Source organism: Lytechinus pictus, chromosome 17 (assembly GCF_037042905.1).
Source record: "Lytechinus pictus isolate F3 Inbred chromosome 17, Lp3.0, whole genome shotgun sequence".
NCBI lineage: Eukaryota > Metazoa > Echinodermata > Echinoidea > Temnopleuroida > Toxopneustidae > Lytechinus > Lytechinus pictus.
In genome coordinates, this window is record NC_087261.1 from 21646801 (window position 1) to 21718889 (window position 72089).

At 36.4% G+C, this 72089-nt stretch overlaps 2 protein-coding genes and 1 long non-coding RNA gene across 3 annotated transcripts; all 3 read right to left on the reverse strand.

The window, feature by feature from the left end:
- Positions 1–18562: 18562 nt before the first annotated feature.
- LOC129280105 (uncharacterized) lies at positions 18563–22195 on the reverse strand. The gene is made up of 2 exons (XM_054916159.2): positions 20025–22195; positions 18563–19448 (listed from the first exon to the last, which is right to left on the reverse strand). The coding sequence occupies exons 1-2, from the start codon at positions 22193–22195 to the stop codon at positions 18563–18565; spliced, it is 3057 nt and encodes a 1018-aa protein (XP_054772134.2).
- Positions 22196–29291: 7096 nt separating this feature from the next.
- On the reverse strand, positions 29292–48788 carry LOC129279781 (solute carrier family 66 member 3-like). Its single transcript, XM_064112597.1, has 8 exons — positions 48592–48788; positions 41773–41855; positions 40000–40067; positions 39575–39603; positions 38900–38966; positions 35306–35426; positions 33577–33618; positions 29292–32543 (listed from the first exon to the last, which is right to left on the reverse strand). The coding sequence occupies exons 1-8, from the start codon at positions 48786–48788 to the stop codon at positions 32452–32454; spliced, it is 699 nt and encodes a 232-aa protein (XP_063968667.1). The 3' UTR covers positions 29292–32451.
- A 6771-nt stretch (positions 48789–55559) lies between these two features.
- On the reverse strand, positions 55560–59125 carry LOC129279166 (uncharacterized). Its single transcript, XR_008586310.2, has 3 exons — positions 58209–59125; positions 56702–56818; positions 55560–55983 (listed from the first exon to the last, which is right to left on the reverse strand). It is a non-coding gene; the product is annotated as an uncharacterized LOC129279166 (long non-coding RNA).
- Between the last annotated feature and the right edge of the window lie 12964 nt (positions 59126–72089).

Consider the following 72089-nt stretch of genomic DNA (forward strand, 5'->3'; position numbering starts at 1 on the left):
TTTGACCGATCAGGCCACTGACTGTCCTTGTAACTTGCCCTAATGTATTAATTGATCCTTGAAACTAGTGGTTTAGACACCAAAATCACATTTCCAGGCCGATATGAAAGGAGCTTTGTCCGCTTTAAGTATCAGCAGCATATTTTTAAAACCAATTTTTGGACGCCATCTTCGATTTTTGGACATACCAGACCATTGACTGTCCTTGTTACTTATCCTAATATATTATTTGACCCTTGAAACCAGTGGTTTAGACATCAAAATCACATATCCCAGGCCAAAATGAAATGAGCTTTGTCCGCTTTAAGTATTAGCAGCCATTTCAGAATCAATTTTTTTCAATCCATCGAGGATTTTTGCACATACCAGACCACTGACTTTCCTTGTAACTTGTCCCAATGTATCATTTGACCCATTTAACCATGGTATAGACTCAAAAATCATATTTCTGGACATTGAGCAAACTATGTCGGTTTTTTTTAAGTAGCAACAGCAATTTTCGACTCCATTTTTGGAAGCCATCTTGGACTTTTGAACATACTGAACCACTGACTGTCCTTGTAACTTATCCCAATGTCTTATTTGACCATTGAAATCATGGTCTAGACACCAAAATCATTATGTCCCAGGCGGATATGAAATGAACTATGTCCATTTTAATTATCAACAGCCATTTTAAACTCAATTTTTGGAAGCCATCTTGGATTTTTGGACACACCAGACCAGTGGCTATCCTTGTAACTTGTTTCAATGTATTATTTCACCCTTAAAACCATTGAATAAAAATCAAATTTAGATGAATTGTGGATTTTCAGCCTACGGCAGCCATTTCGGGCGCCATCTTGGATTTGCTTGGTACACTGGAAGGCTTATAAGGCATTCTAACCTAAATCAATTTGTGTACCCCCAGACCATGGAATATGAACCGAAATATTATTCTAGGGTTGATAATGTGTCAGTTGTATCCATTTTCAGTGAGTGGTGGCCATCTTGGACGCCATTTTGAAAATAACCACTTTCCCTGATGCGGATTTTGGTAGATTTTTAGTATGTTATTCCTAAGGTCAAATAGTACAAAATACCGTTGAAAAATCATTTGTTGCAATTTGTTCCGGGTAAGGCTATTTTTGGTCGTATATTGACCCGTCTATATATACACCAACAGAAAACGGTGCCTTGACGCAAGTGCCTCTATAAATTACATCGGAAATAACAAGTAAAAGCTTCTGTAGCAGGGATTAGATGAGAAACAACGAGAAACAGACAGACATACAGAGACTAACAGGCAGACTGACTGAGACAGAGAAAGAGAAAGGGGGGGGGGTCGGGGGAGAAAAGGGGAGGGGAATACGCGCGTAATTTGCTGGGGGTTGGTGATTTGGTTTCATTTTTTTTTTCAGTTTTACCATATTGTTCCGAAATACGTTGCCTGCCAGCCGATGTTACCTATGGAGCGAAAGTTTAAATCTACGTGTCCCAGGAAAGGCCAGGATAGTATTAATGACTACACCCCCCCCCCCCCTCCGCGCTTCTGGTTATGTGGTGCACCCTTACATAACACTGTAATCTATGAAAGAAAATCGGCTGGCTAATTTTCTGTCACGATTCTTTTGACATCGTTTTTTTTTCTTCAGATCTTCATCTTCTGTGCACAATATTATGTTTGCAGTAGTATGCACGGGTATACAGTTCATAGTTCTAATCTCGTTCAGACGCTAGTTTCTAGCCTAGTTGGAGCAAAATTTTATTATGCTTAAATTAAAATTCCCGAGATATGATGATCTTATTACGACTCAGACGTGAAGGCTGTTTTGGTCAGAGGAAGGGTCAGAGGGTCGACCTTTTCTCCGACCTTACTCCGACTGGACGTCCTGTGAACCTTCTTCCGACCTCACTCCGCCCAAAACAGCCTCCGTGTGAACGAGGCTAATATGTGACCAAATCGCTTTACAAGAGAAATGTGACAAGACTACGTGTGTTTTCAATCCATGGTCCAGGTCAATACAAGGTCAACTGTTACAACCGTTAAGTTACACCGGCGAAACCGAATCCAGACCGAATAAATCTATAGACATGCATACCATGGGTCCTTTTTGGAGTCGGCAGTGGCGGATCCAGGGGGGGGGGGGGCACATCCGGCCTGTGCCCCTTTCCCCTTTTGAGAGCCATAACCATAATTAATATTGTAATTATGCGTTTTAAACCAAATTTCGCCCCCCCCCCCTCCCCCCACCTTTGAAAGTGAGGATTTTGCTTGTCATATTGTCCGCGAACAAAATGACCTTCAATTTTAGTTGAAAGCCTTGTTTTTTGTGCTTGTCAATTTTGTATCTGAAAAATGTGCCCCCCCCCTGGAAAATCCTGGATCTGTTCCTGGGAGTCGGTGTGACTGTACCCTAAGTGTGATTATGCTACTACACATGTAATCCCATTAATATGTACGTTGATGAGTTTATCCCTATAACAGCGGAATGAAACACTTTAACACAATTACCATTTTATTGATAACCTTCAACTGCGGAATAAATAGCCGTCATTACAAGGTTACGAATCCGAATGACATTGCATTCATTCTATCATAATTTTGCGCAGTCATGCATTTTTAAGTTTGTTTTTCTATGATTATTAAATTGTGCTTTTTTGTCACTGTAGATATTCATCCCATTACGAAATCCGTCTTTGGTAATGCAAAATAATAAACATTAGGTTTCAATTTCAAACTCAAATTGATTCTATTTCCAACAGAACAAAAATAATACAAATTCATTTCATATTTTTCCTAAGCAATAATAAATAAATTATCATAACAAAGATAAAACAGATACAGGACGGGACACAAGAAGATTGCATAAATGAAATTCTAAGACGAAAAGGGTGAAATAGACACAAAAAATGATGTAAAATGGTACGATTTATGGCAGGAAAAAAATATGTACATAATGAGAACGAAAACATTAATCTGTGATCTAAGTGCTGCAGTCACATTTCTCCGTTGGCGGCCGTGCGACGAATCGAAAACATGTTAAAACTGCTGTTTTCGACTCGCCGTTCGGTGACTGCGCCATAAGACCGAGATTGAAAATAAAGTGGGTAGAATTAGATATGAATACATTCGTAGAAAGTACATAAAAGGGTTTTCAGTTTTCTTTATAAATAATTTAATGTCAGTACCATTAGACTAATTTCGTTATCGGTTTTTTGTACATACGCTAATCATGGAAATGGGTATTTATGATAAAGGATGCATTTGTATTATTCATATTCATTAGTTTGCGAGCTGTTTTCCCCAAAATACAATTTTACGAGTGAATATTTTCATGAATTTATGAATCTGTTCTTTTAATGGATTATCCTGCCTCATCTACTGCCATCATCTCTTAATAATAATAATAATAATAAGCATTTATATAGCGCCATCTATCTCGAAATATTCAATCCGAGGCGCGTTGTTATTATTATTACCCCGGCTTTAGCTCGAGCTGCCTTTCAGCGCTCATGCATTCAAGGAATTAATCCTGCCGGGTACCCATTCACCTCACCTGGGTTGAGTGCAGCACAATGTGGATCAATTTCTTGTTGAAGGAAATTACGCCATGGCTGGGATTCGAACCCACGACCCTCTGTTTCAAAGTCAGAAGACTATATAATCCACTGGGCCACAAAGCTCCAATTCTTCAATCTCTTCATACACACACTATCTTCGAAAGGTATAGGATAAACAGTATACTGTCCATTCATTATATATGTTTTCTACTTTATCAAATATCTTGAGTGAATAATGCCAAATCCACTTAATTAGAATGTATTTGAAATAGGAAACAAATAGAGATAACTGCTAAAGTTGTTTGTATTTCTCTAGTATACATCTAATTATGATTTTGCAGTAGAAATATGGGGAAAATGTGACCATTGCAAAATTCATCATCGAAATTGCATGATGAATTTTTCATACATTCATGTACTTCTCCATTTTCAGCTAAATCTATTAGTGAATGGGGGGTGCATGGCCGACATGATTGTGGCTCGTTAATCATTTTCGCCCCACAACTTGATGGCGTTCCGCCCCGACATTTAACCTTCTTTCCTTGTCCACATTCTTCTCCTCTTCCATCTATTCCTCTTTACTAACTCTTTATCTCATATGCATTCTCCTTTTTCTTCCAGTCAAGCCCCCCCCCCCTTCCTTCCTCTTGTTTTCTCTTTCTCTCTCGCGCTTTTTCTCTGCTTGTGTAATAAACCCGCATTAATACTTTTTTTTTCTCTCTCTCTCGGTCTGTCTCTCAGTCTTTCTCTTTCTCACACACACTTGATTGACGCATCCCCACACATCCTCATACACCCGCACAATTTTTCCCCCAAATATTTATTTATTAAGGATTTCACGCAAATTAATGCATAAACTCAATCTAATTGCAGTATTTACAAATATCTATTTTGTGTTAACAACCGTCTACTAAGGATATTTACAATACACCATCCAAATATTAATAGAATGAAATGCCTAAAAAAATATATTAGGAAAACTAAACTAAGCTAAAAAAAAATAAAAATTAATAAATAATAAAAAAACAAACACACCCACAAGAAAATTAAACACACCACACACAATTACCCCCATACCCTCACACACATCCCACACCTAATTATTATTATTTTTTTTTTCTTCTTATTTGGACAAGATTCTATTTATTTCTAGTGTTTCCTGACTAATAAATTATTTTGACATACAAGCGTAGTATAAATTGAGAATCACCATGATAAAAGTTAACTCCTTTTGTATTATAACGTTAAAATGAAACTGGTGATGTTCAAGGACGAGCATCACGGAGCGCTATTACGGATTTATTCTAAAAGCAATGTCCTTTGAGAATAATAGACGTGTTAATCAAAGCTTTCATACATCATAGACAAGTGAAAAATAATATTTAGGGGATGATTCCATGGTCATAGTGCGTAACTGTCCCTTTAGAAGGATAGCCAGTAATGGACAAAAACATAATGTGCATCAAAGAATTCAAAAAAAATATCTAACAAAACTGAAATTTTGAATAAAAAAATTTTGGGAAAGATGTTGACATTTCATCGTTGGAGGGTATAAATCAGTGATTTTAAAGGGATATTTGATGATAAATAAACACATTGATGCGTATCAAAGAAATAAAGATTATTTTATAAAAGTAAGATTAAAAAAATGGAGATGATGAAAAGTCCATGGTCGTTGTGTAAGTTTTAAAGGGTTAATCAATCCACAATGAAAAAAGTACAACGCGCATCAAAATGATATAGGACGATCCAATAAACCAATAGACGTGTAATGTTATGAGGACGATGCTAAATTTACATGGTTATTGTGCAAAACTTTAATTTCAATTAGATAGTCTTTACTGATCAAAACATAAATGCGCATGAAAGAATTCAAAACGATCCAACAAATATAAAGTCAAGGAAAACATAATATGTAGATGAAGTCGAAATTTCAATTGATCATTTTAAAGGGATTGTCAATAATTTTATTAAAGCATCATGCGCATCCAATAATTAAAGACTATCTAATATATTAATGTTGAATTTCACGTGGTCTTAATACAAATGTTTTTGTCTTTTGAGGTATTCTCCTTTGTCTGAATAGCATATGGACCACTAAGGAGAATAAAAGAATTTCAAAAATCTACTATAAGTGTTATTTATGGCGATGATAAATACAATATGAAATAAGGATGACTATAGCCATTTCATGGTCGTCTTGCAAAACTGTCATTTCGTGACATAGTCATTAAGTGACAGAGAGCGTTTGTGTACATCATGACATCGACTTAGATTGACTTAACTTAATTGCAAATATGATACATACGTAGAATAATTCGAATAAAATACTCAATTATATACATTTTATGTAAAATAAATATGATAGTGATTCTATCGCAGCATTTAAGATTATGGGAATTTGTGGGTATAAACTGAAGAGAGAGGGACTTAACAGATGTGAGAAGGGGGAGAGAAAGGGAAAGTAGAAGAGGGGGCTGAGATAAGACAACCCTCCCCCATAATGATTATAATAATAATAATTATTATTATTATTATAATGATAATAATAATAATAATAGTAAAGATAATATTGAAAATAAAAGTAATAACAATAATAATGATAATAATAATGAATAAATAAGTAGATACAAGATTAATAATAATAATAACACTAAAGATAATAATTACAAAATGACAAGAAAGTCCTACTTACCTTTTAATTAAAACAAATATAAGAAAAAATATCTACATAACGTATCCCTAAAATGAAATATTTTCTTTTTACAGCAAACTGATAAAAATATATAATTTTATATTTATTTTATTTTATTTTATTAAAACATCTTTCAACAGGATAAAACATTAATCAGCTCGCGGGCTGTTTCACATAATGGTCCTGCATAAAGAAAATATACACATATTAAAAGGAAAGATTACAAATAATTAGGAATACATGTAATTAAAAACAGCAACGATTAAAATACAAATAATGCTAAAAAATGAAACATCAGAAAAAAAAAACAATTAGCAAGATTTATCTCGTAGTAAGATAAAGAAGTGAAGAAAAAGGAAAGAGGTACATTTTATATATCGATAGTGACAGGAATGGGTCTCAATTTAAAGAATCGTAACAATATTAATACTCATAGGAAATCATAATAATCGATAATAAGTAGATGTGTATTATTTGGCAATCATGCTAATAGTATCAGTACTACAGATATATATGGACCAATGTAGAACAGTTGAATAATTGTTATAGATTTGAGCGAAGTTTCTTGTAATGATGTTTGAAACTTTCAACAGAAATGGCATTCTGGATGTCTTCCGGGAGTTTGTTCCAAGTTACTGCTCCGGCGTATTTGAAGGATTGTTTAAATAAGGATATGTTATTGGGTAATACTACATTTAGTGAATTTGCATTCCTAGTGTTCATGCCATGGAATCGAAGTACATTTCAATTTCATTTGATAAGCGGGGAGGGTCAACGCCCCTTATACACTTGTACATGAGAATTGCCAGAAAATAATCTCGACGTTGGTCAATAGTTTGCCAGGAGAGTTGATTTATCAATGCATTCCCGCTCGCAATTTGATAGTCAGAAATTCCAGATACATATCTGGCAGCTCTTTTTTGCAATCTGTTTAGGGGCAGTTTGTAGGCTGCTGGACAGTTGCCCCAAACAGAGATTGCATAGTCTATACAGGGCTGAATTATGCATTTATACAGGATATTTAGTACACGTGAACTCAGGAATTTACTCAACTTGCCTAAAGAGTAGATCTTATAGGCAATCGATTTACATAATTCTCTTAAATATACATTCCATTTCAGGTTTTCATCTATCACAATGCCTAAATATCTTATAGACTTTACCTGTTCAATCAGATCATTATTAATGAATATATTCAATGTATCAGATGATCTTAATTTAATTAGTATTGTTTTGGTTTTGCTTGTATTAATGTGTAATCGGTTTCGGTTATACCAGTCATTTAAGGCGTCTACATTTTTCTGTAATTTCTTTGACACATCTTCCAACTTACTGTCAGAGGCAAATACTACTACATCATCAGCAAATATGCTGCAAGTACCTTCAGTAATACATTCAGATATATCATTAATACAAATTAAGAACAGGATGGGGGCCAGAACACTGCCCTGCGGTACTCCAATTGAAAGCTTTTTAATATTAGATACTTTACCTTTGGAAAATACAGCTTGATTTCTATCATTTAATTAGTTTTTGAACAAAGTGAGCATATTATTGATAATTCCATATTTTTCGAGTTTGAATAGAAGAAGTCCATGATCTACACAATCAAAACATTTTGAGATGTCTAGAAAGCATGCAGCAACCATTTCTTTCATATTTAATGCATCATAGAAATCATCTAAGACACGATGTAGGCACGTTATTGTTGAATGGTTCGGAAGAAATGCGTATTGATCAACATTATATGATATGGTTGTGATGAGAAAAAAATAAGGAATACATTTTTAAAAATCTCATTTCGTTATCAATAGGGCCAATCAGCCATCACAGAATGGGAGCAAGTTTGTATTATCAAATTTTTTCGAAGGTTGAGAATAATCATTAATTTTCCGAACGTGAGGTATCGTCACTTTCGCAGCATATCATCAAAATGGGATTTATATTTCAAGAGCTTGGGCCATCTGTTGACCTTAATTCCTGGTGCTTTAATTGCCTGGGCTTTTCATGCCGTCCTAGATAAAAACAAAAACGCTCGTGGCTCATTATATTCTCTTTGTATTATGAAGAATTAGACATTTCTTGTTCCTGCGGAATATCAATATTGTGTGGTCTCTTATCGACGGTGTGTTATAAAGTTAATGACTAGACTTGAATTATACAGATAAAGACGAACAGCCTATAGATGTATATCGGATGAAAGGGTCTTTTTTACCTACTTGGCAAAATGATCACTGTGGTATGAAATTATTAAGTATAGTAAGCAAGTATGTAATTTATGCAAAGCCCCGTCTTAATACAGGGCGGATAGAAAAAAAAAGGGTGGAATTATAAATTATTATAGAATGGAGAGAGAGAGAGGCGGTGGAAAAGAAGGAAAGAGAGAGAAGAAGATAAGGGAGAATTTACACAATTTTCACAATTTTCACACATTTCCAGGAAAAGATTTATAACTGATTGATATTTCAAGTTTACTAGATGAATCATAATATTCATGGATTAGTATTAATTATGACAACCGTGAAATGAATAATCAGGAATGAATGAATAAATATATACAAATTGGGATGTCCTTGATCATGTTGATTTGATATAATAAACAGTGTTTTGTGAAGCAAAGTTACTTGTAAAGTAACTTCCACACTTTTCTGCTTTTATGTCCCGAGAATTTCTATTTCAAGGAAAAAGCTTTACGACTCTTTCTCATCGTCATATCAATCAACATTTTAGGATTCTGATCTCGTGATATAACTAAAGCAGATTTTTGGTGAAGACTTGTGGATAACTATACGGTAGATACAAGATTTTCCATGCGATCATTGTATTGTTTTCGCTATGTATTTGAAATGCCGAGTTGATGATAATGATATTTCATTTCATTTCACTTTTCACTTATTTCCACTCCAGTGGATAACCGTATATATACAAGATTTCCATGCGATCACTGTAACATTGTTTTATCTATGTATATATTTTAAATGCTGAATTGATAATAATGACATTCAATTTCATTTTCATTTCATTTTTTGTTAATTACATTTCAAGCTAAAACATATCATACATACATAATATCTCGGGGGAAGGCACGTGAAAAGCACATGATATTTTTGCCGATCGGAAGAAGACATCCTTTATTCATATTGAGTAATACGTCTGAAAGGGTAAACAATGAACAATATGACAAATTTTGTACAAAAGTATTATTGAGATAATACTTCAACATAACGTCTTCTGAATAATCGATTCTCGTTGACGCTTTACCAAGACACGGCTGTTATCGGGGCTTAATTTTACTATCAATTTTTATCACGCATATTTTATTCATCTATCTATATTCCTTTCCAATTTGCGCCATTTAATTTCATATTCTTTCTTCCTCCCTTGCACGTTTTTCTGTGTGCGTAAGACGTGGGTGTTGGCTATCGTCTTTGCTTATAATACTCTATTCTGTTTTCATATTCTGCAGTATTCTTATGTTACACGATGAATTGTATAGTGGCATAAAACGATGAGCAATAACGTTGATGATAATGATAAATTAGAAAGCAACTGATGATGACGATGATGATAATGCATGACGATGTTGCTGCTGCTGCTGATGATAAAGATGATGTGGAAGAGGGGAGGATGATTTTGATTTGATTGGATTTGAATAATTGTTTTCTTTTCCATTCATACCATTCGTATAATACGTTTTAATTACATAAAAAACATAATGTATTGGCTAATGTTTTTAAGGCATGAATCATAGAGAAGCGAATAAAGTAAAAATAAGATAAAGCGAAAAAAACCATCCATTTCATTATCAATAGTTATAGGCTTATTGTGTTTTTTTAGTTTTAACCTTTTCAATCTAACTTATGTAGTACGTGTTTCTTTTTTTTTTATAAAAAACTTCGCATCGTGTTCTGACGAGTATTGGTGCAACAATTTCTCGCAAGCTTGAGCTCACTTGCAAAAGGGGTTAGGTCCATTTTTCATCATATTTGATTTTTATGTCTTAATGTATAGATTTTTAGTAGCTCTATAAGATGATACCAAAAAAAAGTTGAAATTCCTATTGAAAAGTGAACTAAAATGGCAAAGAAAAATAATAAAAAAAATTCAAAAGGGATTAGGTCCATTTCAGTTTAGTTGCAAAAGGGGTTAGGTCCACACAGAATTTTTTTGGAAAAAGAATATCTTAAAAAATATGAAGACAGGTAGATTTCTCTTACACCCAATTTTATGTTCTCATGGTAGGGTATCATGAAAATTCAGTTTCGCATATGTATATTGCAATATGGGATAAAAAAACGATTTTCTTGGAGTGGACCTAACCCCTTTTGCAACTAAACTCTTCTGAAGAACTCATTTGTCAAAGGGGGTTAGGTCCATTTTTCATAAATTTTATTGTTTTCTGTCTCTAAACCTTTAAATTTTTAGTCACTCTGATGATACCAAAGTCAATTTGAAATTCAAATGAAAACGTGAATGAAAGTGGCAAAAAAAAAATCACTTTTTTAATCAAAAGAGATTGGATTCATTTCAGTTTAGTTGCAAAAGGGGTTAGGTCCACAATGATAACTTTTTTTAAAATATATAGAAAAAAATTGAAGACAGGTGGATTTGTTTTATACCCAATTTTATGTTCACATGATAGGGTAGTACTTCATGACAATTTAGTTTCTCATAACAATATTACAATAAGTGAGAATAAAAACATTTTTTTTTCTCGGAGTGGTCCAACGTGGACCTAACCCCTTTTGCAACTAAACTCTATTATCTCTTGGTAAAGTTAATGAATTGTACTTTTTGCCCACGTATTACAATTACAAATTCTCTTCTTTTTTTACCCGTTTTTATTATTTCTATCCTCGTATTGAAATCTTTTTATTTATATTTCTAATCTTGATTTCTTTAGTATTTAATGGCTGAATCAACAATATGATAATAACATGAACAATAATAATAATGATGATTGTGATGATGATAGTAATGATAATAATAATAATAATAATGCTGATAATAATAATAATGACAGTAATAATAATAATCAGTACTGATAATGATAGTGATAACAACAATAATAATGATAGTAATAACAACAACAATGATGGTGCTGATGATAATGATGATGACGATGATGATGATAGCTAATCATTGATTTATCACCACTATTTTGGGGGTGAATTAGGTTTGTTTTAGATACAAATAAACGATTTTGGAATAAAAATATGTAGAATCAAATAAATTAAAGTGGAGCAAACCATAGACATATAAAAAAGATATTGCAAGTAACCCACGAGGGGCTCGGCAACATTAAACATAAAATAACAAAGATAAGGTGTATTTATAACAATTTTTTTTGTCAGTCGGAACATTTTTAAAATGAAATAAGATACAGAAATGATGATAAAGAGAGAAAGTAAGGGACAGTGAGAGATAAAGATCTAGGAAGCTTTTTAAAAAGTGGGAGAGAGTACGACAGAGAAAGAGAGAGAAGGAAAAGAAGAGATGAGAATGCAGGGCCATGGGAACGTTTTTTTTAATTATGGGTTGTTGATGTAAATTTGAAAAGCAAGCAAAAAAGGGTTTTACTACAAAATTGAGGTCATTTTGGTCCAGAGATATTTCAAAAGCAATATATATATATATCTGCGTCATCTTTTGAGTTGGCCTCATCACAATATGTTTCATACTCACTACTCAAGAGCGTTTGGTACAAGTAAAATTTTCATCACATTATATATGTATATATATATATATTTCAATTCAATTCTATATTCCATTTCCATTAAAAAAATAATACAAAGTAATATAAAGTAATACAAATCAATTACAATTTTACAGACGAGCATTCTTACTTCGTAAAACAAAAAAACAGTATAATATTGAGCATAAATGGAAATGAGGGGGTCCACTAAAGAGCAAAGCTTGTAAAGTGTGGATCACCCTTGGAAATGACGAAAATATAATCGACTTATTCATATATGCGTATATATACAGGAAAGAAAAAAAGGAACAAAAAGGTCGAAACCATAGTGATGTAAACATAATTACAGAACAAATGCAAAGCTATTCACACAAAGAGGTCTTCGCTGTGAAGGATATGTTGCGCAATAGACAGAAGAAAAAGCAGAAAGAGAGAGGGAATGACAAGACATAGAAGACAAGACAAAACAAGAGACAGGACAGTACAAGACAAGATAACATAATAAGTAAAACAAAATAGGAGGAAAAGTCAGAATGGAGAAGGGATGACCACATACCAGCTTGATCTGGTGAAGTAACAAAAGATGGTATAACTGGACAATATAAGTTGAAAAAAGATAAAACAATAAAAATGAAAAATGTATATATATATTAATTGAATTGGGGTGCTGATGTAAATTTGTAAAGCCAAAAGAAAGGGGGGTTCACTACGAAATGAATGTCATTTGGCTAAAGTTTTACACACCTTTCAGAATACCTTGGGGTGCTGACTATGGGGAATACTACAAGCAGCACCCCGAGGTAAATCTTGGGGGTGCCGAAGCACCCCCCCCCCCCCCCCCCGCTTACCATGGCCATGATAGACCGTCAGAGAAAGATAAAGAGCGTCAAAAGGGGGAGATAGAAGTAGGAAAGGGGGAGAGAAAGACGGAGAGAGGCGACTTTGTACTACTTACCACTTTAAAGATAAATTTTGCTATCATGGTGAATATTCTAAAGCTGCAATCGGAGAAAATCCAACAATCCAATTTGTTCTGGTTTTACAGCGTTCAAATCAAATAAAAGTCGTCCGTTTAAAAGCAACCCCTTGCTATTCACATCCTTACGTTGTTCAGTTTCAAATTTATCTGGAAACAGAACATGATAGCCTACGATTGTGCTTCAAAGGTAATCACAGATTTTGTAATTGACATGAAAATGTAATTAGACCCCAAAAAATTGCTATTAATTATAGAAGACTTCAGTCTCAAGGATACTTCACGAAAACATATTGCACATGATATAAAAATCAGAGCATTGTTTCCCCGTCATGGCCTAAAATTAATATGATGTCGCGACCGCTGGAGAGAAATTATCGCGAGTCCTTCGTCGCTTAAAAGTAATGCTTTTCCTACCTCCTAAGTCATCCGGTAGCTGCTCCGTGAGTTCCATGCGGAAAAGTGAGCGTCCCTCGTTTCCATAGAAACTGAAGAATGCTTGATAGAATGATTGACGGCCTAAACGATATTTGTCTTTTCGATCGATATCGAGTTTAATTGATCGAACACGGGAAGTCTTTGCAAACAGAGAGCTATAAAACATCACTCGTGTAACATTCATGTGAGTGATGGGTGAAAATTAATAGATGAGTGCAGAGAGAGAGGGGGGGGGGCTTGTCAATTTTTTAATCAGGAAAAAAGGTAGAATGTTTAAGGCAATAGCGTAAGTGAGGGATGCAATGGGCACACGTGCATCCCCAACCCCTCCGCAAAGCCATAGGAGTTCAACATTTACCAAACAATCAAACTCCAAATTAACGGTTCAGGAATAGGTTCAGGACTGTGATACCTGTTCCTATATAGATCCCCTGCTACAGGGGAAGGAAGGGGCTGACCACCCCTCCCCTCTTCTCAGAAAACGTCACCTTTAGATTGTCTTGCCCTCCTATTCAAATACCCGCAGCACCCCCCCCCCCCCCCCGAGATAGTTATTCCTTAATATCACCATTTGTTGCATTCTTATTTCCTTATACTCACAATAATAATAATACGAAAAGCTTGTATAGCGCTTACATAAAACTGGGAGGTACAAATTTAGCAAGCAATTCAGAATAAGATTGAATCGTTTTAAACATTTAAAAAATGTAGACAAAATAATATTTACGTGATTAGATTTTACAGGGCTTAATGTGATTTCACGCACCCCCTTCTAATCAACGAGATGCACAATCGGCTTAACAGCTCAATGATTGGTGCAAATGCATGCATGTATTATAGGGCGCTGCCAGGATATTTCTTTAGGGCCCCCCCTAAAGAAATATCCTGGCAGCGCTCCATAATACGTAAATTTTACATATTTTTTCAATTCAATTATCGGGGTATTATAGAGCTACACTGTTCAGCTTCTCGTTTCATGTAATTTATTTATTTTTCTGCCTATTCCTCTTGATTTGTACTTTTTTTTTAACTCTTTGAATTGTCATGAGGCTTTTGCACCCTGCTCCCCACCCCCCCCCCCCGTGGTGTAGCCCAGCATACATTCATGTCTGAACTATTTAGTCCTATTATCAACACACTCTTAAGCAAATTAATCAAAGTGCAATTGTAATACAATTTAATGGGGGTTGTCACGGTGTCTATTAGGATTCAAATATATATATTATTCTATTTTTCATAAAAACCATAGATGTTTTGTTCATAAACCGACAAAATAAAGGCAAATTATAAAAATGCTTTGTCTTTTTTTTTTGTTTATCTTGATACACATTATATACAGCGCCAATAGAATGTAGATGGAGGGTGGGGTGAGAGCTTGATGCACTCGAATCTCCAAAGTCGAGAAAGGGAAGAAAAAGAAGGCGAAAGGAAAGAAAAGCAACAAAAAAAGAAAGGAATATGACATAAATTTCTGGATATATTGTAGAAAAATAATACAAAAAGAAGATTTTACCATAAAAAAGGTCAATACTTTTGCTTTAAGCAGATAAGGAAATTGTATTATATGTCATACTGCGCCCTCGCATTACGACACTTAACAGTATATTACCAAGATTACGCTCTAAATTGCAGGGACATAAATTAAATCCATGTAGGGACCAATCAAATTCTTCATGAAGTTTGAATCTTAAAAATGCTGTTTTAGATTTGAATTTGAATCCTTTGAGATTTGAAGGTGATTGTTAAGAATTCAAACTAAATAAATACATTGGTCCCTAACTACAGTCAACATGGATTTATTTCAAATTCTTGCAAAATCTACAAAACGAAACGTAAAATGCATCGTCAAATGAGTTCATATCTACTTCAGATAAAAATAATGCTTATTTATGGCGTTGAAAGAGATTTACGTTCAAGCGCCTTTCACAACATGCAAACTGGTATAGGCCTATTATTTGAGGGTTTTAGAAGGGAATAGAGCCCCTTTCAATATTTACAAAAATGTGTTTATATGAACTCATTGTATATTTTTTGGAGAATTTTATTCTTCTTTTTTTCAAAATAAGGCCTCATATAGCTTTTTTTACATGTACATGTCAAATTCGGCGAAAAACCAACTGCTAAACAAAGATAAAGATATTTGGCTTACTGGATTTACTTTCCCGCGAATGTTTGTAAAAATGCACTATAAAACCCCGGAGTCCACCCCTACCTTTATACATCAGTATAATCATGACGACGGTAATATGGTTTCACTTACTACATTCAGTGACAGATTATTAAAATGGGAAAATTTGAAGAAGAAAAAAATTGATTATGAAATTAGAAGCCTATTTGCTACACGGTAAAACTTACAGTTCATGATGTTAAATCTGAATGGAATGCAGTTTACTCATGACAAAGAAAGATTAAAGGGAGCGTAAAGTAGTAAATCGCGGTACTATGGAGCTTGGCCCGGCTCGGTATAACTTTCGGGAATTTCCGTACATGATAGTTTGCGATAGGCGCACGACGCATGATTTGCGTGTAGCTTGCACTCAACCGAACCTAACGAGCCATCTGAGAAACTATCACACCCTCAGAGGCAATTTTGTTCCCAGCTCCAAGATCGTCGTGATGTACGGGATTGCCGTAGGGATCTTTAAGCGAATGGAATTGATCGTACATGGGTTTCGAGCGGGCGTTCCCTTTAATAAAATGTATTCTATTCAACTATAATAAAATAATGAAAAATCTCCCTTGTGTCAGTGAATGCGCTTATTCATGTAGGATTTTTCATGGCCACCCACCCGCCCCACTTTGCCGACTGTGAGTGCGATTAATAATTCCAACAAAACAAATGACATTACCTTGGAAACGGTGAGCAATATAAACATGTGAATTGCCTTCCTTTCTATATATTTGTTTTGAAATAACTAGCTAATCAATACCAAAGAGGTAGTTGAGTAGACCTAGTTGTGTTCGTAAACCAAGTGTAAGGGTAACTTGGAGGCTTCGGGCAGCTAAACATTTCTGTCGCAATATAGCCGGATAGAGGACCTGGTTAAGATCTGAAAAATATATATATTCCATTTTCCGGATACATTATATAATAATTCGAAAGTGAGACCATAGAAGTAGGGGTGAACTACATACCGGCAAACATTGCCTCTTTATGAATATTGTTACATTTCTAATTTTATCATTTTCATAATTTTTGTTATGAAATTTATTTCAATCCTTCCTCTTAATTCTTTCTCTTGTCTTTGAATGCTTCTTTCCTTTTTTTTTTATACCATTGCTTTTTCTTTTCCTTCTTATTCTTCCCTCTTGTACTTCCTCCTCTTCATGCTTCTTCTTCTTCTCAATCCATTTTTATTCCTGCTTCCCCTCCTCTTTCAGCTCATCATTCCCAACAAGGAAACGTGTGTAACTACTGTGTCAACGCAATCATCACAGTGGCAGCGATGATACCCTATTTTGTTAAAAAGATCTTGTGACCTGGAAAGTATTAAACAAAAATTGACAAATCAAAGCAACGAATATTATACCCAGCAAAGAGAGTCGTTAGATTCTGAAATAAAAGCCAGATATTCACAGCAGAAGCCCCACGATCTACTGGGTCAAGGTCATGGGTTTGTAAAAAAAAGCCAGACAATTGCAAGCTATTGCAAAAGGGAAAAAAGCTCTCTAGGGACACCTTAGCTATTATTTGTGCACGCACTGTGAATTGTTTGTTATTCATGTACACGGCCAATTTATAGTTTTTAAAATCCTTTGCGCGCACCATCCTATCACAAATTTTGATCCTCTATGGCTCAAATATTCAAAAATAAATCAGACAATGTCGAAATCCTTTATCGTTCAGTAGTATCGCACCACAAAGGTATTCGGAATAGATGAATAATTGATGAATCAATAAATTACGGCCGAACAATTGTGACTTCTTTTGCACAAGGACGGTTTGGATTTTAGGTCAGGGTTACGGATATTGCTTTCGACAATATCAAGCAGACGATTTATCATAACGTTAATTCACACAGCAAGTAGTAGTAAAAGTAGAAGTGAAAATAGTAGTAGTAGTATTAATGGTAGTAGTAGTAGGAGTAGTAGTATAGTAGGAATAGGAGTAGTAGTAGTAGTGGTTGTAGTATAGTAGTAGTAGTAGTAGTAGTAGTAGTAGTAGTAGTAGTAGTAGTAGTAATAGTAGTAGTAGTAGTAGTAGTAGTATAGTACGAGTAGTAATAATAGTAGCGGTGGTGTTGGATGTGGTAGAAGTAGTAAATTAGTAGTAGTAGTAGTAGTAGTAGTAGTAGCAGTCGTAGTAGTACTATTACTAGTACTAGTAGAAGTAGCAAAAGCCAAAAAAGTAGAGGTATCATTAGCAGAAGTAGTAATTGTAGGAGGAGTATTTTTTTGCAGTTCCTTTAAAGTTGTTATCATAATCACCTGCTTCTTTTGACCAATGTTTTACTTAAAAAAATATTATTTCATGTTGATAATTATCAAAAGCTTCATTTCGGCTTTGTGATTTTTTTATACTATATTCATTTTACCCCCACCCCCATAGGCAGAATCTTTTTGAGAGGTATAGAACAAGAACAACAAATGTTTATATCTACAATGAAATTAGATTGGGTGAGTACTAATGGGTTAATGTAATGAGAAGAAATTTTTTCTGCTTCCCATCTATCCACCCCACTCCCCTCTCTCTCTCTTTCTCTCTCTCTCTTTGAAACACACATTCACACCAACATAATTATTGTATCACATGTCCCTTTTCTGTCATTAATTTTCAGGCACTGACCACTTCATGTTTACATTTTGGAGGTAGGCGTAGGCCTATAATACTTATCCTACTTTTAGACATTCAGACGTCAGTCATTATTGTATGTTTCAACAGGTATTTGAAGTTTAATGCTTTATCATTATGCAAGAGGTATATCATGTCAATCATTTCAAAGATTTCATTATTTTCTTTTGAATAACAACTTCAATACAATTTCCCCTGCACATTAATGACATAAACGTTATAGTGATTTATGAATCAATGAATTCAATCTTATCTTTGCTTGGAACAAGTTTATCATCGTATTCGAGTGAACAATATTCCACTTGAGTCAATATCCCCCCTGTCAAAGTATAAATTATCGTCTGAACAAGTAGCTGCTCCGTGTCTATTCATGTATCGAAAGGGGGTGTGAATTTCCACAAATTGATTAACTTTTGATATTAATTAAATTTCATGAACCGAATAGAATCTCTCTCGGGGCTCCGTTTCGAGAGAGAGTTTGAAATTTTCCTCGTCAGAGTGATGAAATGGCTTCAGCAAGAGTTCCCTGACGCCATGGCTCTTCTCACATGGCTGATACTGAACTGCAGAAAGCTGAAACTGCAGTAGTGCTTCGTGGAGATGGAACTCAGACGTCCACTTGCGTTTCCAAGGCATATCATCATGCTCGTGCGCCAAATGGTTTAACTCTGAATAATGCTTGGATCGGGAGTGATCATGGACATCACCATGGAGGGTGCCACTTCGACCTTCGAAGTCCCTGAGGAGTTTCTCACGGAGTGAACTGTCGATCCTTAATGGAGCACTGACCCTGACCCTTTCTTCTGCGACAAGCTTGGCATATTCTAGGATGAGCATTCTGATGTGTTCTTTACGGTACCTGCTCATTCGTTTCTTTCCATCAGGGCCAATACTCGGAGAAGACTTTGTACCAACATGGCCAAGTGAATCAACTTTGTGGGCGATTTTTTTAAACAGTGAGAAAAGTTTTGGTTCGCTCTTGGGACTGCCAAAGGGTTTTTTGTTTCCCTTCTTTGGAGCCATGTTGTCACTTTCTTTGTTATCCTCCAGGGTATGCCCTTCGATAATGTCGATTGCCGATCCGAAGTCACTGCTATTTGTGCTTTCAATTTCTCCGTGGTCGTCGTAGATTTTGTGGGCTTGTCTCGTTCCGTTGATATCGGTAGTCGAGTAGTAATCGATGATGCGCATAAGCACAGAACCCAAGAATGGAAGACAAGGTGGCGCCCTCATCGCTTGATCAAGGCTAGGGTCGTTGTCCAAGGTGAGGCTTTCGCCGTCGGTGTAGTCGAGGAGATCTTGCCACAAGCTTTAAGAAAGATAAAAATACATAATCATGAAACTATTAAATTGCGATGGTATATTGATGTAGGCCAAGGTTTAAAGATTATACTATGGAAACAAGATTTTGTTTGTTTTTATTACTGCGTTCAAAATAATACAATATAAAGTGTGTTTACAAATGCATTATACAAAATAATCCATAATATAAACAATTCAATCATAATACAAAATGAATAAAAAATAAGGATGTGGGCATAAACTTCACTTTTTAATGATAGTAATAAACAAATACTTGAACGCAGGAGACAGCCGACGTGAGCGCTTAAGCTTGAAATTGATAGCGGCTTCATAAATATATATTATATATCTATACTTAACACATCATTTAGATTACAAATCAGATAAAAGCAAAATGAATGTTGATAAGTAGAACAAAGATGTGTATTATTATTATCATCATCATCATCATCATCATTATCATTATTGTTGTTGTTGTTAGTATTATTATTATGTAAATATTTTATCAGTAAACAAAATGTGTACTGCATAATGCGGTTACTGATAAAACTATGTATTTTTTTTTTATTATTATTAAACTTACTTGTAGTCTTCTGGATCTTGTTCTTCAATCAGCAACCATGTATCCCGCAACCGGTAGACAGCTGGAGATTGCAAACCAGTCAAGACAGCACGCAAAGAATGGTAGTTCTTCATCTCCCTAAGGACATCAGCAACCTTCAGAAAGTATTTGATAGATGAAGCCCGCTCAATTGACCTTGCAGGAGTCAAAATCTCTTTCGTCACCATCCCAGCGATCTTTTTGAAAAATCCAATTGCCACTACAACGTTCGGTGCCCGGTAGTTCCGATCTTCTTTGAGCCACATGCAGCCGACCATCTCTGCTTCATGGATTCGCAGGAATAGTTCTGCGTCAAGTGCTGTCAGCTCGTTAGCAAGGTCATCTGGTTCGACGTCTCTCAAGGAACTCGGACTCTCACGTGGAGACTCTTTTAAGATGTGAAGTTTGCGGTTAGCTCCAGTGAAGAAGATGCTCATTCTCTTTCCGGTTGCCTTTGGCATGCGACGTTTCATTTTGTCATGCCCATCTTCGTCGTTGCCATCATCATGTTCATAATAGTGATGGGAAATGGACCATCTTTTCTTTTTCTTATGAGCAGGATGTTCGATGTGTGTATCGTCTATCTTTGGATGGGACTTCTCTTTCTTGGTAAGTCGTTTAAGTCGTGGGTCGGGATTCTTTTTCCTTAAGTTATCGACCAGCTTATGAAGTTCCATCTCTTCCTTCGTAAGAAGCATGACGTGGCCGTTAATGACATGAGCAGTCCGGGTGTCGTCATCGTTTTCCAAGTCGAGATAAACAAGCGATGTGTGGTGTGTAACCTGGTCAGCATTCGGTATGTCCTCAATAAAGCTTGCTTCTCCCTCAAGGACATCCGGCAGTGATGCAGTATGGTGGATCTCACCCTTGTTGATGCCAAACCCCCTTGTTCGGTCTAGGTTGTCAAACACACCATTTTCAAGGAGCATGTCCAATCTTGTCATCGATGCCATTGGGCGAGCCCGTCCTGCGTGACCATGTGCATGCGCCTCAACGTTGGTTCTTTCGAAAAGGTCATCGATGGAAAGAATGAGCCCCTTTCTTGTGTCCTTGGCATGCCTGTTCGTCCAGCTCTCAGCATTGCTTGAAACCAGACTCCCGACACTCTGTATGTCCTCCAGGCTTGATAAAGAGTCTACTGCACCACATTGTAGAAGGGCGGAATGCATGGGATTTTTCAGGGTACCTTTGGACTTACTGTGACGGCTGTTAAAAGATGAACGGGCAACGCTGATATGCGATTCACTCCACATCTTGGACGCCTTATGGTCGAGCTTACCGTGAGAAAGTGGGTCGTTAAACAGGAGCGGGTTGCTTGAAAGTGTTCCGGAAGATGTGCCATGCTTTGTAATATCTCCGCTGTTTTGGTGAAATGACCCGTGGTGCTCGTCATTGTTGTCGGCAAGGGTTTCATCGTGATGGTCAATGATGTGCTCCGCGAAATGATGGACCCACCGATGGGCTGTTGATTGTCTGCGGTCTCCTGCCCGGGGAGTGGGTCCAGAGGGTTTCATATTGATATTTCTATATTGTGTGTTTAATTCTCTTCCATCTTTCTTTCCAGCATCGCCACCAATAGCAACTTGCTCTCGTGATGCAACAGTTTGACTGTCTGGTGATCCAAGATTGCTTATTTTCGAGTTACGACCTTTAAGAGTGCCCATTCTGTGCTTCCTTCTCTTTTGTTTATTCTCAAGTTTCCTGCGCTTTTCCAACTCGTGGATCCACCAAACCCATTCATGCCATTTATCTTCTCGATGAGTCTCGTCCGAGAGTTCAAGATACCATACGAGACCATTGCACAGCCGAACCCTAATCACGTGTTCACCGATCTCTTCCGAATGTGTCCGAATGGATAGCCGAACATTCACGAGAGGGAAGAGGTATATCAACTCGAAGAGTTCTAGATCAGTATCGAAACTTTTCGTACGGCGCTGAGGAGTTTTATTGGAAGGTTGTGGGGACGGCTTTTCTTCGGCAATCAGCAAGGCAGATGACGTGAGACCTACTTGGACCGCTCGTAACTGAAGGTTATTTCGCCGACTGAGGACAAAAGAACTTTCAAGAAGGATAACTTCTTCTGCCAGTGAGATGTAGTCCTGTGTCCATAGCAGCCGCTGTATTCTCGAGTTGCAGGCTAGTCCTGAATCCATATTTGCTTTGATTTCACATTAATAAAGGACTTCAGTAAAAAAGCCCCGAGTCGGGGGCACGGTCTTGGAATTCACATTTCTTGTATACTTCACTTTTGTTTCATAGATTCGTGATGTGAGTAATCTTCAGTAGGCATGATAACGGCGCATGCGCGTGAATGATATCACAATGGATGCGTGATACTTACGGCGCGCGTTTCATAATGACGTCACAAAAGCTGAAATGCATATATCTGCGCGCGCGGTAACAAGAAAAAAAAATCGAAAATGGGAAAGAAGCAGGAGAAAGAGTAGGCTCAATTAAGTTACCTATATTATTTGAGGATTCCTTATTTCAAATAGCTTTTTCTTTTTTTTTTTACACATTAACATGGTCTGCCTCCAGACTATTTTCTACTGCGAATTGCATTATCGGCCCCTCTATGATTTATGTTCCTCTTCCCAGTATTACAAGATATTTCATTCACGCAGGGCATATTCTAATTATCATATAATTATGCATGTAGTCCCATTTTTTATTGCGCATTTATTATTTTAATAGTTTTTATTACAGGATCATAACACGTACAGGGTATTGAGTTTGCACGGGGAATTCCACAAGTCAAGAGTATATATGGCTGCAAATTATGATGTTTCGATGTAGCCACAGAAAAGAAACCAAGTCCATTTCGAACGGCGGAAGTATGTCACTTTGTAATAAGGTTAAAAAATACAACAATTTATCGCAAGAGGACATTTTGTGAAACATTAATTAAACGCCTCGATACATGAACGTCGGGATGAGGGCATATTGAAACATGGAATTGACATTGGGGCAAATATTTGCCACTTGTTCTGTGTCAATCGACTCAACGAATGCTTAAATATGTCATCAGTAAAGCCTGGCTCACAATATGCGATTCGTTGCGATCCCATTTCTAAAGAAATCATAACATTTGACATGAACATTCCAACCAATAAAATCTTAGCGATCCGAGGTCAGAATAGTTTGTAGGACTACTGAAGTCAAAATTCGGTGTAGTTCGAGCCTCAATGTAGGAATAATTAAAGCAAATTCAATTCCAAAGCGTGATGACGTCATCATCGGCTCCGACTTGAAGCCGATTTTGACTTCACTCCGACAACAGGGCTTGTCATAAAGCAAAATAATGATTTTATTATTCCTCACGTCTATGCCGAACTTTAAATATAGTAATTGTTCATTTTGGAACTTTCATATTTAATGCAAAATGTGATTTACCCTTTGCGCGCTGATGTTGCAATTTTGCACATTAATCGTACAATTAAATTCGACAATCGTAATAATTAGTTTTCTCCCCTACTTTCAAATTAGATACGAATAAATTGCAATAGTTCTTGGATAACATCTATATGATAATAATAAGTATCAATGGTGCAATATAAAAGTCTTGACTTGAAGAAGATAGTATGAAAACAATTATCATTATTATCCCCCAAAATTAATTCAGCGTGCAAAGAGTAAAAAAATAATGTCGTACCAGATCGCACAGCGTGAGACGGGCTTAACTCGCATTCTTCACCTTCCCCATCTCTCTCTCTCTCTATACACCCCCCTCTTCTCTCTCCACCCCAACCACTCCCCCCTTACAGTTCCCTGCCCTAGAATACCAATGCCGTATTTTGTCTCACCCCCTCTTTCTCTTTCTCATCCCACCCTTGCCGCCCCCTCCCTCACTATTTCACTCGCCCTCCCCAATCTGCTTTACTCATTAGTTATACCCATCAATCACCCTCAAAATATTCTTTCTATCACCCATTTTATTTTATTTTGTTAGGTTTCCCTTTAATGCCCATTAATCTATATTTCCCATCTCTGTATTCCTGGCTCTCTGCTCCTTGTGCATCCCTCATCTGACGATCTCCCTCTTTATCCAGGGCATGTGCTCGGGGGGGGGGGGGGGGGCAAGGGATAGCTACCCCGCCCCTATAAATTTTCAAGTAGTCAAAACAAAAAGAGGATAAAGGAAAGATTGAAAAAGAGGAAGATCGGGGAAGAAATGAGATAGGAGACACCAAACCATGAATGCTCCTTACATGCTTGAGCGTCCTATCATGATAACCGTGCACTGCTTTAAAAAAAGCCGGGGTAATAGTATGCAAAGCTTAGAAACATTTGTATCAAGCGCTATATAAATGTTGCATATTATTATTATTATTATTATATTGTTATCATTAAACTATCAAAAGTTAATGGCCGAGTCGTGTACTCTTTATTAAAAAAAACCCATTCGGGTTACACTGCAACAAACTGGGGTCTAAATTTAACACCAGTCCGGAATCTATATATGACCACACCTGAGAAGTGTTAAAACACCGGTTTGAAATCAAATCAATGCTGTTTAACACTAATTGGTGTTGCATAAAGGCATATCTGGAATTACTCCACAACCAAACCGGTGTTTTTTTTAACACTTCTCTGGTGTGGTCATATGTAGATTCTGGACTGGTATTAAATCAACACTGCAGTTTTTTCAGTGTATCTTACCCCCCCCCCCCCAACTGCTCCTCCCCAATATCATAATAACATGGCGCACCTGGCCCATCTCAACCATCACTATTCTTTCAGACTCGGGTAGGAGAGAGGACAGGAAGGGGTCTTCTCAACAAGAACACACCATCCTCACTATCAATCAAATTTCATGCACCTCCTGAATGCAAGAAAATATCAAACAAGCATTTCAGAAAGATATTAATGTGTAAAAGTCATTCAAAATACTTGATTTATTCACATAATTATTTTTTATAAATATATACATCTTTAAAACAAAATTCGCATTTGTTTTACCAATATTACATATTGATAAAATGCCTATATAAAAGTAATGAAAAAATATCTGATTAGGCTTAATATCTACAATGTAAAAATGTTAACATTCTGATTTCATTCAATGAATAGGTGGGGTCGAACAAATAATAATATGTTGAATCGATTTCTAGAAAACTAGACATGAGGTACAGACATTATACCACTCTGTCATTGAACACTCAACACTGAGTGATTGCAATCCCAACACCAAACTCACTCTAAGTTGGGTGTTGGTGTTTAAAAGCGAAAACCAAGCAGCTGAAGGAAACTCTAATACATACTTTGGGTGATACCAACTGCATCATCATCACCCAACACCAGTGTTTCTAATCCCAACACCTTCCTCACTCCAAGTTGGGTGTTTGTGTAAAAGCAAAATCCAAGCTGCCGAAGGAAATTCTAATACACTCGTTGGGTAAAACAAACTTGATAATTAACACCAATCACCAAGTTTTTCTAATTCAAACACTTTTCTCACTACAAGTGTTGGGTGCTGTGTCTGGTGTTTGCTTTTGTGCTGAGACACCAACACCAGTATCCATAACTGAACATTAACACCCAATTACATGTACGTCTCACATCTACTGACTACATGTATGTTCTCACCCTTCAGTTCCACAAAATCTATTACACCACAGCACAATAGAAAATAATGCATTGCCGTTAAAGGACAAGTCCACCCCAACAAAAGGTTGATTTGAAAATAAGGAGAAAAATCCAACAGCAAAACACTGAAAATTTCATCAAAATTGGATGCAAAATAAGAAAGTTATGACATTTTAAAGTTTCGCTTAATTTCACAAAACAGTTATATACACATTTTCTCCTCCTTGTCAAGTGAAACAAAGTTTTATTTCTCCCTGAACATGTGGAATTGTCATTATTTTAACAGTTTATGGTTAAGTTAAGTTGGTCCTTTTTGTCAAATTTGTAAAAATTGAAATATCGTATTATTCAAAGAATAAAAAACAAAAGAAATAGTGAGTGATGGACATCATCGACTCTCTCATTTGCATATCGCTGAGTTGTGCGTTTAGGTGTTTTGTGAAAAATAAGCGAAACTTTAAAATGTCATAACTTTCTTATTGAACATCCAATTTTGATGAAATTTGCAGCGTTATGTTTGTTTGATTTTTCTCTATCGATTCAAATCAACAATTTTCTGGGGTGGACTTGACCTTTAAGCATGACTATTGAAGAAATCTCTAAAAGTAAAAATCACACTATGTAAAATTTTACTAATTGCATCAAATGAAGATTTTTAGGGCCCCCATGACTGCTATGAAAAAAAAAAGATAAGACAATTTCTCAAGTCTCTACAGCTGTTTCTATCAGACACATGTAATACATATAAATAAATCACAATACTAGTAATACATTTCATTTATAAAGCATCTTTTCCTATTAGATACAGAGCACATAATTAAAAAGACATAGAGGCCTTAAAAACCCCTTCTCCTTGGCCTCTTAAAGGAAACCAAAACCCAAGAAGAGAAGCAATCTTATTGGAAAGAGTAAATTGAGAGGAACAATTAAAAAAAAAAAGTTTCATCAAAATCGGTTATAAAATAAGCAAGTTATGGACGTTCAAAAAGTCTTGTTGTACTTTCTATGGGGATCTTCCAATTGGCAAACATGCTTCAAAATGGATGATTTTGTGGACAACTCTCCATTTGTTTTGTACACTAATTATCAGATTTTCCCCTTTATTTTACATGTAATTCACATTATCTCCTCCTGAGCTTGACATACTGTATGTGATGTGAATTGTATTTTCCCATGACATATGTTGTGCTCAGAAGGAGGCAAGATGCAGTTTGAAAGGTAATGAGGAAAATCAGAAAATTTGTGTACAAAAAAAATGGAGAGTTGTCCACAAAATCAGCCATTTTAAAGGACGTTTGCCAATTTGAGGATCCCCATAGAAAGTACAACAAGACTTTTTAAACGTCTATAACTTGATTATTTCATAACCGATTTTGATGAAACTTTTTTTAAAATGTTCCTCTCATTTTACTCTTTCCAATAAAATTGCTTCTCTTCTTGGGTTTTGGTTTCCTTTAAGAACAAGCAGTTTGTATGGCAGTTTGATGATACATATCTACATGTAAGCACTCTACAATAATGTAGCATAAGTATTGAAGCCTACGCAGAGCAGATAATATGGGGATCATGGGTATTTCTTTTCCCTTTTTTTTTTGGGGGGGGGGCTGGCCCCTTCTTAATGATGAAATATTCAAAGCTAATAAACATTGCAGAAGTATGGCCAATTGGGCTATCATTGTCACCACTATTGCTACATAATCAACAATTTAAATCACTCAATCAACCATAAAAATCATATCAATTATTATTTCAGATACATAATTCATCAATATGAATTTTAAAAGCAACAATGATTCTAGCACACATTGGCAGTCACATAATAATTTTTCTTCGTAGATGTAGTCTAGGCCGGCCTTGGTCATGGTCCGTGTCATGTGTACAAAGTCTACAGGTGAAGGTTTTCTACAGCGGCCTCATGACTTGAAAGTACCACCTAGACTACATCCCTGGTTAACACCATTCTAAAAGCATTGTAAAATGGTTATTAAAATTTAAAAAACATTGTAAAATTTAACTAATCTTTGTTACAAAAAAAAATTATGTAACACACAATCATTTGTTTTGGAAATAGATTTACACTAATAATTTGTACTGATATTGCATGGATAAAACATATAAAAAAGTACTTTTAATTAATAAACTTTGGGTCTTAACACATTATAGGCCATCCCTCATTATGTGTATTTAACAAATACATACTTCTAATTGCCGTCAACGGTGGACATTAAAATCAAAGTATTATAATTCCAAAACTGGCTACATTTCACTCCCTAAACTGCGACCACCTCTGCTGGTACGTGAAAGGTCACCTGCTTAACCATGCTCTTCCCCATGCAACTTTACCGTTGCTGTTGACTCAAGTTTCACATTGTATTTGCATGAATTCATTAGCACTCATCAACTAATGAGGATAGTCCACAGTTGGAAAGGGTGTTCTTGATTTCAATATGTGTTGGATTAATTAATGTCTTAAACTTTGTCAATAATGTGAATTTTAATCAATAATCTAATCGGCATACTAATAATGATAATAATATGCAAATTTATATCGCGCTTAATACAATTTTTTTAAGCGCTGCATACTATTACCCCGGCTTTAGCACGGCTATCCTGATCGGACGCTCGAGCATTCAAGGAATTCCTTCCTACCGGGTACCCATTTACTACACCTGGGTCAAGAGAGGCAAATGCAGATAAAAGCCTTGCCAAAAGACGCTAGTGCTGCGATGGGATTTGAACCCCGGACCTTATGGTTCAAAGTTCGAAGACTTATCCACAACACCTCTACATACTACATACTAATCTCTAATACAGAAGTGTGGAGGCCGTTAGATTTTCTCCAAATTGCCCCTCCTGTGTGAAAATTTCAAATATTCCTTTCTTAGATATTTAGCGCCCCCTCTCAGGAGATATTTTTTTTCTTTAAAAAATTGGTCTTTGAGCACTCATCTCAGAAATTTAGGGATTAGATATCCAAAAGCTACAGACAAAGAATATATCCTACAAGTTTTAGCCCATGTATATGTTTTTTAATAGGCTTTACATGAAAAGAAGATATTTTATTTGATCAGGTACCCGATCAAATGACATTTTCAAGTAAAATTGCAAAATTTATCCTGATAAATACATTTTTATTTCACATCATAATTGTTTTAGGGCATAGTGATTCATACTAGCTACATGTAGTAATGAATTGGAAAAGTGGTAGATGCATTTTGGGTGATTTACCAAAACTAAAGTTAGATGGGCTTTAACTGCAGGTGAAAATATGCACACACACACACACCAACGCACACTTCCAAGTTAAGGCAATAGACAAGTGTAAAATCTAACAAGGCTATTACAAGTAATAAACCACATACAAAGTAAGTGAGGGGTGGACAAAATAATGACAGCCCCAAACTTTAAAAACATGTTTCATACATTTATATGGAAAACATTAAGAAGATTTATTTACAAATATTAAAAAGATTTCAAGTGTCATCGATTGATTGGCTGCAGACGATTTTATGAATAAAAAAATCACTTTTTACATAACCCATGCCGTAAACACATCACTTATCAATTGCATTCATTGTGAAAATGCATGATTGTTGAAAATAACATGTACCTGAGTAGATGATGGAATGTTTATATTTTTCCAATGAGGAATATTTTCAAAAATATTGATGATGATGATGATGAAGATCTGATGATTGATGATGATGACGATGATGTGATGATGATGGTGATGATGATAATGATGATCATGATGATCATGATCATGACGATGATGATGAGGAGGAGGCTGATGATGATCATGACAATGATGATGATGATGTATGATGATCATGACGATGATGATGATGATGATGATGAAGATAGAGGTGATGATGATGATGATAATGATGATGGAGATGATGATGGATGATGTTGATGATAATGATGATTGATAATGACAATGCTGCTGCTGATGATAATGATGGTGGTGGTGATGTTGATGATCATGAACATCTTATAATTTTGGTCCTATATACAGATAAAATTAAAATCAAGGTAAGAACTGCTATTTACTAATAACTGGCTATGACTACATGTATGATGATGATTTTGATGATGAAATATGGTTCCATTTATAATAGCTAATGTTATGAAAATAATAATTTTTCACTACGAATTGTCTAATTAACAAAATTAGGGAGTTATTTCTTGTACAGAATAATAATTTTTCACTACGAATTGTCTAATTAATAAAAATAGGGATTTATTTCTTGTACAAAATTTATGCCTGAAATCCTTTCCATAATTATGGATCCTTGCTACATATAATATGCTAGACTGCTCTAAAGAACAATATGTATTTGGTCAACTATTCACTTTTCTATTATTGCCATTTGTGAGGATTGTCATATTTAATAGGAGAGGATCACTATTCATAATATAGAAAAAGTGCAAGAAAAATTACTGTTCATAAAATAGGAGGGTTGCTATTTATAATACAGAAAGAGGGTGCCTATTAACAATATAGGACAGTAATTAATGAGATAAAAATGATAAACAAAAAAAAAAATAATAAACCAACGAATGTAAGAATAATCTAGTCATACATTTATGATTTTTGGTTTAAAAACACAATTTGCATTACACGGAATCACGTTTTTGAGCAATTTAGGGTCTGACAGTATGCGCTTACAAAATTTTGCATAATTTCAGACCCGCGTACCTCAGCGTCGCAAATTTGGTCTCAAAAGATCGGCAAGACTGGTAAGTAAAAAGTCAGCGAGCGTCGCCGTAACAAAAATTTAGTGCGGCGGCGTAGTGACAAAATTTGTTGAGAGGGGTCAAATTGACCCCCCCCCCCCAGTTTTATAAGTAAGGGTTAAAGCAAATATCACGTCAATTAGCCTTTTTCAATAGCTTGGACTGCCATTTCTCCCTAATGCGGATATCATTGTCTTTTACATGATTCACAACAAAATACAGACAAATATTATTGCTACAATACACACATTACAAAAATTGTCTTCATCATCAATAACTACATGGAAATCAGCAGTGATATCATGGAACAGTGATTGTTGTACGCTTCTGAAATCTTGATCCTTGATTGGCCAAAAGCTTACTGGTCAATTAGTCTTAGAAGAACTTGAAAATGAAAATATTTTCATGAGTCAGGGCCCTTCTATTAAGACAAAGTGCCATTTATATCAATTATGAATAACCCATGAAGCTGCAGCATATAAGATTCCAAGAGAATGTCTCTAAAATCAAAGTCAAGTGTCACAGTGTCATCATAGATTTAGATTTGGTTCATTTACATTATTTTAATTCTGGGCCCCGTCTTACAAGGAATTGCGATTGACCCGATCAATCACAACTATGGACGGCCAGCAGTGTCAACATCTATAATGCATTTTTTTTTCAAAATATTTTCTAACTATATGATGTATATTCAAGCATTCATTGTTTACGAAGGACATTGTGCAAATTTCCTGTAGACAAAATTATGACACTGATGGAATTCCATAGAATTATGATTGATTGGATCAGTCGTTACTGTTTGCTTACGAAGGACATTGTGCAAATTTCCTGTAGACAAAATTATGACACGAATGGAAATTTCATAGAATTATGATTGATTGGATCAGTCGTTACTCTTTGTAAGATGGGGCCCTGTAGTAAAATCATGAAATCTAAGCTAATTGATCACACTGAACATTGCCAACACAAATAAGCACATGTGGGGCAGTGTATTATAATTATTATTGCTTGGAAAAAGACCCGACACAAGGCTGGAATTCCATGCCTATTCCGTCCATTTCTAAGCGATTACACCTTTCTATCACACGGCCCTGTCTTACAGGGAGTTAAGATTGATCCAATCAATCGTAACTCTATGGAAATCCATCGAGTCATAATTTTTTTCTGCAGGAAATGTGCAAAATGTCCTTTGTAAACAAAGGAGATCACACCGAACTGTCAATAAATCAATGAAATTTATGGAAATACATTCATATCCAGAAAAAAAAAATTGAGCAAACATGCATTGAATATGTTGACTTTGCTGGCTTTCCATAGTTGCGATCGATCGGATCATTCAAACTCTTTGTAAGACGGGCCCAAAATTAATTGGCAGATATATCTATATATTTTTTCAGAAACAAATTCAGTGGTCATTTTATTGCCACCTGTTCTAAAACTCAACTTTAGATTTTTACCATAGCTTTCATTTTTGTTTGAAGGCGCATAATTAGACCTATATAAAGGCACACGACTGGTATTAAATTGGAAAGAATATCATCATAGTAAAAATGATTACTATTGCCAACGGTGATTGGACAAATTTCCAGGAGATCCAGGCCACGTAATCAATAATCAATTTAATAAATAATTAGATCTTTTTTTTATGTCACTGGGCCTATGTCATACCTTTCTTTCAAAGAGATAGCATGCAAATCCTCAAGAAACAAAAAGTGATTAGATTACAGTTAAGTCTGCATAAGACAGCCTCCCAGAATTCCAATAATCAACTAAGTCAAAGCAATCATTAGAACAGAATAGGCAAAGCATGTAGTTAAAGTTGCTTCAGACAACAAATCCACTCAATAAATGCAGACTATTAATTTTTGCAATCCCAAGTGATTCAACTTTTACCCACAATGCTTTACTTCTCCAAAAACTGATTGGCCTGAACATCTGCATCGTTCTACTCTATTCAAACTTCTTCCACGGTACCGTATAAACAATAAATTACCTCTAGAGCTCTTACATCAATGGGATATTTTACCCACAATGCTTTTCTTCTTCGGGTCCGATTGGTTGGAACATTTGATTGGTCCAACATCTATTCAAACTTCTTCTCGCTAGGACGGTAGATGATGATTGCACAACATACAGAGAAGCTGAGACTCGCTGCTACTGTGAAATTAGTTAACACTGGAATGAGAGTTGAGAAAGATAGAAAATTTTAAACATGTATGTATTTATTTATTAACAATATTTCAACAGGATGCCCAATCAACATAAAAATTGCTCTCCCTTGGGGTCCTGCATATTAAAAAACAATCAAAATATATCTTATTATTACGTAAAGACAAAGGTAGAGGGCATTACGAACATTGAAAGAAGATTTTAAAAATCGCCTAAAACACAGATGTAGAGAAATATATATATAGATATTTTTCTACATCTGTGTTTAAGGCAAATTTTTTTGTCTTCTTTCGTTGTTTGTAATGCGCTTTAATGCCCTCTGCCTTCATCTTTACGTCTATATTTGTATTATGACGGAATAAATCCAGTCATAGACTTTGCCCTCTCGTAGGATGTAGGCATATTATATATCTTGTTATATGTTTATAATGAAAGTATTGAATAAATGAAATGAACAAAAAAGGTAATATTAAATTAAATTTTATTATATTGGATGGCTCATTAGTATGGGACACGAGAAATACATGTAATCCAAGAGTTGGGGAATATCGCACAAATCGATGTCTCTTGTATTTCATGAAGGAAAGTAATACAATATCACTGTTATTATTACTGTATCTAAAATGACCATTGTTCATCAGACTGTGAAATAGGGTATGGTATTGCACGGCAGGCCTAGAAATATTCTATCAAAAAGAATGGAAGTAGTTGCATTAAACACTGACATTATGAGAAAATCTTAAAATCAAGGTTAATTGTCCCCATATCATCCTAAACTCTTTCTGGCATGAACTTTGTGAAATTATGAAATCTAAGGTGAAGATCACCGACACGGATACGCACATGTCGGGCAGTGTATTATTATTGCTACAACTATACACTACAACTATATAAATGTTGCATATCTTTATCATGATCATTCATGAATTTACTTTGCAATAAATGTGTAAATTACTACAACATTGGTCCTCAATGCTGTGTGTTTATACAATTAGTTAAAGCTCATGCATTTGGTTAAATTACAGGAAAAAAAACTCACCCAGGTAATCTGGTTTTGTCATGAGATTTGTTGCTATGCGACCTGAAACAAGAAATTAGACAAGTTTTTTAAACATCTCAAATACACAAAATAGGCCTACATGATTCCTTAAAAAGTAACGCATTTCTATTTTTCTTTTAAATCATTACATAAATACTAAACTTAAAAGAGGGAGTTTTTTTTTGCCAAACAAACAAAAACACTCAGTTTTAATGACACTTAGAAAGTTGATGTATCTCCTTAATTGTAACTCAACAATAATGTGGCCCTGGCTTTGTCCCTGACCTTGACTTTCAACCTTGCGTGTAATGTAACACTGCTTTAATAAAGAACAATTGACATCTTTTTTTCATGGGGAATTACGGTAGACAACATTCGGATATAACTCACACACAGTCGAACCATGGCAGATAGAGATTTATGAATACTAGATGTTACATCTAGGAGTTGTGGTGTAGTGGTTCTGACTCACGCCTTGTAAACAGAGGGTCGTGTGTTTAAAGGTCTGGCGTCCTTTGGCAAGGCTTTAATCCACACCTTGCCACTCTCGACCCAGGTGCTAAATGGGTACCCGGCAGGATGTGAAAGCCATTGTACATAAGCTTGTCCGGTACTGTGTGTGCCTCACCAGCGACTGACTGGAATACTCCCCAGGGAGTGGAGGACTTGCATACATTGTGTGCGGGAATGACTGATTGAATCCGATGGCCGGGGTAATAATATGTAAAGTGCTTAGACACGTCCTTCCAATTTATTAAGCACTATATAAAAGGGGATCATTATTGTTAATATTATTACATAATCCCACAGGAATAGGGGAGGTTAGAAGTCAAGGTTACTAGCTAGTCTAGCTTGGCTCCTAGCTGACCAGGCTCCCATTGGGGAAGACAACCCTAGCTTGCATCCTTACGGCTGTGAAGGGGGACACCTATTCAGTCCCAGGAGCAAGTGGCTTCGGCCCCGTGCCATATTTGGTTTGGGTTGACTGCCCATTCCATCTTAACTACTATTGTCACATTATTTCATTATGGTTTATTATGTGGCAGTCACGGGTCACTTTTAACCATTTTATGATGGCCAAATCAGGCCCAAAGAATGATCTGAACGAAGAAGAAAAAAAAAATGCCTTGTGGTGCAGTCATTATCTGACCTTCCCTGGCCTGAACAATTTCTACCTGTTCCCAAAGTTTGCTTTCCCCCTAAAGACATCTCAGTTAAAGGCATTTCCAATGATATTTCACAAAGTATGGTGTTAGTAAATAACAATTCATCCCCAGTGAAAGCTTGTGTGCAATGCTGCTTAAAGGCCACCGCACACCTTACGACTATTCGCGATCTGATTTTGGAACAAATCGCATTTTGCTCACTTTCTGAAAATGTGAATGGACCATATCATTTTATTTGAGGTTAAAATTAACTGAAAGAATACTAATATAACCATTTTGTAAGATTGTAAGCCTTTATTTTGGAGTAAAGGCCAAGTTAGTTTCAAATCGTAGCCAATCGTACGACTGCTATGACGTCATTACGACTATATATTAAATTTTTTTTTATTCTAAGAAGGATGATAGCACAGCCACAGATTCGAACATAGGTATTCGTATGATGATTTCGAACATAGCACAGTAAGATATTCCAAGTCTCAATATTAGCATAAAATTCTACGTTTTATTCCAAAATTGAGTCGCAGACCAATCGCAATCGCCTTTAATACATCCTTTCCACTTACCAGCTGACGTCAAACCAGATATAGACCACATGAGAAAACTAGCCGATCCTGAGTTCTTTGTACTATAGATGGTGTTCAATGCGAGTAGTTTACTGCTTGCATTCAGAGGTAGATTCATGGACTGAAAAAAAATGAAGGAAAATCCTAGGAATAACTCAGGATTACATATGTACATGTATACCAGGGGCGGATCCAGGATTTTCCAAAAGGGGGGGCAAATTTTTCGGGGAAAAATTTTGACACGCAAAAAACACAAAAAACAAAAATTTCAACCACAAGTTAAGGATATTTCGTCCCCGAAAAAAATTGACAAGCAAAAAAAACAACCAAAAAAACACCTCTGTTTTAATGGCATTTTTACATTACAAATTTTAATTTTGCTCTCAAAAAGGGGGGGCACATGCCCCCTGTGCCCCCCCCCCCTGGATCCACGCCTGTATACCAAAAATAAATTGGTTCCCTTACATTTGCTCCAGCGACAATTGCTCCGCTGTAAACTCCGCACACTGACAGAATGGCCAACTTCAACCTAATCTAACATAACCACTCTCATCCAGGTGCTAATTGGGTACCAGTAGGAAACAACCGTCATTGTGGTTGATTTTATAGCAAGACAGCGACTAACAGCCTGCGAAAAAAGCTATGAATCCAGTAACCGGGTAATAATAATTGTGAAGTGCTAATTACGAAAGTGGGAAATTTAATGACGATCGACAAATAATCAGCTTTATAAATTTTCAACACTGAACAGTGCACTGCTGATCGTGTTTGTGTTTCGTGTTTTGTAATTGAGTTTTCAATCATGATTCATGTTGCTGATTTAATTTGAAAATTGGCATAGAACACACCCTTAGAGTCATGCTTAAACACCAACGCAAGTTATTTAATGCTTAATCTGAACGCAAGGTCTGACCAATGCAGTGATGGGTTATAAACTGCACACAACTGAAATTTAACCCTAACTAGGCCGGGCTTTTTTGGCTGTTCTGTGGCCGGGGGGGGGGGGGGGGGGGTTGATTTAACCCCCCCTGAGATCTCGACCGCCGATCGCGCTGGTAGTGTGCGATGTAATCTACAAGGCTGTATGGTAAAATTTTCCAAAATAATGAAATCTTATTTTATATGAATTAATTATGCTAATGTATGCATAAATCATACTTTTTGCTCTAATTCACTAAATAAAGCTCCTAGAATGCTAATTTTTGGTAAAAAATATTCTTTGTAGCATTCTTAACAATGGCAATTGAAAAAAACTTTGGTTTGGAAATCAATTTCTTATGTATTTTATTGTTTTATGAATTTCTTATGTATTTCCTTGTTTTTCAACCTTTTGGTTTTCTTTGTGTTTTTCCCCAGATTTATTGCACAACCTTTATGAAGCATAATTATGCTAAAATCAATTGCTTTCAGCTGTTTAAAGTAAAAATAATCATATCTTTATGAATAAGATGAGAAAACTCAATTTGCATTGACTTTGTACACAAAATCACGTTTTGGAACAATTTTTGGTCTGACATACACTTACAAAATGTTGCGTAATTTTGGAACCGCGTACCCGGGTGTCGTAAATTTGGTCTCAAAAGATGCGCGAGACTTAAAAGTATAAACTCTGCGAGTGGCGCGGTCAAAAAATTTTGCGTGGCGGAATGATCGCAGAAAATGTTGAGGGGGAGTTGATCCAACCCCCCGGCCATTTTAGGGTTAAAGTGATTGGTTAACATTGGTTTGGCTTTTAAAAAATCTGAGCTAGAAGGTCACACTTGTCACCTGTGTCTGTGATATGTTACAAAAATGAAGCCCAGAAAAAATTGCGTTCAAAAATAATTATTTAGTGCTTCAAAAATTGAAATATAGAGTGACCGAAAACACCATCTTAATTTCATCCCATACACTCATGTGTACTATTTAGGCGTCTATAAGACGCCTATTTACAAAATCTGGGTTTGCCTTGTAGTTTTAGCTTTTCATTCTCAATAACGGTTGTTTTCAGGGTTTATTAGTTCTAATACATGCACTTGTACACATGTTTCATCTTGGTTTGAGAATTTTTTAAATCGGCTGCTCACAAAGTTAAACAATACCTTTAAGTGCGACTCTAAAAAGGTGTTCAAAGAAAATATTTGCAATCAATCGCGAAAATTCTGCTGCAATTTTACAATTGATTGATCACTTTTAACTATAGCAAATCAGATTACACTCCTTGTTTCATGGAGCAGATTAGCAATCAATCGCAAATTTGCAATCAATTGCACGGCATATGCTTGATTTTGGGAACGAAAATAAACTTGCAATTGATTGCAAGTTTCTTGCAACAACCCATAAGTCATACTTTTTTCCTTGTGAAACACCCCCTGTAGTTATGTCCTGTCTGAAGGTTTAATGATGAAGCATACATGTACCTCATGTGATGGTTCGTGTAGGCTCCACTACACTTCACTACCATTAAACTTTGCTACACCTACCTGAACCATCAGGGCTCATCCAACGGATTGACACTCCCAGGGACAAAAGGTGTCACTTTTTGTTGGTAAAAAATATAATTCATGCAAAAACATGTCCTCACATCTATACAACTCATCTTATATTTCACCCTGTTTCACTCCTTGTCCATGCTTCTATCAGTCTCAAAAACGGCGATTTAAAGCAAGTACCTATTTCTTCACAAATATTATTCACTTCCAAAACATCGCAATCGCAAATTTCGTATGCGCGGGGGTCGATGATGATGATGCACAGCATTTGTATAGCGCAATGTATCTGTCAAATACATTCAAAGGTGCATTTTTGGAGGAGCCAGCCAATCTCGGTCGCCTAGAAGGGCGCGCACACAGAACTGTGACCCGCAGGTCTCTCCTCCCAATATAACTGGCGGCTCAAGACGCATGAATATTCCATAGATCAGGATCTGATAAATGAATATGCAAATAGCGAAACGATCCCAATCTATGGGAATAAATTATATTTTTTACCAATAAAAAGTGACACCTTTTGTCCCTGAGAGTGTCAATCCGTTGGATGAGCCCTGACGGTTCAGGTAGGTGTAGCAAAGTTTAATGGTAGTGAAGTGTAGTGGAGCCTACAGGAACCATCACATGAGGTAGATGAAGCACTGCCTTTTACTCTAACTAATGATCTCTAGCTCGGAATAGCACAATAGCTGAGTAGGTAGAACAAAGGCCATGGAATCCCTTGGAGAGGACCTCAAGCCAATGGTACTCTAGTTTTCTTCCTAACAAGAATTTACGCTTTCTTAGTAGCTGTCAGGTAAAAATACTCTTCATCAACCTCTTATTGTGATCCAAATTACAATACAGAGCATTGTGTCTTTCTTGATTGAAACAATTATTGGAGCAGTTACATTTCCCCTACGGCAGCTGTATGTGAGTCGAAAACAGCTGTTTAAACATATTTTTTGTACCAGTTACATATAGGTGGTTTGAATAAAAATGAATAAAATGGCTGTTTTTGACTCGCCGTAAGGCAGCCATCTTAGGGGAAATGTGACTGCAGCATTAGCAACATTTAACAATCTGAGAAGAAAAATGAAATCAAATCATTGTTCAAAGATAGCTCCAACATATAAAGTATACTTACAAAGAAGAAAGCAATAATGGAAGTTGGAAGAGACCCTGATCCTATAATGGCTGTCATGAGAAAAAATCTAGAAAGCAATGGTTAAGGAATCATTTCAAGCAGTTTGATAATGATTGATGACTGTATTAAAAAATAAAATCATTTGGCCAAAATTTGATGTTAATTCATATCTAACGTGAGAGAATTTGAAAAAAACAAAGTTATTAGTGCAGTAAAAATATTGATAGTGTAGTAGGTTTCACGGTACACCATGTATCTTTCTTGGGCAAGTGCTGGTCCTGAAAAGGACCACCCAAACTTGACATTTCGATAAGTGTGTTCTTGTCGTCTTCAAGACATGACAAGAACAGGACCAACACTTGCCCAAGAAAGATACATGGTGTACCAAGAAACCTACTACACTATTCTCCTTTGCCATGGAAACCTTTCAGAAGTTACAAATTTTTTAATGTTTATGTCACAAACGCACATTCATTAATCGGATAATACTCACTTGATCCAACAGCTTTAAAAAATGCAGCATTGGGCAAGGTTTTACATTGCAGTGAATGGGGCATATCCGGAGCCCTTTCATATTTTCCAAGGCTCTTAAAGCATTTTGGAGGAAACAATCACCCCGAGTTCCATGTAAAAAGCATAGTGATATTGATGTTTATAGGCCACCGCACACCTTACGACCCGACTGGTCTGCGACTGGCTTGCAACTGAGTGAGGGGAGATGAATCGCAAGGTAGTCATAAGCCTCGACACCGCACACCTTGCGATCCAATCTGCGACTAATGCATGCGCTTTTTGCTGCAACTGAGCAACTGAGAAAGTGCGCTTACTACTGCGTATGCACGTTGTTTATCATATACACGTCATGCAACTCTGCTTTCTGATTGGCTGGAAGTTGGAATTAGCTTGCGATCCAGTCATAAGGACATGTCAAATCCTTAAGATTTTCCTTGAGACTTGTCTCTGACCGGTCTGCGACGCTCAAGCTGACAAGAGCTGTGACGTCACATCTCCCATCACTCAGTCTCAAGCCAGTCGCAGACCAGTTGGGTCGTAAGGTGTGGCCTTTAAAGGTTGTGTGCTTCTAGGGTCTAAAAGGATACTGCAACCGGTAATATCCTGACATCCAAATCATTTGAGTAATGAAGAAATACGAGAACCATCAGTAGAGCTGCAAAGAATAGAAGAGAACATGCAGTATTAATAAAAGATTCACATCTAAACATTTACTTGGAGTAAAGGTAAATAAGGTGACCCCCCCTAAAATTAATTAAATTGTACAGGAGTGAGAGTACATCTCTACATTGTGGGTCATGAAAGCTTGTCGGAGAATTGCATCTGATTCAACTGTTAAACAAATAGTTGTTTTTAAAAGCAGTAAAAAAAGTTTTTAAAAAGAGGAATGGTAGAAAGAACTGATAAGAATTTTGGGCTCAGTCATCATCATCATTTATCTCAGTCAGCATTTCCCCTCTTACGATGAATCTTGTACCATGGTGACAGGCAACCCTCCTTCCAATTCTTTCCCTCTTGATCATCCTCCTCGGTCCTCATTCAGACCATTCTTACTGCTTTCCTTCTCCACCATATCTTTCCGTGTAATTGGTCTTCCCTCTCCTTTTAAGCTGCCCACTTCCAGAACCCATCTCTTTTCAGAAGTAAAACTACTTTTTTTAATGCAATCATTTGTTTTTAATGAGTCAGAATGCAGAGTCAAGTATTGTTCGTCCTCCATGGATAGAGGGTTCCAAAATAAGAGTCGAGGGCAGCACCACCTATTAAGTGTGGAAGCATCCTGATCTGATAGACAAGACCTTGGCCTTTCAATTAGAGGATCATGGGTTTGACTCACAGCCGTGCAAATACCCTCCTTGAGTGGGAAATTTACCCACACTATGATGCACTTAACCAGGAGGATGTTTCATAAAGCTATTTATAAGTAACGAGCGACTTTACAGACGACTAGTTAAAGGAGAATGAAACTCTTGGAGCAAGTTAACTTTTGTGAAAGCAGAAAAATCAAAGAATAAGATCAACAAAAGTTTGAGTAAAATAGGACTAGCAATAGAAGAGTTATGAGCATTTGAATGTCGAGATCACTAATGCTATGGAGATCCTCCCATTGGCAATGCGACCAAGATCTATGTCACAGATGAACAACTCTCCCCTTTTGGACACTGAAAATATACCCCAAAACATCTCTTTTTGCTCATTCTAATCATATATGACAAACGATTCATCAATGATATAATGTTGTGAAACCTCTGTACTTGTCCTCTCATAAAGAGAACACCTCACCTTGTGATAGACTCTATAAAAGTGAGAATATAAGTGAAATAAGTACTAAAGTAATGAGAAAGTTGTACGTGTGTGACATCACAGATCTTGGTCGAATTGCCAATGGGAGGATCTACATGGCATTAGTGATCTCAATATTCAAATGCTCATAACTTTCTTATTATTTATTCAATCTTCCTCAAACTTTCAACAATATGTTTCTTTGATTTTTCTCTTTGATATGGATTCAGCTGGTTTCAAGGGTTTCATTCTCCTTTAACCTTTCTAAGGGACTACATCAATACCATTGAAAAGTTGGTATCATTTACCATAAGACAGGATCCCCAGTAGTTTGTAAAGTCGCTCATAACTTACGAACAACTTTATGAAACACCCACCGGGTTCGTAAGTTAAGAGCGACTTTAAGAACGACTGGTGAACCTTTCTTATGCTCTAAATAATCACCAATGAACGTTTAATGGTCAATATCATTTACCACAAGATAGAAATGAAGTTCTCAACCTCGCACCCCCATCCAACTACAATCTCAGTTACCCCCTCCCGGAGCCCTATGCATTTAAAATAGAAAATACACTCACCTTGTATTTCAAGAGCAATGTATTCTGCATAAACCAGGAAGGGAAAATTATTGTTGAAGTAATACAGCAAGCCAACCATGTATCTGAAAACAATTTAAATTAAAAAGGCATGATTATTTAAAACGCTCAGTGCAAGCGGGCGACAAACACTTTTTACGTGACGTCATCTAGCCACAGTCACAAGCCAATATATCATCACCTACGTGATGAAGTCACAAAAAACTATTTTTGCATTTCAGCATTTTTAATACCATATTTTGGTAGAGCATGGTAGAATACCACCACAACCCATTGGTGGGAATCGGTCCATCGGTAATGAATACATAATTAGCCCCATTGAAGTCTATGTATTATTGGCCTGGTTTCTGAAATTTTCTTACTGATTATACGCGCAGGTAGGCATATTGTGATTACTTCTTGCTTTTCCGTCAAAATCTTACGTAATAGCATTCTATATTCCCGCGTTCACTAGAGTTTGTCGAATCTATCAAAACGTGCACAAACTTAAAGTCAATTGATTTCAGGGTTTCAGAGCATCGCATGAATATGCATGAAATTGCCAAATCTCAATAACTTTTGAGCGATCCAATCACAAGCCTAGACCATTTCATGTCAACTTGACCAGATATCATTATCGCTATCGATACATCTGGACACCTCCCACAAGAATTATTTTGGCGACGATGTGGTCCTGACGTGATCTGCGCGATGAACCAATCGGTGGTCTCTGAATCACTCTGCGGAGCTGCTATCCTTTGAACGCAGTCAATGGGCAATTCACCACTGTCCATGTGCATTCACGTATCAGAAAATAATTTCAATGCGCTTAATTTAAACTTTACAACATACTTCCAAAGCCATTTTTTGTATACATATACACAAACACTTGGGTGGTCATTAATATTGGATTCTGTTCGAACGTCGCTGTAACTGCAGTCAAGATTCTTCCCGCTATGCCAGCTAGAAGCGCTGATACTGGATGGGGTTTTCTAGCGATCAAAAGCCAATTCTTCAACTAGTCTAGGCTTTCAGAACCTTTACTGACTATAAAATAAACTGATGTCTATGGACAATTACACACACTCGATTCTGCGCGAAAATTTGACGGAATAAAGCCATATTCTGTTAGGATATTTATTTCTCCTACATAATGTTCTATAAAGACTATATAAGGGCTAGATATATTATTTTAAACCTATTCCATATTTTTTATTTTCAATTTTGGGTGGCTGTCGCAAAAGGCACTCTTCCCAGTTTGAGAAAAGAAATCAAGCAGTCAAAGGTAAGAATAATTCAATTAGATGGACTCTCACTATTTAAAGTTATGCCATAAATTTGATTGGTATCAGAAACTATCACATTTTACTTATTTCAAGGCTCCACATCAACTTCTTTTGTGGTGGTTCGGGCCTCTATTAAATACTTTTGGTGGCCCGAAAAATATAGAGAAAAACATTAAAAATGAATAAAACAAACTTCTAATATTAATTCTCCAGCCATGACCACTAAGTTACTTTCACTTTGTATATCTTGTATGTAAACCTTGTTTGCTGCCATTATATTTTGCAAATTGATTTGTGGTAAAATATAAATTGTTCTATCATTGTAAATATGAATGGATGGAAAGAGAATCAATGAATATTGTTCCCATGTTAAGTGGACTTTTTTCTTTGATCTACATACAAACACACACTTATAATGGTAAAGCAAATAAATTATGCATGACAAACTCTGATAAAACAATATTTTTCCCTTTCTTCCTCTTTGAATCCCAAAACGTAGAGCATGCAGGCCCTAAATCAAGTTTATTTTTGTTTTCTCTATTGCATCATATTATAGCAGGAGAAAATCACAGAAAAATATTCTGCAAAATTAGAACAATGCATAAAAGGGGGAAACAAACAAAAATAACTTCTAAAATCTATAATACGAAAAGAAAACAAAAATAGTTAAAGAAAGAAATGAAATAAAACAAAAGAAACAAGAGATTAGTAAAATAACAAAACAAAGAACAGGAACCAAAAAAAAAAAAAAAAAAAAAAGAACATTTAGAAAAATGAATAAAACAAAATGAAAATAAAAATGGGGAAAAAGGGAAAAGAAAGGGGGAAAAATTAAGAAGCCTTTACAAATATTTTTCAAACAGCTGTGGCAACAGTCTATTCTGACTGGAATATAATTAAAAGCCAAGCAAATAATTTTCAGTTGCCTTTTGCGAATGGGGCATTTCTATTTTTATATCCTTTAGGTTGTATCATTAATTATTTCTTGTCGGAAGCAACATATTCCTTAATCAGGCAAAGTCAATTGGATGGTTGTCATTGATGTCAAAAAAATGAAAGAAAAAAAATATAAGGAAACAGGGCAAAAATATATTTGCCAAAATGTCAGAAAAATCCACATTTCATATCAATGAAATGCCTAATTCCCAAAGTATTCACTTTCTCAAGAGTGGTTTAAGAAGTCATTTACAAAAAATAAAGAAAGAAATTATCTGTTTTTTGGCTAGAAAAGACACAGATTCGATAGAAACCAAGTATCAACATTCATATAAATGCACATGTGGGACTGCAATGTAATGTACTCGCCTATTTCTTTTTGTGTGCATTAATTCATATCAAACTCGGTCTTTTTTAGTCAAAAGAGGGGTCATAATTCCCCTTTTTAATGCTTGCAAATAATCAGGGTACACCAGATTTTAGCAACATGGACTGATAGTGAGCTTTTAGATACGGATGCTTATGAAATCTATCGAAAAGATCGAAATCGAAATGGAGGTGGGGTACTATTTGCCTGAACTTGACTACCAGGCCACTCAACAGGAAGATTTTGAAATACCCAATTGTAAACTGCTGTGGGTTCAAATTGCTATGCCAAATTCTCAAGGAAAATTGCTGTTTGGGGTATGCTATAGACCTAGCTCCATCTTCTTAGGTGCAAACTCTCTCAATTGTTTTCTCCCATATATTTTTTCCTACAAGGCAATTCTCTTATGTGGAGATTTTAATCTCCAGCTACCGATTACCACTTCTGAAGATGATGTACCTATTTGAATAAAAACATAAGGGAAATAATAGACATAACCTCCTCACTTGGCATGTCTCAGTTGGTATCCTTTCCCACTCGTTCTGATTCCCTACTAGATCTTGTTTTCTGCAACGACCCCGACCTGATATCCAAAATGATCCCTGGCCCACACATTGGCAATAGTGACCACGAAGCCGTTTGTTTCTCTATCAACTTTCAGCGTTCTCAGCAAACGCTTCCTCGTTTGTTTCATCAGTTCCACAAGGCTGACAAGGCTGACTTTCAGAGAATAATAGAATGTATCCCATGGGATCTTTTTTTTTTGACAAAGATAATATTAACGATACGTACGATAACTTTAAGTTACTGATCCACGCAGCTGTTAAAGATGTTGTTCCCATAGCAGTATCAAGAGGGAAACGCCAAACTCCCTGGATTACCCAAGAAATTGTTAACCTCTCAAGAAAGAAGAAACGTGCGTACAGAAAAGTGAAGAGATGTAAATCTGCAAATGGAATTCCTACTGTAATAGAAAAAAACAAGAAACTCTGGACTAAATATCAAGAGATTTCTCGAGAAGTGAAGCGCATATGCAAATATTCCTACAATTACTACAATGACTATGTACACAACCTTGCCATCAATGCCAACAATGATCCGAAACGGTTTTGGTCATTTGTTAAGGCGAAACGTCGAACTTCTAATGTTAACAACTTTGTTTATAAGTAACATTGGTAACTCGTATGATTCTGCTGATATGATCGCAAAGGCATTTAATGAGTTTTTCTGTAGCAATTTTTCTGATTGTACTGGACCTGCTGCCAATATTAATGACTAGACCAATAATTGTAATGCCCAACATGTTGGTATAACCTAGACCAAAAGCTTCAGTCTCTGTATTTTGGTTGTTCCGCTGAACTGCGTTGGCTCACTCACCAATACATAGACTGAAGAGCTTGGAGGCCCGTACGTACAGACAACGTATTTTAGCAGTTACGTTAGATCTAACAGCGGAAACCCGATTTTCCGATCGTTTTTATGTACATAAAATGTCACATTATGAAAAAGAAATCACATCCATATTTACGAAAAAATGTTTAAAATTCAGAAATATCGTACCTTAGACCGCAGTTACCGCTAATTCCTTTCAAACGATGATCGAAACATCGTCATCTTCGATCCTTTCGTTGGTCAACGTAAGTTGCCATCTTGGATGACGTCATCATCCTTACAGACGTATTTACCAGTCGCTATATATATCGATCTGTGCCGCTGCTTTGCGCTTGTACATGTAGATGTGCATGCGTTCGGAACTTGTCGCTCGCATTGATTGGCCAAGATATCGAAAATTTAATCGGAAAGCCTTGATAAAAGCACAACTCGTTGACGGCTACCATATTTTCCTCTCCGGCAGAAAATTTAAAAATAAGGAATAACCCGGGGAATAACTCATCGGTAACGTATATTTTCGACATTTTATAGATTTTACATCGTATCAATAGAAAGATTAGAGTCTAAAGAAAACAGTGGGCCTTCGTTCAAGATAATATAATGTCATTTAGAATCTAAAAGAAATGAAAAATCTGGACAAAACCCACCCTCCGAATTGTCGAGCCAGATTACACATGCAGGCTCGCACTTGCACACTACCGTCGGTAAATGGGGATTATAGTATTAATGTCAGAAATTGTTGAATAAATCCCCAGAAACGACGGTTATTCCTGTCTAGTATAACCCCTTTCTCACAAATTAAGATTGAAAATGCAGATGTTCAAAAATCAATTGAGAATCTGAAATCTTCCAAACCTCCTGGCCCAGACGGTGTTTCCCCGGCATTTCTCAAACTTGCCGCTTACTCAGTTGTCCCCATTCTAACTCGCACTTTTAATCTCACTTTGAATCTAGGCACTGTACCGAGGCGAAGGATTGGAAAGCTGCTCAATTGTTATCCCTCTGGCTTTGCATAAGAGTAGACTAAGAAGCACCCATGGGTTCATATCATCTCGCGTGCGAAGAAATATCAGTCATATTCACGCGACTCATCCAAAATATACTGGGCTTTTGCCCACATAAAATATCACGCATAATGGTATTTCACATTCTGCTATGACACTTACCGAATCATTTAGATCCTTCCGTGACTTCTCCTTGAAGTTTCTTTTTAAAAATATGTATATTTTCTTGATCTTTAGTGAAGATTTCACGGAGATAAAAATTGGTTAGCGTGGATATCAATTTTCTCCTAAAGAGGGCGCGCGATTTATATTCATATCAAAGACACGACAAGGGAAAGACTAGGCACCTACACTATTTTACACGCAAATCGATGCAAGGCATTACGCGAAGTCCGTGAAGTGTCCAATCTTTTCATTGTATAGACTTTGGTATACCGTATCATTGACGTTCGTTAAAGCTTGTACTGTTGGTTTCGTTCCAGGCATGTGTATTTTTTTCATTTTTTTTTCATTAGTCATCGTTTTAAATTAATTGCAAAAAAGTGTTATCATCGCCAATAGTAATCTTGAATTATGTTTTTTAAGGTATTTCATTTATTGGTGCCCATAATTAGTAAATTAATCATAAGAATTGCGCATTCAAAGAATTTAGACACAGTTATAAAATTACAGAGGAGCTGAATCAAGGTTGTGAAATTTATAAATATTAGCGCCACCAATGGGCTTCCTTGTATTTCCGTAGAAGAGACAAACGAAGTCACTTGCTAGGCCGAGGTAAGCGAAATTTGCTCTTTTTATAATGAAATTATTTCCAAATCATATGCATAACTTTTTTATGTATTGCTACTTACCGGAAAGAGCTCCGGTGCGTAGCGAGAAGGAGTTTCGGCAAATATATTATTACTTCAGCAATGAAGCGATGTTTGCCGACTACTTCGAAATCCATATATACTAACCTCGTATTATGATGGTGGGCCCCAAGTCTGCGCACCTAACAATTTGAGTTAAGATTTAACATGAATTTCTTCATATTTCACAAAATCTTTCAGTTAATAATGTTCCTTATATTATCAAGAGTAAGTGTACCAAATTTCTCATTACAAAATGAAAAAAAATATAGGATTTTCTTGAAAAAACCTCGGGCAGTCATTTTCAGATTGAAAAACAAATGGTACCCCATGTCTGCGCACTCATTCACTTTGCACACGATTCAGGGATTTTGATGAAAAGGCTGCATTTTGAGGTCGCAACATAAAATGCCCTAAATTTATTATTTTTCCACCATTTTGAGTCGGATTTTTTAATGAATACCTGTCTATGCATTGCATGTGTAAAGTTCGTGCTCGTTGCATATCTTCTTTATTAACTAGAATCGCGCAGATACGCGTGTGCGCAGACAAGGGGGACTGCGCAGACTTGGAGGAACTTGCCATACTAGCAGTAGCACTAGCAGCATTAGTGTGAGTGACTAAGACCTAAGACTAAGTCTAAGACAAGTCTAAAATAAGAAGATCAGACTCAGAGACAGACATGACAGAGTGCATATCATGTTCATCCATAATCATGATAATCGAGGTAAGTGCATAATTCATGTTTTCCCCTTTTACTTGGAGTGCTATAATATTGTGACCACATTCTACCCCATTTTGGAGAGTAATGTTTGCCTAGTATTACACGGACGAGTCATGACATGAGCTCCAGCCCGCGCCCGCTTTGCGGGCCGGAGCTCCCTGGCCCTGCCCCTGGGTTACCGCTCCGCTAACACTAACTTACTAATACTAGTCTGTAGTCATAGCAGGCAGCCGCGGCCGGCAGTCGCTGGAATACTTACAGTTACACAACAGTTTCCATCAAGAAACCTTTTAGACTGAGTCCTCTGACGCTTCCTGTTTTGACAATGTTCCGCATCTGTGGTATTTTGACAAACAAATTTGGTGCAATGCGCAGAAAATTGAGGATGTTTAAAATAACCTCATCGTTAGCAGACAGACTTTCACCCATGGTGGCTGACATCTTAGTTATCCCACAATGCATCCCGATCCCACGTATCATCATCGCATCGACCCCCCCCCCCCCCACCCAAGAATGCAGAGCAACTACACATCCTATATATAGTGACATGAGAGATTCTTTTTATTTTCCAAGTCTTCCCCTCATTTTAATAATTTTTTTCACTCGTCTTCCTCCTCTTATTTTTTTATCCTCTCTTTTCCCTTTTTTCATTCTTTCCTTTTTTTTTTGCTCCGCCAATAGGGCCCGGGGGGGGGGGGGCCCTCGGCCCCCCCCCCCTGGATCCGCCTTTTCTATCCATACACTTTTGTCAATCAGCTTATACCGAGTGGAAATAACCTTGACACCTCACAAATCTCAAATTGAAGGAAAAATGTTTCATGAACAAAATAATGATAATATGGCCTAAAAGAGTATTTTCTCACAAATAATTTGATACCATATTTCATATGGTAGGTGCATGTTAACGCTTGGATAATCAGAAGGTATTTTTAAAAATATTTTGTAAAGTATGATTTGCGCCAAAGTAAGGCATGACTGCAATGAATGAATCCAGACGCAAATGATGTCATAATCCTGCATTAGTTAGTAAACAATAATTACAAACCCCTTTTCAATTTAATTAACTTGAGAATTGATACTTAAAAATTAATTAAAAATTAAACAAATGTAATGTTGATTATTGAAATGGTGGTTTTGGAATATACTTTAATGCCACCTTTGAAGGATTATGACATCACTGACATCTGGATTCATTAATTGGAGTCATGCATATTACTTTGGCACAAGTCATAATTTACATATTATCCATGTGTGAAGACCTACCACATAAAATGGTATCAAATGATTTGGGAGAAGATACTCTTTCAGACCATATATAATAATAATGTGTTAATGGAACATTTTTTTCCTTTAATAAGGGATTTGTGAAGTGTCAAGTTTCATATAATTTTATTAACATTATGACAAAAGATTCTTTAATCATAAACGGTATAGAGTTTGGGGATGGGCTGGCTCGAATGGACATCTTTTGCCGTCCTCTTCATTGTAAACAACTCGTGTGACATCTCGAGTTCATTTTCTAAATTGGCGAGATATATCGTTTGGAAATCGGAACCGTTGAGCGTCGGAGCCACCCCCTCAAAAAAAAAAGAGAAATAAACTTTATAATATTTCCATTACGTTGCAGGCCACGCCAACATTATGATCTATTCTGTCGGAGATGCACAAGGGCAGGTCGAAGGGAAAAAGTCCAAGTACTACCGCTCAGTCGTCTCGTGTCAGACTTGTAATTCATATTGTCATACTTTTGTGTAATTACATTCAGTATATATAGAGTACCGTACGTGGGTCGCGGAATAGGGGGGGGGGGGGCACGAAAAATATTGTGAGTCACCTATAAGCCAGTTCACGGTTAGCTCATGATCAACTTTTCTCAAATTACCTATGTGATTTTTCATTAGGATAAGCACTATCATTTTCAAATGTAGATGTTGCGTAAGCTTTACCGGTAGAGTATTCAAATTCTAAGAACAAAAGGCATTGTATAGACCAGGTGACTAGAATAGTACATCAGGGATAAAGTTTGGAAATCTGTTTTATTGTCTGCCTTTGGCACATTTGACTATTGTTTAGGCTACTGTCAAATACCAGTGATTATGAAGGCTCTATTTATTACTCTTCAGCTTGGATGTGATAAATATTTTGAAAGGAATACATGAATAATCATCAAATCACAAATGCCTATGTCAGTGAATTTGAAAGCCACCTTCATGGTTGTCTCCAATGACTTTTTCTGCTCGTGCACAGTTTACAACCGTGAACAGGCTTAAGAGGGCGTTCAATATCCATGTGGAAAGCGTCATTTTAATAACTGTTTGTAGGAATTTAAGAAGAACATACGTGTCTCGATGATGCGAGCGCAATTAAAGCGTGAGCTGAATTTTATGTTTGTATTCATATCTGGAAATCAGTAGGCCTACTAGCTTTTTGTAATCTTGCAACGTCTAACCTCATTAAATAATTAAGGCGAGCTATTTTTTTTTATGGGGGGGGGGGGACATTTATTGACCAGGAATTGGAACGTTTTAGGCACCGAATGAAATTTAGAAATTGGATGATGAGGATATAAAAATAATAATAATGATAATAATAATAAATATTATTATTATAATACTAATAATATTAATGATAATGATGATGATAATAATAAAAACAACAACAATGATAGTAATAATAATATATAATAATAATAACAATAATATAAATTTCCGGTTTTTTTTTCAAATCGAGACCTAAAAACAGAATAATTCTAAGCACGCTTCTAAGTATTGTACCATAAACAGATCGTTTTTCACTCTTCAAATATTGCGAGCGTGAGCAGGATTTTTTTTTCATATTAAGAACTGAAAATGGACACATTTTATGAACTGCTTGTAGGAATTCATGAAGAGCATAGCATTTCACGAATCGGGTATTTCGAGCGCGAAGCGCGAGCTGAAAATTTGTTATATTCAGACCTGAAAATTTTAAGGGCTGTTTTTAATAGGAATTCGGGAAGAGCATGATAATATAACAAGGGCGAGCTGTAGTTTATTTTATATCCAGACCTAAAATGTGGATAGATTTAAGTACTTTGTCATGGAAAGTGCGTGTCACCGAGTGTTCAAATCAAAGCGCGAGGATTATTGTTCGACTTAAATAGAGGATGTTTAAGCGTCATTTAATCCTCTTGGACGGTGACATGACCTCACTTGCCATAAAATTGTCCAATCTACATGAATCGTTGATTTCGGGTGAATGAACATCATTTGTTGTGGTGGTGTTTTATTCTGAATCATTAAAAATCTTAATTTTGGTTTTAAAAAATTGAGGTAGAATAATGCCCACTTTCTCAAATCATGTATCATAATACAGTCAATAAAGATTCACTCCTTTTCATGTTATGGCATTTCAAAGATTTGCATCATTCCGGTGAAATAGTTTTACAGGAATGCACGTTTTCATAAATATTCAATGACCAGACTGATGGTGTCATATTATTACCACTTATTCTGTTGTATTTCATTATATGAATTATGATTTTTCAAATTTTGTCCATTAGGAACTTAAAAAAAATGAATTGACAAACTGATTTAGCGCACTAGATACATGTACTCACTGTGTAACTTATTTTTTTTCTATAAGGGAGACATATATCATACATTCATGAAATAATTATGATTTCATGTAATAAGATAAGAAAAAGGAAAGTTGGGATGTGACATCAACATTCCATCTAATGACTAATTATTAATGTGCATAACTCTTAGCTCTTTATGCGCATTAAGCACTCTACAGAGTGGATTTTGCGCTTTGCAAGTCACATTATTATTATAACTGTTTTCACAAAATATTACTAAAGCTCAAGTCCACCTCAGAATAATGCTAATTTTAATTAATAGAGAATTAATAGAGAAAAATCAAACGAGCATAACGATGAAATTAATTTCATCAAAATCGGATGTGAAATCAGAAAGTAACAGTTTAGAGCTTCGCTTATTTTTCACAAAACAGTTATATGCTCAACTCAATGACATGCAAATGAAAGAGTCGATGACGTCCCTCACTCAATATTTATTTGGTTTTTTATTGTTTGAATTATACAATATTTCAATTTTTACAGATTTGACAATTAGGACCAACTTGGATGACTGAACCATAAAATGTTAAAACAGTGGTAATACACACGTCCAGGGAGGAATAACAACAACAACAGGGAGAAAATAAGAATATTTCATAATAATATTTCATATTAATAAATCACAAAAAAAATTGTGACGTCATCAGTCCCATCGTTTGCATACCGACCAGGATGTGAATAGAACTGTTTTATGAAATTAAGCGAAACTTAAAGATGTCATAACTTTCTTATTTTACATCCGATTTTGACGAAATTTTCAGTGTAACGCTTGTTGGATTGTTCTCTTTTTATTCAAATCAAATTTTTGTTGGGATGGACTTGTCCTATAAGCATTAAAATTCAATAAATTTAATCTGATTTTGGATTTGGATGAAATTGTCAGCATTTCGCGTGGTTAAGTTTACTCTATTTATTTAGATATGATTATTTTCAGCCCGGATTGCCCCTTTAAGCTTTAAAATTTGGGGGTCAGGGGGGGGGGGGGGATTCTCCTGAAAATAAACAAGGGGAAATACGTCCCCGGGATTTCTACATATGGTAATAAACATGTCGAAGTCTTAGTTATTGCTGTGAGAACGCTACAATTTATCACAGCAACAGAAACTAACTGTATCAACACAAAATAAACACACATCCACTTGCAAACAGGCAGTATATATACACACCCATTAATCCGAGTCCTACACATTGCAAAAAAAAAAAAAAGGTTATCAATCAAAATTTTAGGGGGGGGGGGACGCAGGAAACAAAATTGACAAAAAAAAGTTATCAACCAAAATTTTAGGGGGGACCACCAATATTTTTTGACAAGCAAAAAAAAAATGGTCCTACATCCACCGTCAAACCAAACACCTTCGAGAAAAAGACCACATATCAACGATTATCACACCCCGCATCAACTGCCTTACAGTTCTACCGGTTTATTGCCAATTGGTCCAATGCCAGTTCATCTTATTAACAACTCGTCTCCTATCATTTGGCCTACCATCAGTTCGTCCACTATCCACATGGTCTAGTTGCCATTTCGTCCACTCACCATTTCGTCTTGTAACCAGTTGGTCCAATAGCCATTTAGTCCATAAACCATTTGGTCTTATTGGATAAGTGTTAACTGGACTAAATGAATGAAAAGAAAATGGGTATTAGACCAACTATTTACTAGACAAAATGGTCATTAACGAACGGGTGATTAGACAAAGTGATTATTGGACCAAATGGTTGTTAGACGAAATGTTGATGGACGGAATGGCATTATACAAAATGAAGGTAGACCAAAGGTGTTCCTGCAGCTATATGTTGGGGTGTTTGCGAATGCATCGTGATACTTGTCAACAAACAGACTGTTGGACTATTGACTTGTTTCTCACCAATAATTTTATTTCATCTATATTTTGGTCTTCAGCTATATATTGTATTGCCATGTTATTCTTAAGATTCTAGGGAAGACCAAAATTGTGCCAAAAGAAACATTATAACTATAACCTTTTTTTTTTTATATCTAAAGGACCAAATAAATGGCGACAGGAACAATATAAAAGTGAACCAACTTGAATAAAAAAAAAACATACACGTACTAATTCTATACAACAGGAATGTCGACAGAGCGGTAGCACTCTTGAGTGAGCTCCTGAAAACATACTATATTTTGGTGGAAAATTACATGCCTACTTGGATCAAATATTGCCAAAATGGACGTTAGACAGAAAGAGTACAATCTACGGGGGCAAGTCTCAGGTAAAAAAGCCAACAATACTGGATCTAAAAGGAGGGAAACTGGTCAGAAAAAAATTGGAATCGCAAGCCACGATACGCATGACGCCCACGGGGGGGGGGGGGGGGGGGGCCACTAACATTGACGAGTGGATACCATGCGCGACCAAAAAACACGTAAAAAGGATGTCTTTTTCAAGATAGGGCACGTTACGTACGTAACTTGATAAGGGTGTCAAAAACACAAAAATAATAAAAAAAAGGTATCTATTTCGCTAGGAAAGCTACGTGTTTAGGGTCAAATTTGAGGGGATGATAAAACAAAATTAAAATGTTTTATAAAGGATGTCCTTTTTGCCTCAATACTACGTGTTTAGAGTCCGATTTGCACGAGGTGTGGAAGGTGGGGTCGTATATAACCAAATGATGTGTATTAAAAGGTAAAACCAACGACCGAAGGACCCGTGACTAAATATTCCTGTACTTGTTTAGGGGTTCATTTCAGGGAATACTTGCCAAGAGTATCGTTTTGTTTCCAGTACTTGTTAAGGGTAGGGTTTCACACGCCAATACGTGTTAAGGGGTGTATTTTCAGAATATGGAAAATACGTGTTTAGGGTGCTTTTCGAGACCGCATGGTCGCGCATGGTATCCACTTGTCAATGGAAGTGCCCCCCCCCCCCCCGGGATGACGCCACGTTGCCTCAGGGTGCCATGGCTGGCGCCAATTTCGCCGATACCTCCCGCACGTCCAGCACCAGTACGGTGCACGATGTAAATGGACCGCCGACCCCCAACGCGGTACCGTACGGAATTAATGGCATTCATGAGCGACATTAGAGACATGTTTACCAGGAATACCAGCTTCACCTCTCAGGTAAATACCAAACTTGATACGGTTGTTACTGAGATAACGAATTTGAAAACTGAAATGGAAGCAACAAAAAAGGTCATTTCTGACATAGAAACTAGTCTAACAAATACATCTGGGGCCCGTTTCATAAAACATTTGCCGCAGCGGCAACTCCCATTTTCTGCGGCAAATCTGTGTTTCTGCGGCAAATCTTAAAACAGCGTCAAGTTTCCGTTTCATAAAACTTTGCCGCAGATACTTTCTGCGGCAAATGACAATTTCAGCGGCAATATTTGACGCAGCTCAAGGAGCTGCGGCAAATGACAATTTCTGCGGCAAATTTGACGCAGCTATTTGAGCTGTGTCAAATATTGCCGCAGAAACAGCTTTTTCATCAAAATACCAACAATTTTGAGGGCCTAAGAGCCATATTGGTCAATTTTTTGATGATTTTGATTTGATAAATTGCTTTTTGTCATTCTAAATAGAAAATACATGTATTTTTACTCATTGACAAATAAAAAGTAGATCTTTATTGAATCATCATTCATTCTTTTTAAAGTCAAATTTATTTCAATAAATAGATACAGAGGGAACATACATTGTGTTCCTGCAAATTTACACTTTCAAAAAAGCTTTCCTTTATCCTGTAAAAGAATGAACAAATGATGTCTCATTTTGTAAAAGATGTTTCCTCATTGGCTTTTGAGTTTCAATTAAATTCATTTCATAAGTGCTGTTGGTTTTTGCTGATGTGCTTGTTGAAACTCTTGCTGAAGTTGTGGTTGCTGTTAATGTTCCCGGAGTGGTTGTTGGACATCTTGATGTTGTTGAGGTTGCCGGTGTGGTTTTTGCACCTCCTGCAGAAATTGTTTATGCTGCTGTTGTTGTTGCTGTTGGTCAATGCTGTCGTTACATCTCCTGTGTGGTTGCTGCTGTTTTTGCTCCTGCTGCTGTTCATGTGATTGAAGTACCTGAAATAGAAATTAATTTATAATGCATATAAGCAAGATACCAAAGTTATTCCTAATTTCATTTTCATTGTTAACCCTTAATAGACTGGGGGGGGGGGGGGGTGGAGGCATCTTTCGATACTTTGCAAGATTTCTCCAAATGGACAAGATCCTCAGGCGCCCCCCGGGATGATCTACCAGAATAGCCTCACCTAGTAAGGTTTATTAACAGGCTTTTGTACTCATTACATTCAGTTGATTTTGCATCAACTCAATTCAACAAATGAATGTAAAGGGTCTACCAGTAAAACAAAATTATGTGAGCTACTCGGGTAATCTACCTGAGTCCTATTACTCCTTTACTGACAAATTAATAATTAAAAATATGATGAAGTGAATAACTAGCATCTATGTCTTTGCAGTAATTTGACATGTTGCATCTTAGGTGGTAGTGGTGGGGGTCAATAATTATAGAAATGCAGAATATTCATGTACCACTTTGGCAAGAGAAAGCAAGTCACATTATCTACCAATGATTGATATTGGTTTGTCGTTTTTGCAGCTGTAAAAGAAATATATATCAATTTAACACCTTGAACTTAGAGTTTAATTCTAAAATATGGACTGGATTCTTGACGAAGAGCAAATCAAGAAGACAAAAATCATTCAAATTGTTATCATGTGACATACTTCCTATGCCAAAGTGAATCAGAATTATAATCAAGAGTGTTTAACTTACAGGTGAAATCACATTTCTAGGCTCTTTGTATGGCTCTCCAAACCCTTCAGTCATTGATTTTGGCATGGCTTTCTGATACTATCTTGTGTCTATCTGGAAATGTGGACAAAGCCTCACCTGAAGGAATAAATTAAATTGAAATTTTCAAAAAATGTTTGGCACTTTTTTTTCTCACATGTATACATTGCATGTATATCAAAAGAAAGTTTTTATCATGGGGGGGGGGGGGAGGGGTAAAGGGATCAAGATGGGTTAATATGATGAACAAAAATGCAAACATGCAACAATAGATAATATATAAGGAATCTCTGGTTGAGAAACATCACTTCATATGCTATGCAATTGTTCCTCATAATTTATCTTGCACACACATGTACACGTAGTGAGGGAGAGAGAGAGAGCGTTGTCATCGTACATGCAAAAAGTATTAAATCCATCACTGGTGTATAGATGAGGGGGCAATGCCCCCCCCCCGCAATGTTTCATGACCAACAAAAAAAAAAGGGAATGGGAAAGGGTGAAATAGTCTATTATTTTCTGATTACGTCAAAATCTTTCTAAAAATTTGATTTCTGTATTTAAAAGTTCAACAATTTTGCTCACTCCCTTCGCTCTCTTGCATCTTTGGAGAACTTTTGTTCCATCCGCCATATTTAGCCCTCTCAAAATATTTGGCTCATTACGCCACTGAAATCCATTGTAAGGATTTTATATTTTAATGTAAACCTAATCTAACCCTAATAAGACTGCCAGGGTATTTTGGAGGCAGGAAAGATAGGGGGGGTGGGGGCCCTCAAGATCTTGACCGTTAATTGCGCATTTGTGAAAAAATGCAACATGCCTGTCACAGATGAAAAAATTGTATATTTGATCGTTCTAAAATTATTCAAATTTATTTGTAATTAATAAATTTTACTTATTCATGCATGAAATTAGAATTTGGCTGGAAATCTATAAACAAAGCCCTTGAAGTGTTTTTTTTTTGTTTAGACACATAAACGTTAAATGATATCAAATTCCATTCATCTGTATTTTTTTTTTCTGAAGTATTTCTTTGTTTTTTTTTTATACTTTTTTTTTGATATTGTTGACAAAATTTTCTGATCATAAGCAACTTGAAAGTAATTGATTTTAATCAGTAAAAATAAAAATTACCGGTATGATACAATTATGAATTTGGGCTAGAAACAGAATTTGCATTGGATTTGTTCATGAAATCACATTTTAAAGTAATTCTGACATGTACTTACACAACGTTGCGTAATTACAGAACCGGGTACCCATGTGTCACAAATTTTGTCTGAAAACTCATGAATCTTTAAAATAAAGGCATATAATGACGCGGCACCATCTTTCACGTTGTGGATTTATCGCGAAAATTTTTGAGCCCCCCCCCCACCGCCTTTTTAGGGTTAAATCAGATTGCACATCATGATGGGTTTTACTGATATTCATTCTGCAACCCATATTTCAAAGACTATCCATCATATCTGACATTGATTTTTACCTGTGGCTGCATGTTAGTCTCTGCTTTTCTACAACTGTGGCCAAATATTCTGCAACAAGTTCATTAGATGGGCCCTTGGCATTTTTCTTATTGTAGGAGACCGGCAGCCCTGGCTTTGAAGTTCCTGGTCTATCCTTCTCCAGCTGCAATATCTGGTCAGTTGAGGACTTGGGGGCTTTGTGTCAGGAGTGGTCTTGGTAGTGGCGGTGGCAATGGTGATGGCAGTGGCAGAAGCAGACTTGGTGGTGGTGGCATTAGTAGCACTGATGGTGGTGGCAGCAGTGGTGGTGGTGACTGCAATTGCAGCATTGTTGATGGTGGTATACGCCTCATCACGACCAACATTTGCTCCTGCTGCCATCTATTATGTTTTAAGTAGAATAAACATTAAAACATTTGATTATTAACACATCAACTTCAGAACACTAGTATATTGATAATAAAACTTGTAGATATAGCAGTCAAAGCATAAAATGAACTTCCACAGAAGAGTACATGTACCTTCTTCTAATAGAATTTCAGACCACCTTGAGGATGTTATGCTCAAAGCAAGGTTTTTATTTGACAACATTGGTCAAAGAGGAACATGGATTTAAATCTCAGAATACAACTCGTATCATTGGTTGATCAATAGTACTGTACAATACCCCATTCAGATATACGTTGACCAATTATTTCTTGTTGAAACACATATGTCTTTGTTATCAATCTTGTAGGGTATAGAGAGCATGCTGATTCTATAGCTATCAGTGTTGTGTACCGAGGACGGCCTCGGGACCAGAATTTGCGTCCTCGGCCTTGAAGCCTTATGTCTCGGCCTCGGTCGCTCTGTCTTGATGTCTCGGCTCCGAGGCCTGACAAATGCAGTCATTTCCAGCACATAAATTGTGTCCATCATCAACGCAATGTGAATTTCTAATGCACACACTATTATTAGATCTAGATTCCACCCCACCCCCCCCTCTCTATAGATTTTATATATACCGGTAATATATATATATTTTGCCTGTTTTTTAAATTTATTCTATTCATTTATTTTCAATTTTTTACATTCATTTATTCATTTATTTTTTTTTCTTGAGGGGGGGTCAATGGACCCCCCTGGCATCAGTGCATCGGACCCTCCGTCGCCTTTTAGTCGGGTTTCCATCCGTACGGATTTGCCTCCCAGCATGAAAAGAGAAAGAGGAAGATTGGCAGCAATTGCATACAACATTCGTAAGAACAATAACCTGTCAACCAGGATCAAAGTCACTGGAACCAAGATTTTGATACAAACACGCAAACCTGTAAAGAATGGAGGCACGCCAGATCGTTGGGCTAATTGGTCCGAGTAATCTTCATCCAAGAGCACCCATATAATATATTTGATTTTGTTTATACATCATCATGTGAGTAAACATCTTAAAAATATTCACATGATCATTCGCTACATATTGGCCTTTTTGGTTTACCCCCACCCCCAATAAAAAAAATGATTAGAATTCAATATATTTATCATAATTGGTAAACTAATAAGAAAAATGACATATCCTCCCTCTATTTATGAAACAAGCTTTTTCATAATAGTAGCATAACAAAATCAGTTTGTATTCAGCTTATTTAATTGCAAAACATACTAAGGTAATTTTTTTTCCTTTTTCATACAGAAAAATTCATGTATACATGCTAACACAATCTGCTTGAATAAAAGAAAGAATACTTTTCACTTTACAGGCAATATAATAAAAAAATAAAAATAAAAAAAACCTATGAGATTTTTCTCTTTTTCATGAAGTAAATTAGTGTACACTTGAGCTGAAATTTTCACAAATTATAATTCTATATTTGTTTATTCTTTATTTCAACAACTTCAATTCTACTTGTGTAATATGATCGACAGATCACTGACTACACGGTTATCTGGTTACAATGGAATTTCATTGCTAAATATATCATTCCTAAACAAATTTAAAATTTATTTATTTAATTTTTTTAAATAAAACTTCCTACACTTCCTGTACTACTTGTCGTTGCAGGTACAATCTGAATTTGGTTTCTCTATTTTGCTGGAAATTACATGTAGGTAGGCACCATAAAAAATCTTTATGCTACCTATTCACATTCATATTCTGGTTAAAATAAAATCATGAACTTTTCTCATTTTTTTAATGAATAATTAGGCAAAGGGCTCTGCTAAAATTTCAACTTAATGAGGAAGTATCAGAGTGTTAAGGTCTATATCAGATTGTGTCATGGTAGGGCTGGCTTGCTTATTTTGAACAGCAACATACCTTTAAATAAGTCGTGTCCTAATGCTTGTATTGTATCTATTTAATACTATCCAGTATATATACTATCCAGTAGAGTATTTGAGTCACTATTGAATTGCTAATATTGTGGAATGTTAATTTGTGGACGCTCATGCACGTACAGCCTATACCAACAATCTATGAAAAAGCCACAATGAGAAATCAGTGAATTCCAACCTGCCAATATACGCGTCATCAGTCTCAATTTGAATGAAAATGAATCCCAAAAGATAAACTCTTTGTGCATTGAACTTGAAAATGATTTAACACCCACCGCTGTATTTATTCATGAACACTTTGTATGAACGAATGTTTACTTCATATCTACTCCAGATTTTGTACGCTATACCATTTTTTCTCATTGTGGTTGGATCATGACAAACTATATAATGGAAGTCCGCAGATCGCCGAAAACATCGTATCCTTAGCAGACGCTATCTCAGCGAATGGCTGTGAAGTTGGCTTGTCCAGTATAATTCACCGCAGGTGGGAATCAGCTCATCAGAGACGCCGGGTTGATGTGGTAAATGAGCGACTGAAGAGAGCTTCACGTGAAAGGGGATGGGGTTTCATCGACAACAACAACATCGGTGACAGGCACCTTGGTAAGGATGGAGTACATATAAATAAGGCAGGACAAGCTGTTCTAGCCTCAAATTTTCGACGCTTCATAGAGCGACTTCGAGGGCAAGCTCCACTTGATCAGAAGTTGACATACGCTGAAGCTCTGATGGGATCTTCAACGCAGGATTTCGAGGTGATTCCACCGAGAGGGAGGCTGAAATCAACCCCGGTCCATCCTTGGCTTCCACAGACGAAATATCAACAGGGGTGGCACGAGTATCTACGTTTCATCAAAGCAACATGCAGCTAAACTATGTCTCTAACTGTGGTGAATCTTGTGGAAACCGTGACGAATCTTATTCAATATCACCATCATTTTCTCGTAACTCTTCACAAGTTGGTAATGAGACTTTTAATCACCTTGATACTTCCAGTAGGCCTACTCACATGATCTGAGAAAAGGTAAAATTAATCAGTTAGTAAATGGTTCAGTTCCTAGTTTTAGAAATAGGGGCTTAAAATTTGCTCATTTGAATATTCACAGTTTAATTGCTAAAATTGATGAACTTAGATTACTTTTGAGAAATTCATCATTTGATGTTGTCGGATTGAATGAAACACTTTGCGACTCAATGATTGATGATTCTGAATTGCGTATTGATGATTATGTCTTATTAAGTAGAGATCGTACGAGACACGGAGGTGGTGTGGCTGTATACATATCGAAGAGGTTCAATTACAAAAGAAGGGATGATCTGATTTCATCAAATTTAGAATGTATTTGGTTTGAATTGCATTATCCAAACAAGTCTCCAATTATGGTTAGGGAGTTTTATAGACCTCCGAATTCTCATGTTGATTTCTTTGAAGAATTAGACAGAAACTTGGACGCTGCTCTCTTGGAAGATATGAGCAGTATTATTTTGGGCGATTTCAACTGATTGTATGCTACAACAAAATGATGTCAATGGGGAAAAATAATGTTTTATACAAATATGTACGGGCTGAGTCAGCTAATTGATACTGCTACAAGAGTTACAAATACATCTGCCACTTTAATATATTTGATATTTGTATCAGACAAAGAACTATACAGTGAATGGGGAATATTTGAAACTAGTATAAGCGATCATTATTTGGTGTATACAATTCGCGATTTCAGTGCTAAGATGTATAAAGATTTCGAATATGCAGAATTTCGTTCATTTAAAAACCTTGATGAGGAAACATTTTATAGTGAATTGAGAAATATTCATTGGCAGGTCGTAAAAGATATAGATGATGTTGATGTTGCTTGGGATGTATGGTTGACTTTTTTCAATGATGTAATCAACAGGCACATTCCCTTTTGTAAAAAGCGGATAAGAAAAAAAGCTTGTCCTTGGATAGCTGACGAGGTCGTCAAGCTAATGAAGGAACGTGATAAGGTTCTAAAAACAGCTAAAGCTAACAAAAATAATGATATTTGGGACACATACAAATTTCTGAAAAATAAAGTTATTCATCTTATGAGAAAAAGTAAAAAATAATATAATGCAAACCAGTTTTCACAAAATCATAACAATAGTAAGAAAATGTGGAGATGTTTGAGAGAACTTGTGCCCAAGTCATTACCTATTTCTCCCAACACCATAAACGTAGATGGAACAGATGTATCGGGCAATGCAAATATTGCTGAAGCATTTAATGAATTTTTCATTTCAAATGCTATTAATATTACTAAGGACCTGCAAAGGGATACGTCTCAACAGAGAGTTCAAGTAGAAGATGATACAAATGTTGGTTCAATTCACTCTCAATTTGATCTAAAGTTGATTACTAGAGATTTTGTTTTGAAACAGATTGATAATCTAAGTATAGATAAATCAACTGGGGAAGATCATGTCAGCTGCAAACTTTTAAAGATGACAAAAAATGTTATCGCAGAGTCCCTTTGTGATATTATTAACAAATCCCTTTCTACTGGAGTTGTTCCTCGTGAATGGAAAAAGGCTCGGGTAGTACCAATATTTAAATCTGGTGATATGTCTTCGTTGAATAACTACCGCCCCATTTCTATATTACCAATCGTGAGTAAAATTTTAGAAAGGGCTGTTCACCAACAGCTAAGTGAATTATTGGACGTGAATGATTTATTACACCCAAATCAATCTGGTTTTCGGCCTATGCATTCAACAACTACTGCCCTTGCAAAACTTGTAAATCAGTGGTCGTTAAACATTGATAACAATTTAATTTCTGGAGTTGCGTTCATAGATCTTCGGAAGGCCTTTGATACCGTGGACCATGAGCTGCTTTTAAAGAAATTAGCTTGCATTGGTTGTAGTAATAGGACTATCACTTGGTTCAAATCATATTTATTTGATCGACAACAAGTGACACAATTCAAAGGAGCCAAATCGCATCCTTCAATCGTCAAATTAGGCGTGCCACAAGGGTCAATTCTAGGTCCCCTTTTATTTTCAATATTTGTTAATAGTTTACCTGAATGTATTCATGAAGGTATTATAGATATGTACGCTGACGACACGACACTTACCGTCAGTGCGAATGATGCGACAGTTTTGGAAGAAAAATTAACTGTTGCATTAATCAGCTCGTCCTCAACACTGAAAAAACTTGTGTCATGATAATAGGTTCTCGTGCTAATCTCAGGAAAAAAAATTCTTTCACGATTCCGTTAAACGGTGATTTGATAAATAGAGTTCAATTCACCAAATGCTTAGGAGTTTTAAAAGATGGAAGAACTGAAATGGTCAAAACAAATTGAAAATGTATGTACACCCCCTTACAAAAAAAAATTGCTGGTTTACCATTGGAATACCATTCGGAAGTACCAGTGGAATACCATTCGGAAGTTCAGAAGTACCATTCGGAATACCATTCGGAAGTACCAGTGGAATACCATTCGGAAGTACCAGTGGAATATTCATCTGGAGTATACCAGTGGAATACCATTTGAAAATACCATTCAAAATGTATCATTGGTACCATTCATCCACCATTGAAATGTACCATTCGATCTAATTTACATTTTTCGGACAAATTTGCATATCAATGGTAATGAATGGTACAATTCATCCACCATTGAAATGTACCATTCAACCTAATTTACATTTTTCGGACAAATTTGCATATCAATGGTAAATGAATGGTACCATTCATCCACCATTGAAAATACCATATAAATTGTACCATTGGTACCATTCATCCACCACTGAAATGTACCATTCGACATACCATTCACAATCCACCATTCATCTACCATTAAAACACCATTCACAATCCACCACTCGTCTACCATAGACATACCATTCACAGTCTACCATTCATCTACCATTGAAACACCATTCACAATCCACCACTCGTCTACCATAGAAATACCATTCACAGTACACCATTCATCTACCATTGAAACACCATTCACGTGTCCACCACTCGTCTACCATAGAGACCACCATTGAACAACCATAGATAATCTACCATTGGGCTACCATAAAGTGCACCATTGGTCTACCATAAAAAGTGTACCATTGGTCTACCATAGATAGTTTACCATTGGTCTACCATTGGGTTACCATAAATAATCCACCGTTGGTCTACCATACAGAGTCTACCATTGGGTTACCACAAATAATCCACCATTGATCTACCATACACGATCTACCACGATTTGCCACCATTCAGTTCCATAGGCTTACGATTGAACAAAATGAACTATTTGTCTACTATTTAACTACTATAATTAGTATAACACTCAATTTTTTATTTATGGCAAACTAGTGAATAGTTGGCAAAAAGTAGACAGTGTATACTATTACAAATTGAGTTATTGGTAAATATAAAGCGAGCATGATAAATGCAGACAACGTAGTACAAATTTTGTTCAATATATACAGTCAATAATAAATATAAGTACATAAATTATATACCAAAAGATAACAAAAGGGTATGATTTTAATTTAAACTTTCAATAACATCTTTTATTTCTAGAAAAAAAGCAATATAAATATATCACATGGCTCTGCACCTTTGCATAAAAAATACTGTATCTTTGTCTTTGGTACATGAATACAAACATAACCTAAAATGTATGATTTTTTTACACTGTGATCCCAAAAATTTGAGCTATCGACAAAAAAGTAACATGCTAAACAGAAAACTGCCTCCAACATTTCTATATAAATTGGTAGTTAAAACATGAAGTAGAAACTTACACCTTTCACACACTGACAAATATATATACATGTATATACACATCTAAAATACAATAGCATGTGCTTGCTATGTCAAATTAATGTTCAACCTTTTGATTACTAACTGCTCATTCCGCTGTCTTGACCAGAAATGAAGTTTAACATGAATAATGAAGAACATACATGTAATTAGAAATGCTTCAGCCAGATTTCAAATACCATATAATGCTAGTTTATATGTTCATACTTCAGCCTATTAAAATGGGCATTAACTGTACAAAAATCACCCGGTTGAATATTCAAATTATTGAAAGTTGACTTAAAAATGCAAGTTTTCCTGTACTAAATGTCCTGCCCATTTTTTTCTGATATCTCAGAACGATGTTATATTTTACTTTTACATATTTTCTTATATTTTACTTGTACATTTTTTCATCAGTGAAACAATGATATAAAATTATTTTATGTACAAAATCCTTGGTAATGTTTGTTAGTTGATGGCATTGTTGGTGTGGAATCATGCTCATCTTATAAACAAATAAATTATGGGGGTGGGGTTTATAATGCTTGGCAGAGTTTGTATTGCATCATGTCCAAGAACAGAGTTGTATCATTAAAATATAAATATGAACTGTATCTAAAAATGCAGCATAATACATACTTTGTATATATACCAGGTCTAGAAGTTTATATATTTGGCAAGGTATTCTTTAAAGAGATAGAGAGAGCTAGCTTTGCTTACAACTTAGAGTTAGACATTATATTTCTTATCTTGCTGGAGTTAAATCACTGATGTTACACATCACAAAACACTTTGTTTAAAGATGATGCTGGGTAAAAATTGCACTGAATAAAATTTCTGAAATTATTTATGTGGGGGGGGGGGGGTAGAATAATTGACACAAAGCTGAGGGACAGAAGGGCCTACATAATGGAGTTTCCTTCAGTGCCCCCCCCCCCCCTCCTGGCCATCCCTATGTGCATACAGAGTATTATATAGCATATTATAATTCACAACAGTTTGGCAAAAATTAAAGAATAAGTTCCTGTGTTACCATACCTAATTAATCCCACTTTGTCACTGAAAAATGAGCTCTGAAAATTCTTTGGCAATCAATGGTTCCTCCCCCGGAAGAACCAAACATTAATAGTTTGTTACATAACTTTTGTTTTCTATAGGAATGATACTTCAATAAAAATATACTTGACAAAGTTACTTGAAAAAAAGGAAGACAATTTGTTTTATTATGACAGTCAACTCATATGCATTTACAGTATTCAGGCAGTGTTTTTGTTGAGGAATGTGGGTTCCTTTCCAAAGATTGAGGAAAAACTGATTTCACTGGAAACGTAATTTGTATATGTTACAAGAAATGTTTGATAGAAATGGTATGAATACCCGAGACCACACAAATATACAGACTGTTATCATACATAAAATTCACATCATTGTGGGCATTACCGTAGTAAGAATTACACAAATGAGGTACCTTTTGAACAGTTCTAACACGCCCAAGCATAGCCCTGGAAATTTAAACTATTTCAAATCAAAATGTAAGATGACGACAATGTTCGACTTCGTTGATCGACTAAAGTTCGATGATCAAGTTGACGAATAAGATGACGACAATGTTCAATGATCAAGTTGACGAATAAGATAATGATGAAGTTCGACTTCGATGTCGTTGATCGACTAAACTTCGATGATCAAGTTGACGAATAAGATAATGACAAAGTTCGACTTCGATGTCGTTGATCGACTAAACTTCGATGATCAAGTTGACGAATAAGATAATGACAAAGTTCGACTTCTATGTCGTTGATCGACTAAACTTCGATGATCAAGTTGACGAATAAGATAATGATAAAGTTCGATGTCGTGATTGACTAAAATTCGATGATGAGGTTGACGAGTAAGAATAAGATAATGTTCGATGTCGTGGAACTCTAAAGCTAGAAAGTCAAAAAGGGGCCTAAGCTTTCGATCCTAGCAGAATCTTCGTCGGAGGCAAAATGACAAACATATAAAGTAGAACAACCATAATATAGACCACAAACAAGCTACAGCAACACTAGAAACGAGACAAAAGGGGCATTAGTGAGTAGAGAAGACCAATCAGGTTAGTGAAGGGGATGAAAGAAAAGGAGTAGGCAGACACAAAGGAAAGTTAGTGTAAGTCCAGTAAAAGCCCTCAAGCCAAGAGGGATTAAGATAATGAGGCAGGCAACATCAAACAGGATCTGGAACAAAACAGTGATAGAGGTATGAATAACAAGAGAATTAGTGAAAGGTGGCTAAAAAAAAAAAAAAAAAAAAAAAAAAAACCTGTATATGTGAAAAAGAGGAAGCAAATTGCCTAAAAAGGTAAAAGCAAATATAAAAGAGAGGGGGTGTATTATGAAGAAACCATAGTATACATGTAAATAAGCAAATGTGGTAAATCTAAAAGAGGTGAGTGGAGAAAAAATATATATATAATAATTATTATATCGACTGAATAAGGAAGGAAAAAATGGAGCTGAGCTTGTATGAGATATGGGAGGAAAGTAGAGGAAGAAACTATAATGTAACTATTCAAAAGAGCTGAGGGGAAAAAATATATGTATATATAAATTGAAAGTGGATCGGAAAGAATAATCAGTCGTTCCCCTCTTGGATGTTCAGGCCATGAGGTTGGGTGGTGCGAAGTCGTCTCATCCAGAGCTTCTCTCTGCTAGTACGGACTGAGTCAGGACGGGTACCTAAAGATTCGATGCCCTGTAGCATCATGTCAGTGATGGAGTGGTTGGGGAGGTTAAAATGGCGGCCAACTGGAGTGTCCAGCTTTGCTGTGTTGACGGTGGATCTGTGCCCGTAGAATCGTTTCTTGAGTGTGGTCTTGGTTTCCCCTATGTATTGTACCCGACAAACTCTGGAAGTGATGAGATATACAACATTAGTGGTAGAACTCTAAAGCTCTATGATGAGGTTGACGAATAAGACAGGGGCCGCGGAACGGTTTTCAAAGTGGGGGGGGGGGGGGGGGCTGAGCCAAAAGTGGGGGGCTGACCATGCTAAAAATCACAATCATATGGTCATTTTTACGTTTTTGTACAACAGTACACGGTTTTGGAAAAAAAGTGGGGGGGGGGGACTGAAGCCCCCCAAGCCCCCCCCCCTCCCCGCTTCCGCGGCCCCTGTAAGACAATCCCGACCTTTCGTTTGAGGACGCGCACGCTTATTTACGACGGTAGTTCATTTTGGAAGAGACTTTTTGGGCCCGTCATCATGGTCGTAAAACTCTGTCCTGCAATGCAAATTGTGTGACATGAGATTATTTTTTTCGTTTCGCATCTGCGACGGAAACATTCAATATGCGTTTCGTGTGCAAAATTCTGGTTGCTACTATGGTAACAGTGATATATCCGATTGAGGACGACTTTCCAATGCCACATTTGACTCCTCCTAGAGCTCGAGAGGCCGCCCGGGGGGCCCACTTCCATTGATTAGTGGATACAAGGAGCGAACACGCGTTATAGGGGACAGAGTGGGCAGGTAAGTTACTTATAGGCCTATGTAACGTAATAAGGGTGTCAAAAGGATGTTTAAAATGCTGAAAAAAGGGATATATATCCAATACTTGTAGGGTTTCACAAGCCAAATACTTGTTAAGAGATGCTTTTTCATAATATGGAAAAGAATTGATTCCCTTGTTTAGGGTACTTTTCGAAACCTCATGGTCGTGCCTGGTATCCACTCATCAATGGAAGTGGTCCCCCCGGAATTTGAATCTAATCCCCCATTTCTGGGGAAAGTAAAACATAATGCCCATTACATCGTGTGCGAGAGGCATATCGTTTGTGTAGAAGGAGTAAACAAAAGAAACAAAAGAAACAAAAGAAACAAAGAAACAAAAGAAACGAGTTCAAACGTATTGCATACGCTGTGCACATATCAACGCGTGCGAAATTTTCGGCTGGAGAGGTTGATCTGACCCATGAAATCAATTGCCAGTGATCCACCAATAATCCACATTAAATGTAATATCGATTCGATGGACTGTAATGATCTATATCTAAGCCTTCATTCAGTAAGTTTTTCCTCACTCAATATGTACTCGATTTGTTTGAAAAACCACTTTCTTATCCATGTCATAATCTATTTTAGGTCCTGCATTTCGAATATCTCCAGCCATCAGTCGTAATATACATGCATGTATGGTGGGTGTCGCGGAAAAGGATTTTGCACACGAAAAACAGATCTGTCGGGCCTGTAACCCCCCTGTAACACAAAGCTTAGCATTGATTGTAGAGCAGTTTTCTACGTTTGATTCTATTGATTATAATGCACAATCAATCTTAAAAATCAAGTGTATGATTAAGCGTTAACTTTTGTGTTAGGGGACCCTAATATTAGCGTCCGTGAGGACTGCGAAAGGTCCCGAATGTTCGATGATGAGAAGACAATTACTAAGAGCAGTCGAAATTCAAGTCCATCGCTCAATGAGAAACTAGTTCAAAGTAAATAGATGGCGAAATAAATCAATGAAATGAAGTTTGATGATTATTGTTCTCAAATGGCAAACCGAGATCAGTGCATTGAGCGAAGCTACCAAGACGAAGAAAACTTAATGAACTGAGCTAAGAGCAGAGCCCTTGTTGACCAAACGCTAATTCTCGAACTTCTGGGGATCATTCCCCACAATCAGCCAAATTTTCTACCAAACAAGACTTTCGTCCAATCAGATTGGTGTAAAACGCACCAATCAGAAAGCTTAAAAAATCCGACCAATCACAGCTAAACAATACAGAAAGGAAAAATGTCCGAGAAGGACTCAAATGTGTTTGCTATTCATCAAAAATCTATCCATATAAAAAGACTATGCTAGCCAGACATCTAGAATAAGACTAAGGACAATAATTAAAAATTTCTCTATCTAATACAATTTCTTAAAGAAACAAATGGATAACTACGAGTTACAAGAATAAAATTACCTCCAAAAGTTGACTTAGCACACCAGGAACGTACATCGCTACCGCAACCACCGCCAGTCAAGGAAATGTCAGAAGAAAGGAATGCGCGCGTCCAAAAAAAGGCACGTGCGTGGCGAGAAACAACCAAAAGTCACGTGGACCTAAAAAGGTCACGTACAGAGCGTGGGATTATTTTATTGTTTATAAACAAAGGAGCTGAACGAAAATATTAAAAGGTCAAAAGAACTAGGTGGTTGCGCTAACGGAATTAAAACCAAAATGAGCCTTATTTACAAGTCTATATAAACTACAATATTATTTAACAAACAGACAACAGCTAACACGAGCTGCTACAATACCATTCACCATACGGACTACCATTAAACACCATTCACCACACATACTTCTACCATTTGAACACTGGCTACCATTGACATCACAATTGAAATACCATTCACCATACACACTACCATTGAACACCATTCACCGCACATACTTCCACCAGTGGAACACTGGCTACCATTGACATCACAATTGAAATACCATTCACCATACACACTACCATTAAACACCATTTACCACACATACTTCTACCATTTGAACACTGGCTACCATTGACATCACAATTGAAATACCATTCACCATACACACTACCATTAAACACCATGCACCACACAGACTTCTACCATTTGAACACTGGCTACCATTGACATCACAATTGAAATACCATTCACCATACACACTACCATTAAACACCATTCACATACAGACTTAAACGCTGGTTGACATTGCCACCACAATTAAAATACCATTTACCATACAGACTACCATGAAACATCTTCATCACACAGACTTCTACCATTTTAAAACTGGTTACCATTGACATCACAATTAAAATACCATTCACCATACACACTACCATTAAACACCATTCACCACACAGACTTCTACCATTTGAACACTGGTTACCATTAACATCATTATTAAAATACCATTCACCATACAGACTACCATTAAACACCATTCACCACACAGACTTCTACCATTTGAACACTGGCTACCATTGACATCACAATTGAAATACCATTCACCATACAGACTACCATTAAACACCATTCATCACACATACTTCCACCAGTGGAACACTGGCTTCCATTGACATCACAATTGAAATACCATTCACCATACACACTACCATTGAACACCATTCACCGCACATACTTCCACCAGTGGAACACTGGCTACCATTGACATCACAATTGAAATACCATTCACCATACACACTACCATTAAACACCATTCACATACAGACTTAAGCGCTGGTTGCCATTGCCACCACAATTAAAATACCATTTACCATACAGACTACCATGAAACATCTTCATCACACAGACTTCTACCATTTTAAAACTGGTTACCATTGACATCACAATTAAAATACCATTCACCATACACACTACCATTAAACACCATTCACCACACAGACTTCTACCATTTGAACACTGGTTACCATTAACATCATTATTAAAATACCATTCACCATACAGACTACCATTAAACACCATTCACCACACAGACTTCTACCATTTGAACACTGGCTACCATTGACATCACAATTGAAATACCATTCACCATACAGACTACCATTAAACACCATTCATCACACATACTTCCACCAGTGGAACACTGGCTTCCATTGACATCACAATTGAAATACCATTCACCATACACACTACCATTGAACACCATTCACCGCACATACTTCCACCAGTGGAACACTGGCTACCATTGACATCACAATTGAAATACCATTCACCATACACACTACCATTAAACACCATTCACATACAGACTTAAGCGCTGGTTGCCATTGCCAC

Bases quoted from the DNA above. Each gene is read 5' to 3' on its own strand.
- LOC129279781 (XM_064112597.1), bottom strand. From the start codon at position 48,788: ATGCATTGTGGGATAACTAAGATGTCAGCCACCATGGGTGAAAGTCTG. The intron at 40,068-41,772 runs GTGAGTGTATTT...TATTCTTTGCAG, and splicing joins CATTGCTCTTGAAATACAAG to CTCTACTGATGGTTCTCGTA. The intron at 35,427-38,899 runs GTAAGTATACTT...ATTTTTTTTCAG, and splicing joins CCATTATTGCTTTCTTCTTT to TCCATGAATCTACCTCTGAA.
- LOC129280105 (XM_054916159.2), bottom strand. From the start codon at position 22,195: ATGGATTCAGGACTAGCCTGCAACTCGAGAATACAGCGGCTGCTATGG. The intron at 19,449-20,024 runs GTAAGTTTAATA...TCTTTCTTAAAG, and splicing joins CAAGATCCAGAAGACTACAA to CTTGTGGCAAGATCTCCTCG.